General features: G+C 45.0%; 1 protein-coding gene across 7 annotated transcripts; it reads right to left on the bottom strand.

The window, feature by feature from the left end:
• Positions 1-37,843: 37,843 nt before the first annotated feature.
• GJC1 (gap junction protein gamma 1) lies at positions 37,844-64,683 on the bottom strand. Of its 7 annotated transcripts, none has more exons than XM_073325654.1 (4): positions 63,086-63,211; positions 42,777-42,848; positions 39,472-39,547; positions 37,844-39,340 (listed from the first exon to the last, which is right to left on the bottom strand). In XM_073325654.1, the coding sequence occupies exon 4, from the start codon at positions 39,319-39,321 to the stop codon at positions 38,140-38,142; it is 1,182 nt and encodes a 393-aa protein (XP_073181755.1). In that variant the 5' UTR covers positions 39,322-39,340; positions 39,472-39,547; positions 42,777-42,848; positions 63,086-63,211; the 3' UTR covers positions 37,844-38,139. The 7 variants fall into 7 exon arrangements, with proteins under 7 accessions (XP_073181755.1, XP_073181754.1, XP_073181756.1 ...); XM_073325653.1 differs by lacking the exon at positions 63,086-63,211 and adding an exon at positions 51,760-51,825; XM_073325655.1 differs by lacking the exons at positions 42,777-42,848; positions 63,086-63,211 and adding an exon at positions 64,629-64,683.
• Between the last annotated feature and the right edge of the window lie 1,699 nt (positions 64,684-66,382).

The raw sequence follows: 66,382 nt of genomic DNA, 5'->3' as shown, positions 1-66,382 counted from the left end.
CCAGACAGCGTGGAAGATTAGGGACAACAGGAAAGACAGGAGGAGCCTAGTGAAATTGCAGCTGCTGAAAGAATGGGGAGATGGGGCAGCCCCGGGTCTCGGGCTGTGCAGAATGATCTGTCAGGCAGCAGCTCTGGAGTCACCACTCTCTCTCCCCTTTGCTGAACCCGGGGCATTCCAGGTTTCTTCCAGTTTTACACCAGAGCAGGTTTTCCAAGTAAAATCTTGTCAGACCACAGTGCAAATTTCATGTCTGTAAAGTTTTCAAAAAGTTATGGGAAGTGAGACATATAAAGGCCACTCCCTATCATCCCAAAACTAACGGTCTGGTAGAAAGATTCAATGGGGCTTTGAAGTCTCTGCTGAGGATGTACATTACTCGGAGAGAGAATGACTAGGATGTGTGGCTCCCTTATTAGTTATTTGTGTACAGGAGTGCACGCAGGGGTACTGGAACCGGGGAGGGGGGGACCAGCACCCGACCACTTTTGACCAGATAGAAGGGTGAGCAATTGGGGTTGGGGAGGAGGGGGCGGGGGCGGGGCCTCAGAGGAAGGGGTGGGGGCTTGGAGAAGGGGCGACACAGGGAGGCGAGGCCACGGTTCAGGAGCTGGTGGCCCCCCACTTTTAGGAAGCTTTCAACACTCCTGAGTGTACCCCAAAAGTCTAGGGGCTTGTCCCCCTTTCATCTACTTTACAGGAGAGGGGACCCCTGGCTGTATTTTGAGGCTCTTGAGAGGGAGTATAGGAGAGTCAGGACAGTGTGGAGGGGAGTATGTCACTTGTTTTAAAAAGAATGTAAAAGCTACGGTGGACTTAGTGGATCAGAACCTTGGAAGGACCTGGTGTCCCAAAGCTTGGTATGACAGGCACTCCGGAGACAGATGCCTTATCTAGAATAAGAAAAGGAGGACTTGTGGCACCTTAGAGACTAACCAATTTATTTGAGCATAAGCTTTCGTGAGCTACAGCTCACTTCATCGGATGCATACCGTGGAAACTGCAGCAGACTTTATATACACACAGAGAATATGAAACAATACCTCCTCCCACCCCACTGTCCTGCTGGTAATGGCCCAACTTGATGATCACTTTAGATAAGCTATTACCAGCAGGACAGTGGGGTGGGAGGAGGTATTGTTTCATATTCTCTGTGTATATATAAAGTCTGCTGCAGTTTCCACGGTATGCATCCGATGAAGTGAGCTGTAGCTCACGAAAGCTCATGCTCAAATAAATTGGTTAGTCTCTAAGGTGCCACAAGTACTCCTTTTCTTTTTGCGAATACAGACTAACACGGCTGTTACTCTGAAACTTATCTAGAATAGGGGAAGCCCGAGGCATATTCAGGAGAGCCAGAGACACCCCTTCCTACACTGTTTTTGCACTGCGGGTTTGAGGCTGGCAGACCAGGTTCCAGCTCATACCAAGGTCCCCATGTCTCAGCTGAACCCTGACAAACACAGAGCTGGAATCAGGCTGGCTACCATGTCATATTGTTAAACCAGGTATCAGGGTTATACAAATGTGTTTAGGGTTTAGACTTTACTGAATGCTTGTGAGCTGCTGCCTGCATTAATCTCACTTATAAAAAATGGTTACCTACCTTTCGTAACTGCTGTTCTTCTACACGCGTTCCTCATGTCCATTCCATGTTAGATTTGTGCGCGCCCATGTGCATGGCTGTTGGAAATTTTTCCCTTAGTGGTATCCATAGGGCCAGCTGTGGCAACCCCGGGAGCTGCTCATGTGCCAATCTATGAGGCGCCACCGGCCCTGCACCCTCTCAGTTCCTTCTTGCCGGCAACTCCAATAGTGGGGAAGGAGGATGGATCATGGAATGGACACAGCAGCACATCTTGAAGAACAGTTACGAAAAGTAGGTAACCGTCTTTTCTTCTTTGCGTGCTTGCTCATGTCGATCCATGTTAGGAGACTCACAAGCGGTAACCCTGGAGGCGGGGTGGGAGTTCAGAGATGTGCGGCTTGCTCCGCTGCTCCGCTGAAGCTGCTGGATGATGGTGTAGTGGGACGCAAAGGTATGGACGGACAACCAGGTAGCAGCTCTACAGATGTCTTGAATTGGCACCTGGGCCAGGAAGGCTGCTGATGAGGCTTGCGCTCTGTTGGAAGGGGTGGTTACAATCGCCAGAGGTGACACCTTTGCCTGTTCATAACAAAACTTGATGCAGGCAATTATCCACAAAAAGATTCTCTGAGAAGAGACCGGTAAACCTTTCAACCTATCTGCCATGGCGACAAAGAGCTGCACTGACTTGCGGAAGAGTCTGGTCCTCTCGATGTAGAAGGCTGAGGCCCACCTAATATCCAGGGTGTGCAATCTGCATTCCTCACCAGATTTACAAGGTTTGGGAAAGGACACTGGAAGAAATATGTCCTGATTATTGTGAAACTGTGACACAAACCTTTGGTAAGAAGGCAGGGTGAGGTCGCAGCTGGACCTTATTCCTGTAGAACACTGTGTAGGGTAGTTCTTATGTAAGCACTCTAATTTTGGAGATTCTTCAGCCTGAAGTAATTGCAACCAGGAAGGAGACCTTCCACAAGAGAAGTAGCAGCGATCATGAAGCTAACGGCTCGAAGGGGGGCCCGTGAGCCTTGCCAGTACCAGGTTTGGGTTCCAAGGCAGAACAGGGTCACAAACTTGAGGACAAAATCATTCCAGACCTATCCGAAATCTTATTGTCATATCACTGGAAAGAACGGATCTACCCTGAACCAGAAGATGGAAGGCCAAGATGGCTGGCAAGTGAACTTTGATAGACGAGAGCACTAGACCTTGGTGCTTGAGATGTTACAGGTAGTCTAGGATGGATTGTAGTGAGGTCCAGTCAGGAGACGGATTCTGGTCCAAGGCCCAACATGAAAAACGTTTCCTGGCGCAGGTCTTAGCATGCTTCCTCCTCCACCTTCAGCCATGCAGCAGCCACGCTGCCGGGGGTAGGGATGCTGGGTTCTGGGTTCTGGTGCAGCAGACGGTCGTGGCTCTCGGACAGTAAGTCCGGCCGGAGAGGGACTACTGGCAGTGCTATTGAGAGCTGCAACAGTGCTGGGGTGGCCTCGCTGGAGCTATCAGGACAACCTTTGCCCTGTCCCTCTTGATCTTCAAGAGTACTCTGTACACCAGCGGTATCGGCAGGAAGGCACAGAGTAGTGCCCCCAACCCTGGAAACAAGAAGGCATTGGACAGGCAACCTCTATTAAGCCAGTGGATCGAACAGAACTGGTGGCACTTCCTGTTGCATCTGGATATGAACAGGTCCACCTGGGGAGTCCCCCACCTCTGGAAGATCACACTCACCATCTCTGCGTGGCGTGACCACTCGTGGCGAGATGAGAAGGATCTTCTGAGATCTGCTAACGTGTTCCTGGCACCCAGGAGGTGCAAAGCCACGAGATGAATGGCACGCTGTCAAGGTTCCCTCCCCACTCTGAACTCTAGGGCACAGATGTGGGGATCTGCATGAAAGACCCCCTAAGCTTATTTCTACCAGCTTAGGTTAAAAACTTCCCCAAGGCACAAATCCTTCCTTGCCCTTGGATGGGTACTGCTGCCACCACCAAGTGAATTAGACAAAGATTCAGGAAAAGGACCACTTGGAGTTCCTGTTCCCTAAAATATCCCCCCAAGCCCCTTCACCCTCTTTCCTAGGGAGGCTTGAGAATAATATACCAACCAAATAGGTAAACCAGATTCTTAAAAAACAGAACTTTATTATAAAGAAAAAAAAGTAAAAGAAGCACCTCTGTAAAATCAGGATGGAAGGTAACTTTACAGGGTAATCAGAATCAAAACACAGACGATTCCCGTCTAGGCAAAACTTTAAAGTTACAAAAAACAGGGATAAACCTTCCTCTCAGCACAGGGAAAATTCACAAGCTAAAAACAAAAGATAATCTAACACACCTTGCCTTATTTACTTACTCTTTTTGCAATATTGAGACTCATTTTAAGATGATTTTAGGAGAAGGAGTTTTCTGACCTGATGCTTCTCTGCTTCCCCAGAGAACACACAACACAGAGCACAAACAAAGCCTTCCCCTCCCCCTGTACCCCCCCAGATTTGAAAGTATCTTCTTTCCCCATTGGTCCTTTTGGTCAGGTGCCAACCAGGTTATTTGAGCTTCTTAACCCCTTACAGGTAAGGAGGAATTCTAGGCTACCCATAGCTGTATGTTTATGACACATGCTGAATACAGAAGTCCCATAACCGGAGAGCCTCCTGGAAGAGGACCGATGAGCAGGCTCCGCCTTCCTTGTTGATGCAGATCATCATGGCGGTATTGTCCGTTAGGAGTTGGACCACTCTGTCCTTTAGGTAGGAAAGGAACGCTAGGCAGGCCAAATGTATCACCCTGAGCACCTTGACGTTTATATGGAGGGAACGATCTTCCTGCAACCAGAGCCTTTGCGTGCTGATGTTGTAGAGGTGGGTTCCCAACCCCAGGTTTGAAGCGTCAGAGACCAGCATCACCGACGAAGATGAGGTCATGAAGGGAATCGCTTCCAACACTGATTGGAGGTCCATCCACCTCTCCAGGGATGGCAGAATGTGTGGTGGTACTGTGATGACTAGGTCCAGATGGTGCTTGCTGGGAGCATAGACCAGTGCTAGCCACATCTGCAGGGTCTGAGATGTAGCCACATAAGTCCATATGGTCCAGCAGGCTGAGGCAGACCCAGGCGGTTGTGGGGGGGGGTGGGGGTGGGCTCTTACATGGGCGATAAGGTTCGAAATGGCCCTGAACTACGACACTGGTAGGAAGGTCCTGGCCTGGGTAGAGTCAAGCACTGCCCCGAAAAACTGTATCCACTGAACTGGGGTCAGAGTTGATTTCTGCTCATTTATAAGTAGATCCAGATCCTGACAGATGGCCCACACACCTGACTGAGGCTGCGCTGAACCTGTGCTTGACACCAGCCTCTGACAAGCCAGTCATCGAGATATCGGTAGATCTGAACGCCCCGGCACCTTAGATAAGCTGCCACTACTGCCATACATTTCGTGAACACCCTTTGGGCAGAAGAAAGGCTGAAGGGCAGCGCCGTAAACTGGCAAGGATGTCGACCCATTATAAATTGTAAGAACCTCCTGGGTCCATGGAAAATGGAGATATGGAAGTAAGGGTCCTTTAAGTCGAGGGCAGTGAACCAGTCTCCCGGATCCAGAGACGGGATGGAGGAGGACCGGGAGATCATGCGGAACCTCAACTTCTTGAGATACTTGTTGATCCCTGCAGGTCTAGGATGGGCCTGAAACCCCCCTTGGCCTTTGGGATTAGGAAGTATCAGGAACAGAATCCCTTTCCCCTCTCGTCCTGAGGAACTTTGCCCACAGCCCCTATCCGTAGGAGGATTTCCACCTCCTGGGTGAGAAGTTGCTCATGAGAAGGATCCCTGAAGAGGGATGGGGAAGGGCGATGGGAGGGAGGGAAGGAGGAAAACTGCAAGGTGTAGCCAGATGTTATGGTGCTGAGCACCCAACGGTCTGAAGTAATTCAGGCTAATGCAGTAAGGAACTGGGATAAAGGGTCCAGAAAGAGAGGGTGGGGTACCCTCAGGTGCACCTTCAAAATGCTTGTCAGTGGCCACTTTGTTGGCAAGCAGGGCCTGACTGTGGGGCTGAGGAAGACTGGGTTGAATGGAGCTGCTCAACCCACCTGTCTTTCCTCCTGCAGCAGCTTTGCCAGGGAGGACCTGAGTACCTGGATGGCGGTGGAGATGGCTGGAAGTGCCGCCTTGCGACTTAAGGGGCATAGAGGCCATGAGAATGCAAGGCAGCCCATGAGTCTTTCAGTCCATGCAGCCTGGTGGTCACAGTGCCATAGTGGACGAGGGCAAGGCAGTGGCCAGAGCCTCTCTCCAAGTGGCATTGGATTCAGCAGCATGCTCCATGGCCTTGGGTGTCACCATGCGGTGCAGTTCATGGCTGCAGTCCTTGGGGCTCTCGAATGAAATCCAGCTCTCCAACCAGGATCTCCCAACTGCTAGGAGAACAAAGCATCACCCTCAAAGGGGAGGTCCTGGTTGGAGAGATGGACCTCATTCGAGAGCCCCAAGGACTGCAGCCATGAACCACATGGTGACACTCAAGGCCATGGAGCGTGCTGCTGAATCCAATGCCACTTGGAGAGAGGCTCTGGCCACTGCCTTGCCCTCGTCCACTATGGCCAAGAACTCCTGCCTGGTCTCCTGGGACAAGGAGTCCTTGAACTTGGACACTGAGTCCCAAACATTATAATTGTACCGCCCCAGCAATGCTTGCTGGTTGGCAAGATGCAGCTGCAAACTGGCAGTCAAATAAATCTTTCTGCCAAACAGGTCCAATTTCTTAGCATCTTTATTTTTGGGGGGTTGCACTAGTTTGCCCTGTCTGTCCTGCTCATTGGAGGTGGAGACCACCAGGGACCCAGGGGGATACACATATTCAACCCCTGGGCTAGGACACAGTACTTTTTCTCTGCCCTTTTTTGAAGTTGATGGGTTTGCCACCGTGCCTTCATGAGTTTAAGCACCCTGCCATGCACTGGAAGGGCCACTCTGGATGGGGCCACCGCAGCCAAGATATCAGAAAGGCTGTCAGCTGGCTCCTTAAGTTCCTCGATCTTTAGCCCTACGTTGGGGCCACCCTCTTGAGAAGCTCCTGGTGGGCACGGATGTCGTCAGGTGGCAATAATGTGGCTGGACCAGCCACTGCCTTGTTGGGGGAATAGAAGGAGGCAGCCACCGCTGGTGCGGCTGGCTCCTCCTCAGCGGTTGAAGCCGGCTGCACCGGAGCTGCTGAGGCCTCTGTCTGGTTCTGAGTCGGTCTCTGGTATGGTCATTGCATAGATCATGTGTGAACCTCTGAAACCACGGAGGGCACTTGTTGGGAGTATGTGCCCAGTCCAAGAGGGAACCTCCAGGGGGTCCAATACTGCCATTGGAGTGGCCATTGGGCAGGTGGCCAGGGGCCCGATGGTGGGCCGGCTGCGGACTCTTGTCCATAGGATCAGTAGCATCGATGCTTCGGGGGAGAGCTAGGCTCACTCTCGGAGCCTGAGGAGGACTCCTCCCCGGGAGACCAGGACGGCGTTGTTGCAGCCGCGGGCTGACTGTGGCATGCTGGAGAGTGGTGCTGTGCTGGGGGGCTGTGCTGGTGACCGATGCCGCTGGGCCAGAGTCACGCTGTGTGCTGCTGTGGGGACTGCCATCACGGTGCTGGAGCCATACTGCATGGTACCAGCGACGTGCTCCAAGGGGCTGGGGAGCAGTGTTGGGACAGTGAGGACCAGTGACCGGCAGAGACCGTCTTTGTGAAGGGGAATGCTGAGCTGGTGACCAGTGCCACGACAGCAATCGGTGCCACGCAGGAGGTGAGCCCATCATGGATTTCCCTTTCGAGGGAAGTGCTCTGGAGGGCTCCCCCAAAGGGCTCTCCCCAGTCGTAAGCTGTGGGTCGAAAGGGGAGAGACATTAAGTCCTTTGCAGCCTGAAAAGCCTCCAGTGTCGAGGGGTGTAAAGGGCCCTGATTGCTCCTGGGAGTTGGTGGTGGCTCGGTGCCCTAGGCAGCATCCCCGCCACTGCACACGGCTCCGGGGATGATGAGTGGCCCTGCGTGGGTGTCAGTTTGCTTGGAGACTCTTGTGCTGCCGTGCGCAGAGTTGGAGAGGGACCCATGTGTCACTGCGACTTTTTCTGTCTTTCCTTGGGCACAGGGGAGGGAGGGCGGTGCCAGGAGGCGCCCAATGCCAGAGGAGCACTCCGCACCGATGCCGACATGCTCAGTACCAAGTCGGAACAACCTGGTTCCGATGCAGGGCATAGGGTGGCCTCCATCAACAGGGCCTGCAGCCTAATGTCCATGTCTTTAAGCATGCGGGGTCTAAAGTACTTACAGATCCTGCACTTCTGTTGAATATGAGCCTCGCTGAGGTACTTCAAACAGCTCATGTGTGGGTCACTAACTGGCATGAATTTGTGACATTGTCACATTGCTTAAATCCTGGGGACCAGGGCATGCCAACTAACCCCAACTACCAAATACACTCAGCTAGCTCACTGTGTACAGTAAGATTAACTCGGAGAGTCCAGAACAAGAACACCATGATGGGAGCTTGCAAGAGAAAGAGGCATTTCAGCAACCATCATGGGTGGTAAGGAACGGAGAGGGTGCAGGGCCGGTGGCCCTTCCCACACTGCGCATGAGCATGGGGCTCCAGGGGGCACCAGAGCCAGCCCTACGGATACCACTGAGAGAAAAGCATCCGACAGCCGCGCACGTGGGTGTGCACAAACCTAGCCTGGAATCGACATGAGCAAACACTTGAAGAAGAACATCTCCTGCTTCGAGCAGGGGGTTGGACTAGATGACCTTCTGGGGTCCCTTCCAACCCTGATATTCTATGATCTCTATCCATATTGTAAGGTAATATGTAGCTGTGTAAATCACCAAACAGGAGAGAGATATTAACTCGTGTGAAATGCTGATTTCCCAACAGGAAAAGGCCATCAACCCCAGACGAGTGTGGGAAGGACAAAAGACTTTGTTGTTCAGTTATTCCTCCCATGGAGATGAGTCATGCAAGTGGATTCCTCCCATCAGCTGAGTTTGCACATGGCGGGGTGGGGTGGGAGGAAGGGAAGAGAATAAAATCCCCTAACAAGAATGATGTGAACTGGCTCTCTAGGCTGCTTGGATTCTGGAGGCAAAGTTTCTAGCCAGAGCAAAAAGAAAAGGAGGACTTGTGGCACCTTAGAGACTAACCAATTTATTTCAGCATGAGCTTTTGTGAGCTACAGCTCACTTCATCGGATGCTGTAGCTCACGAAAGCTTATGCTCAAATAAATTGGTTAGTCTCTAAGGTGCCACAAGTACTCCTTTTCTTTTTGCGAATATAGACTAACACGGCTGTTACTCTGAAACTAGCCAGAGCAAGGGATTCTCAGCTGCTTAGCCTGGGTTAGCTCGACAGGACTTTATTATAGAAGCTTTTCTAATCTTTTGAAATTTAAGATTGTAACTTGTGTGTATCCATGTTTGCCTGCTTTAACCTTGTCAATAACTCTTGTTTCCCTTTCCCACTAATGAATCTTTAAATAGCATATTACACGATTGGGAGATCTAAGGTGCAACTGACCTGGGATAAGGGACTGGTCCTTTGCATCCAGAAGTAACTTGAATATTGCTGTGATTCTTGGTATAAGAGACCATTGGTCACAAACGTAGGCTTACTGGTGGCAAGACATGGAGCACCCAAGGGACTGTCTGTGACTCCTTGCTAAGGCTGTTATAGTGCTTGGTGAGTTTACACTTGATGGTGAAATCTAAGTACAGAACTCACAGTCAGTTTGGCGTTTGTGCCCTGCTACTTGAGGTTGGCACTCACATTCTTGAGCCACTGCAAGACAGGCTTGATAGCATGTACCTGGCTTGGATTTGCCACACCGCCCATGGGCCCTCCGTCCTGTACTGAGTTCGATTGGGCCAGGGTCAACGTGCAGTCAGCTGTCACAGGTGGGCCAACGAGAGGCTCCCACAGGCCATGTCACACATCACTGACACCTGCCTCTGACCAGATTCGAGAGGGGGCTGTGGGCCCTGCACTTGCCAGATGAGGCTGCTGCAAATTGGCCTGGCAAGCTCCGCATCTGCTAGGAAGAGCAGTTCAATCACACCAACCCAGACATTTCCAGTCAATCTGTGCTCACCCCTGTGTCTGGAAAGAGGTTAACCCCTTCACATCCAGACAGGAAAGGGTCACTGCATGAGTCACACAGACTTTTAATAAACATAACACAGAAACTTCCCACATTCTTCACGGGCACACTCATCAAAGCAATGACTGTATTACCCTATATAAGGTCAGACACCCACCCTTCCATCTTATCATTGAGAACAGCAGGCTAAGTAGCTGCTAACAGGTACGGCACCATCCAGAGCAGATTAAAAACCTCCTAAAAGGAAAAAAAAATCTTATTTATAGGGGTGAAAAAAGCGTATTCTTAGCAAGCACCGTGCAGATCCCTGCTATTCTGTAATGAGAAATTTCTGAACTTAGCATCTCCTTTGCTCCTCTGATTCCAGAACTTACCATAGACCATCTGGCTGTGATTTTTCAGTCATGACTGAACGGAGCAAGCAAAGCAAAATCCATTTCCCTGTCTGGCCCTGCACATGGAAAAATACAAATTATTTGGGACTCCTCAACAGCCTCATAAATCCAGGGAGTCCGTTAGGACTGCGACATCAGAGGCCTAGCGCAACATAGCTAGGTCCTACTGGAGCCAAAGCTAGGTCAATGGAAGAATTCTTCCGTCTCCCTAGCACCACCTCTCAAGGAGATGGATTCACTACAGAAGTGGAGAGACCCTTGGCACTGCTGTAGCCAGTGTCTACACTACAGTGGCTGCTGCTGCCGTGCTCGTAGTGTAGACGTACTCGAACATCTTTCATCTCTCGCGCAAAAACAGGTTGTTGTCGCCGTGTTGGTTCCAACCTATTAGAGTTACAAGGTGTGGGGGAGGTGAGGGGGGGCAGGGGAACAGTGTTTTCCCCAGGAATTTAAATGGGGGGGTTTGAATTTACAGGGCACGGGGAGATCAGGGCCAATGAGGGGTGACACCATGAGGGTGAAGGTGGCTCTATGGCACCATAGTAAACATTGAAAAATGTTTCATGACCATTTGATTAGATTTAACTCATGTTTTAAAATCATCACACAAATTAAAGTTGGCTACTCAAGCCTTCTATGAAGCTCTACATCTACATCCTTCTTGGTTTCTTGTTATAGTTTTGCACAACTCTGTTAATGAACTTCTTGAATGCAATGCGTTCATCTTTGGTGGCTTCTCGTGTGTCCGGTACTTCCATTCCTTCAATTGATGTGCTCATTAGTTCATTCACATGATCAGGCAGAAGACGACTTCTTTCAGAACACAAAATTCTATTCAATGATGAAAAAGAACGCTCAACTGTAGCCGTTGTGACTGGGAGAAACAAGAGATGAATTCCTACTTCTTTCAGCCCAGGAAACATAGCATAAAGATCAGGTCGAGCCACTAGTTGTGATAAAAAAGAAGCTGAAGCCAAATCTTCATTCATTCATCATATGATATTCCACTGTGTGTTCAAATTCTCTATTCTGTCCTGAGCGCATGGATGAGGATGAGGACTGAGAGGTCAGATATAGAGTGATCACTTTTCACAACGTGTTCATCCATGGGTGATAGGGTGTTTTTGTTTTTTATCATTTGTCTCTGAGAGTTCATTCGAGAGTGCAGTGATTGTCTGGTTTCACCCACATAGTTGTCATTGAAGCATTTAGTGCACTGGATGAGGTACACCACATGAGATAGGCACGTGCGTAGGATCCATAGATATTGAAAGGTGTGTTGTGGGCGGTGTTGATCATCGTAGGACTGGAGATATGTCTGCAGGTTACATCTGTTGTTCTGGCAGGGTCTGGTGCCACTTTGAGGTGGGGTGTCCTGGTCTGGGGGAACTTGTTCCTGATGAAGAGCTTGGCAGACTGGGGGGTTGTTTGAAGGTCTGAAGAGGAGGTTCAGAAGGATTTTGTTCAGGAGGGGGTCCCCATCAAATATGGGTTATAATTATTTGATGATACCCTGTAAGGGAGCTTAAATTCATAACTTTGCTAGACACTCAAAAACATGGTCTTAATAAAGACACTGGGTTTATGGCTTATTACAACAATCTGTAACCCACTAACCCCCCCTTTATTGTGGTCTGTCTGTAAATGTGTTAACAGGCCACTTCACTCTGAATGGTCTCTTACAATGTGTGTTAACTACTTATGCTAAACAATCTGTTCTACCTTGTATTTAGCTGTGACGCTCTGAGGGCTTGTCCACACTTAAAATTCTACAGTGGCACAGCTGGATATGTGTAGCACTTCCATGTAGACGCTGCCTATGCTGACCAGGGGTTCTCCCATCGGTGTAGTTAACCTACCTACCCGAAAGGTGGTAGCTGGGTTGATGGAAGAATTCTTCTGTCGACCTAACTCTGTCTACACAGGGACTTAGGTTGGCTTAACTACTGTGCTCGGGTGAATTTTTTATACCCCTGAGCAATGTAGTTATGCTGACCTAATTTTCTAGCAAAAAAACCGAGTACTTGTGACACCTTAGAGACTAACAAATTTATTTGAGCATAAGCTTTCGTGGGCTAAAACCCACTTCATCGGATGCATGCAGTGGAAAATACAGTAGGAAGATATATATACACAGAACTTGAAAAAATGGGTGTTGCCATACCCACTGTAACAAGACTAATCAATTAAGGTGGGCTATTATCAGCAGGAGAAAAAAAACTTTTGTAGTGATAATCAGGATGGCCCATTTCAAACAGTTGAGAAGAAGGTGTGAGTAACAGTAGGGGGAAAAATTAGCATGGGGAAATAGTTTTACTTTGTGTAATGACCCATCCACTCCCAGTCTTTATTCAAGCCTAATTTAATGGTGTCCAGTTTGCAAATTAATTCCAATTCTGCAGTTTCTCATTGGAGTCTGTTTCTGGAAGTTTTTTTATTGGAGAATTGCGACTTTTAGGTCTGAAATTGAGTGACCAGGGAGGTTGAAGAATTCTCTGACTGGCTTTTGAATGTTATAATTCTTGACGTCTGATTTGTGTCCATTTATTCTTTTGCATAGAGATTGTCCGGTTTGGCCAATGTACATGGCAGAGGGGCATTGCTGGCACATGATGGCATATATCACATTGGTAGATGTGCAGGTGAACAAGCCTTTTATGGTGTGGCTGATGTGATTAGGCCCTATGATGGTGCCCCCTGAATAGATATGTGGACAGAATTGTCAATGGGCTTTGTTGCAAGGATAGGTTCCTGGGTTAGTGGTTCTGTTGTGTGGTGTGTGGTTGCTGGTGAGTATTTGCTTCAGGTTGGGGGGCTGTCTGTAAGCGAGGACTGGCCTGTCTCCCAAGATCTGTGAGAGTGAGGGATCGTCCTTCAGGATAGGTTGTAGATACTTGATGATGCGTTGGAGAGGTTTTAGTTGGGGCCTGAAGGTCATGGTTAGTGGCGTTCTGTTACTTTCTTTGTTGGGCTTGTCCTGGAGTAGGTGACTTCTGGGTACTCTTCTGGCTCTGTCAATCTCTTTCTTCACTTCAGCAGGTGGGTATTGTAGTTGTAAGAATGCTTGATAGAGAGCTTATAGGTGTTTGTCTCTGTCAGAGGGATTGGAGCAAATGTGGTTGTATCTTAGAGCTTGGCTGTAGACAATGGATCGTGTGATGTGGTCTGGATGAAAGCTGGAGGCATATAGGTAAGTATAGCGGTGAGTAGGTTTCTGGTATAGGGTGGTGTTTATGTGACCATCGCTTATTAGCACCGTAGTGTCCAGGAAGTGGATCTCTTGTGTGGACTGGTCCAGGTTGAGGTTGATGGTGGGATGGAAATTGTTGAAATCATGGTGGAATTCCTCAAGGGCTTCTTTTCCATGGGTCCAGATGATGAAGATGTCATCAATGTAGCGTAAGTAGAGTAGGGGCGTTAGGGGACAAGAGCTGAGGAAGCGTTGATCTAAGTCAGCCATAAAAATGTTGGCATACTGTGGGGCCATGCGGGTACCCATAGCAGTACCGCTGACTTGAAGGTATACATTGTCCCCAGATGTGAAACAGTTGAGAGTGAGGACAAAGTCACAAAGTTCAGCCACCAGGTTTGCCGTGACATTATCGGGGATAGTGTTCCTGATGGCTCGTAGTCCATTTTTGTGTGGAATGTTGGTGTAGAGGGCTTCTACATCCATAGTGGCCAGGATGGTGTTTTCTGGAAGATCACCAATGGATTGTAGTTTCCTCAGGAAGTCAGTGGTGTCTTGAAGATAGCTAGGAGTGCTGGTAGCATAGGGCCTGAGGAAAGAGTCTATATAGTCAGACAATCCTGCTGTCAGGATAGCATAGACCAAGCCTGAGTACCTTTCTCAGAGCTGAAGAGCTCTGTGGAGCTTGAAAGCTTGTCTCTTTCACCACTGAAATTGTCCCACTAAAGATATTACCTCACCCCTCTTGTCTCACAAATAAAAAAAGATCAGTCAGCTGTTACAATGCATGTTCGGGGCCTGAAGGGGATGTCAAATGGTCAGAAGACAATGCTGCAGTGGGAAATGAAACGGTTAGACGTCATCCTCAAGAGGAGGCCATTAAAAGCATGAATGCTGGATTCTGTAGCCTTTTATTTTAATTAAAGTGAATTTTGTAATATTCACCATGGGGTAGGCTCTGGTCGCTACAGTTTCAAGTTTAACAGAGTGAAAGTCACCTCTGCTACTTGCTTCAGAGTTAGAGTCTCTAGGAACACACAAAGACCAAGGGTAGTGACCACACATACAATCATCAGTACAAAGTCTGCCCTATTTTACAAGATGTATTAAAGTTACAGTTATGATAACCCAAACATATAGAAATTCTATACACACCTATGCACAAGTTACAATATAGTTATACTCACATCCTTAACAGTAGTGTTAGGGTCTGATGGGTCTCATGGCTTGATCATCAGTAGAGAGATGGTTCCTGCTGGAGTCTCCCAAAGGGAGCTCAATTTTCCCGTTCTTGGCATCCCCTTTTTATAATGTGATTCTGTCTATACTTACATTCTGTGCATATTCATAAAAGTGTCAATCCTCTTTTCTCTTATTGGTCTGTGTCCCCTGGAAACTTAGGGGGACCCCAATTTTCTATAGGCTATGTAAGTTCCCTTTGTTCTCATTAGCATTGACGCACAACCTGTATCCCGTGGTTTAAGACACATGTCTGAGACCGATGCGCCTTGGAGTATTTTTATGATCTAATATTAATCTGGGTCATTTTGCACAGTATTACCATTTGGTATCTCTTTTCCCATAATCTTTGGACATTGGGTTATTTCTCGGTCATTAGCTTAAGTCATCATTTCTTGTCTCCAAGGCCTGAAATAGCTAAGCTAAAGTCTTGCAGGCCTCAGCCTATGGGTTCTTGCGTTTCAGCTTGTCTTACTCATGTTTAATATTTGGTTCCTGTAAATACTGATCAATCTTATACTTTTATTATCCTACAAATTCATTCTAATTAACATACAATGAATATATGTAACATAACATATTGATTAATCATAACGTCACACAATAAATGGATACTAAACTAAAATCATTGGCTACAATTCACACATCACACACACACCCCTCATGCACTCACAAACTGCCCTTGTTGTCACCTAGGAAAGGGCACACACAGGTCAGTAGCTTTGAGACTCAGTAGAAGCAGCTGCACGATGCTCTTTGCCTACAGCAGGGATTGGCAATCTTTCAGAAGTGGGGGGCTGAGTCTTCATTTATTCACTTTAATTTAAGGTTTCACGTGCCGGTAATATATTTTAATGTTTTTTAGACTGTCTCTCTCTCTCTATAAGTCTATATATTATATAACTAAACTATTGTTGTATTGTAAAATAAACAAGGTTTTCAAAATGTTTAAGAAGCTTCATTTAAAATTAAATTAAAATGTTGATCTTACACCGCCGGCCCGCTCAGCCCGCTGCTGGTCTGGGGTTCCGTTCACCTAGGCCGGCAGCGTGCCATTAAAAATGGGCTCGCATGCCGTCTTTGGCACACGTGCCATAGGTTGCCGACCCCTGGCTCACACGGAGCTGCAGGGAGCAGCTGCCAATCCCCTCCCCAAATCCAGCGCATTTGGGATGAGGGATGCCCTCGCAGGAAGCATTTCCACGCAGTGCATGGGGAGTGCAGGTAACAGATCAGCTGATGAGCCTGGTCTGTTAACACCTGCAGTCTCGCACCTTCACCTCGCACCTTCAATCAGGCCCTTTGCTGCACACAGGCAGTGCGGCTCCCAGATACAGGGGTGCAGCAGTCTGCACATGTGCACTGAATTGCAGAATCAGGATCTAATTCCAAACCCAGCCTGTAAGGTGCAGTAGGTGTGAGCCACATTGTAGGTGTAAGCAGAGTCAGGATGAGCTCCACCCTGACATCTGGTGGTGAGGTGTGGCAAGTTGTGGAAAAGAACTTCAGGGGCTGATCTCATTTGCATAGGCACACCCACCACGCCTAGAATGAGACCATAGCTGCCCAAATGGTCACTTTGGCTGTTGTGGGATCCCCAGTGTCTCTGTTATTGGGGCGGGAAGAATAAATTGTTATTACCCTGATTATGGGAACTGTGCTTGGAACTGCACGTGGCCTTTTGTTATGATGGAGGGATTCACCATCAACTAAGTAGCACTTGCTAGGCAAGGGTCATGGGTTCCAAAACTGTGTGAATGGAGAGAGGCTGGGGACAAGTATTAATACTTGGTGGCATGGGCCCCTTGGTGAGGGCCTTACATGCTAATTGCACTTTCTCCTCTCTCCACTGTGGAATATCAGAGCTAATTTTGATTTCATTAGAAGTCTAGTTATAGGCTGCTGAGCTCACTTTGGGCTGACAGTGCACCAGCACTGGGGCTCCCCTATTATAAGCTGAATTCACCTAAGAGCTGAAATCACTGAGTGTTGTGTTAAGTAGTGGGGGAGCCTGAAGATATATTGTGGAGCAGTTTGATGCGGCGCAGTGTGTGGATGGCAGGAGCTGCTTGTGGGCCGTGGAGCTGAGTGAAGGAGTTCGTGGGGCGGCTGGCGGAGCAGAGCGCAGCTGAGCGAAGGAGTTTGTGGGGCGGCTGGCGGAGCGGAGCGCAGCTGAGCGAAGGAGTTTGTGGGGTGGCTGGCGGAGCGCCACTATGGAGCTATGGGGCGGTCAGCTTCAGATCACGTAAGGTGCCTCTTACCCCTGTCCCATTTCCACCCAGGTTGGGAGGTAAAGCTCTGCAGATAAACTTTTGAACTCTGGGGCTGCCCTGACCAGGGACAGAGACTTTTGGGGCATTGGACTTTTGGGACTTTGGGTGATTTGGGGTTGCTGGACTCAAGAACCAAAGGGAAAAGGGCATGCCCCAATTTGCCTGGGGTGGGTTTTTTTTGCTCATGGGTTGTGTTATGAATCCTGTTGGTGGTGTTTCCCCATCATAATGCCACATTGTTTCTCTCTGTTATTAAAAGGCTTTTGCTACACTCAGACTCTGTGCTGGCGAGAGGGGAAGTATTGCCTCTTGGAGGCGCCCAGCGGGGGTGGTATATATTTGTCCCAGGTCACTGGGTGGGGGCTCGAGCCGGTTTGCATTGTGTTATTGGAATGGATCCCCTAGATATTGAACCCGGCCCTTGTTGCTGCCAACTCTGACGGGCAGAAGGGTTACATAGGGAATGGCTTACGCCCTCAGTTTGCCCAGAAGCTGAGCATCTGCAACTTCCATTACTATTATGTGCATTCAAGTAGCACCTAATGCCCACACCGAGATTGGTACCCCATTACACTAGGCGCCTACCTCCCATAGTAAGAGGTGGTTCCGACGTCAGTGCTCACACTCTGAAAAGGCAAGACAGCCAGAGGAAGCACTGTCATCCTCATGTTACACATGTGGAATTGGGGCCTAGCGGGATTAAATGACTTGGACCACGGTCACATTGCTAGTCTGTGGCAGAACCACAACCAGAGCCCAGATTTCCTGGGTTGCAGTCCAGGGCTTTACCTGCAAGACTCTTCTTCCTCTCTACATAGCTGAGCACGGGCTGCTTGTCTGAGTAAAGTCTGCCCAAACAGGACCTTCATTTCTCCTGTCCAGTACAACGTGGTAGTTGGTGAAGTATGGGAAAATTCCCTGGGGCCAGGGTTCTTTCCCCCCTGCTGTGGAAAGTTTGCTAATTAGGCTCCAGCTGCAAGCATGAGAAATCAAGGCCCAGGCAGGAAGCAGCAGGGGGAAAAGCTGGTTCGTTTCTCTGGAAGGCAGTGACACCTGTCAAGCAGCATGTGCAGCACTGTCTGTCCGAACCACACTTCAGCCCTGCTGCTGCATCCACAGCATGTGCGCTCAACAGAAGCCTTGCCCTGCATTTTGGGTGCAGCTCCAGCCTGAGATCGGGGTTAATTTACTAAGCATGAAACGTCTGAAAAGGGGGTTTACGTATCCAGTTTCTGGTAACTGTTAAGAATCCGGGGTATGCTGGGATGGCCTCTCACTGCGGCTGTACGCTGGGTCGAAGGTGGGGAGTGTGAAGAGCTTGCAGAATCTTGATGAAGTTTCACAGCAGCTTCACAGTTGCAATGGGCCAGTCAGAAAGCGACTGTAACCCATCCTCTGAATTCTCTCCTGCTCATCCCTTAGTCACACACATTTAGAATAACAAACAAGCATCCTTGGCCTTAGCTCCCACGGATGTCAGTGGAGGTTGCAGAGACTCCGTGCCCTTGAAAAGACAGGCTCCCAGGCTCCCTAATTAAGAGGCCACTTTTGAACATTTGGGTCGAAATGACTTTCCCAAGATCACACAGGGATTCGGGGCAGAGCCAGGAGTAAAATCCAGGGTTTCCCTGCCTCCCTGTCTCATGCTGCCTCCAAGACACTGACGTAGCGTGGCCTGCTTATGGGATCTGGAGCTCACAAATAGGGTTTTTTACCCTCTCTCTCTCTATGGCTCCACGGGCAGGAGGTGACACATTTCACTGTTGTAACATGGGGTCACAGTGTGAAAACAGGTTGAGAAGCAAGCCCCACTTTCTGTCAGATTGGGAGCCCGTTCTCTGGAGCTCAGCTGAGCCCACTGAGAGCAGCAGCAAAAATCCAAATGGGAGCAGATCCAGGCTCTCACAACCCAATGTTACAGCTTGTATAGCATGGTCAAGCAGCAGCAACCTGATGGACTGAAGTGAGGGTCAATGCCTGCTTGATCCTGCATGAGTAGGACTCCAAAGTGGGACACACTTGTGCTACTGGCAAGCTCAGCTTCTCTGTCAAAACGCTGCGGCATCAGTAAGGAGGGTTACTTACCGCACAGTAACTTGAGCCCGTCCAGATGGTTTGTCCCTGTGTGTGCTCCACTGTGAGATGCACGCGCAGCTGGGTGCTCTCAACCGGAGAAGGCAGAGCAGAGTTTGTGGGGCCGGGCCGGCACAGAGCAGCACCTCATGCCCCCAAGCAAGGGCATACAAGGAGGCGTAGGCCTGCTGGCACTCATTTCCTCCAGTTCCAAGTGTTTGTCTCTCTGTGTATTCCCCTACCTGCACTCCTTCCCCTCTGCTCCGGATCCTGTTGGACTGTGGTGTTCAGGGTGGCGGAGGGTGCGAGGAAGTTGGTAGCAGGGATGCTTGTGGTGCTGCCGTTCCTAGCCGCAGCCGCAGCGACGCGAATAAGCAGACAGAGCACCAAGCTGCACATGTCCTCTAGTAGAACGTCCAATAAGGATGCCGTAGAGGCCACCTGTGCTCGCCTGGCGGGAGCTGTAATACGACCAAGAGGGGGAAGCTTTGCTATTTTGTAGCATTCTGAAACCTACTTAGAAATCCTCTGGGAGGATATGTCCTGCTGACCATTCTGACCATTCTGCTATGACAACAGAGGCCCAGAGATTTTCTAAGGGGTTTGGTTCTTGGCAGGCAGAACACCAGGGCACAAGTGATGTCGAGGGAGTGAAGTCTCTTGGCTGTGGAAGAGGCAGGGCGTTTCCTGAAAAATACAGGTAAGTGAATCGACTGATTGATATGGAACTCAGAAACAATCTTGGGGAGGAATTTGGGGTATAACCTAAGGGAGACCTTCTCCTTGTGGAATATTATATACGGAGGGCTTACATCATGGCCCCAGCTCACTGACCCATGACCAAAGCTATGGCCACTAAGAACACCACCTTCATAAACAGATGGGTCATGGCACATGTTGCCCTGGGCTCGAAGGGCAGAGCTTTGAGTGCTGACACAACAAGGTTAAGGTCCCATTGAGCTGTAGATTTAATGACTGTTGGAAAGGTCCTGATCAAGCCCGGGGCTGCGGTGGGGACAAGAGAGACGCCTCTCCCCCGGTCCCAGCTCTGGGGCTGTCCAGGATGCCTAGAACTTTAAGGAGAGGAGACAGTCTAGGATGCCTCTCTCCCGGCCCCAGCTCCAGGGCTGCAGTGGGGATGGGAGAGACACCTCTCCCCTGGCCCCAGCGTGAAGAGACACCTCTCCCACAGCTCTGGGGCTGCGGCGGGGAGAGACGTCTTTCTTCCAGCTCCAGGGCTGCAGCAGGGTTGGAAGAGATGCCTCTCCCCTGGCCCCAGGGTGGAGAGACACCTCTCCCACAGCTCTGGGGCAGCGGTGGGGAGAGACGCCTCTCCCCCGACCCCAGCTCTGGGGCTGCGGTGGGGACGGGACAGACGCCTCTCCCCCTCTTTGCTTTAAAAAGTTAAGCTTTCTAAGTAACATTCTCTAACTAGCTTATATCTTTTGCATGGCTTTTGTTTTAAGGATATACAATTTTGCCTAAAAATTTAAGAGTCAAGTGATGTAAAACTTCTAAAGTATTCATTAAAATCTTGGTGTTTTAGAGTCTAGTGAATGGTATTGGCCGGTAGGAGGGTGGGAACAGAGGAGGAAGGTGGCTAAAAGATTTTAGTGATGAGAAATGGCTGGCATTAGCTGCTGGTCTGAATGTTCAAAATATGTAGAACTTGCAGTAAAACAACTCAAAACTCAGTAATCGAAATATAAAATTTCTTTATTTTTATATTGCTTTTATCAGTAAAATTAGAAGCTGTAAATCCCTTGCATTACAATGAACGATTTCTTTACCTGTTGGCATAAAGAGCCATTTCCCTTCACTTTTAGACCTAGCATTTGAGGATGCACCATCATTAGAGTGTATTTTGAGAATCCAGACACCTCAGAGCAGCATTACCTAAAAAGAAACATTTTTACATTTATGGGGGCAGGTATTAGGGTTCATACTAAATAAACATCCCAAGCAGTGCGCCTTGTTATTTATCCCTTGTTTTAATATTCTGTCTTCTTCCATACCTGTGTAAGCAGAGTCAGGATGAGCTCTGCCCTGACATCTGGTGGTGAGTCATGGTGGGTTGTGGAAAAGAACTTCAGGGGCTGATCTCATTTGCATAGCCCCCCCCCATGGTCATTTTGGCTGCTGTAGGAGCCCCAGTTTCTCTGTTATTGGGGCAGGAAGAATAAACTATTATCCTGATTATGTGAATTAAGGACAGTGGAACTGTACTTGGCCCTTTGTTATGATGGAGGGTCTCACCATTAACTAAACAGCACTCACTAGGCAAGGGTCATGGGTTCCAAAACCCACTAAATTGAGTGAGAGAGAGGCTGGGGACAGGTATGGGCCTTGGTGAGGGCCCCATGTGCCAATTGTATTGTCTCCTCTCTCCAGGTGGAGTATCAGAGCTAGTTTTGATTCTACTAGGAGTCTAGTTACAGGCTGCTGAGCTGAATTCACTTTGGGCCCATGGTGGACCAGCCCTGAGGCTCCCCTGCTACAAGCTGAAATTACTGAGTGTTGTGTTAAGTGTGGGGGGCCTGAAGATATATTGCAGAGCAGTTTGCGGGACGGCTGGAGGGGCTCACAGGATGGCGGAGCGGAGCGGAGCGGAGCGCAGAGCATTTCCACACAGGTTGGGAGGTAAAACTCTGCAGATGAACTTTTGAACTCTGGCGCTGCACTGACCAGGGACAGAGACTTTTGGGTTGCTGGACTCAAGAACCAAAGGGAAAAGACAAAGCCCAATTTGCTTGGGGTGGCTTTTGGCTCATGGGTTGCGTTATGAATCCTGTTGGTGGTGTTTCCCCAACATAATGGCACATTGTTTCTCTCTGTTATTAAAAGGCTTTTGCTACACTCAGACACTGTGCTGGCAAGAGGGGAAGTATTGCCTCTTGGAGGCGCCCAGCGGGGGTGGTATAGATTTGTCCCAGGTCACGGGGTGGGGGCTCGAGCTGGTTTTGCATTGTGTTATTGGAATGGAACCCCTAGATACTGAACCCGGCCCTTGTTGCTGCCAACTCTGACGGGCAGAAGGGTTACATCTGTGGTAACTTTTAAAAAATCTTATATCTAGGTGTTTTCGTTTCTACTGACGGCACACATCTGCACATTACCTCAGTATTGGTGCTGCACATAACAAAATTCATTCCACACACATGGGTGGAAAAAATTAGAGGGAACATTGATCACGTTCCCCCCCCCTTTAATCTCTTTTCCAAACTAAACTTACCCAGTTCCTTCAACCTTTGCTTGTATGGCTGCATTCCATCCCTCTGATCATCTTTCTTGCTCGCCTCTGGAGCCTTTCCAGTTTCTCCACATCCGTTCTATACACTGGTGACCAAAACTGGACACAGTACTCCAGCTGAGACCTAACCAGAGCTGAGTACAGCGGTAAGAGACTGAAAGCCAGGACCTCCATGGTGGCATTCTCTGAAATGCTCCCAGTTCCACGCGCAGGGCCAGTTAGACAGGCAGAACTGCAGGGTCTCAATGCATGGATGAGACGATGGTGTAGCGAGGAGGGGTTTAGATTTATTAGGGGGCTTTTTGGAAAGGGGGAGCCTGTACAGGAAGGATGGGCTCCACGTACACCAAACTGGAACCAGATTGCTGGCACTTAACATTAAAAAGGTCGTAGAGCAGTTTTTAAACTGAGGGCTATGGGGGGAAACCGACAAGTGCGGAGGAGAACATGGTTTGGACAGAGACATCTCTTGGGGAGGATCTATTAATGGAGATTCACTATGTCCTATAAAGGACAAGAGGCTGGAAGATGATAAAGTACGGCTAGGATCTGATGAAAAACAGTCAAATGGAAAAGAGTCCCATTCAATTACACCATGTAATGGCAGACAGCTAAAAAGTGACAAGTTTTTAAAGTCTTATATACAAATCTTAGAAGTCTAAATAATACGATGGGTGAACTAGAGTGCCTGGTATTAAATGAGGATATTGATATAACAGGCATCACAGAAACTTGGTGGAATGAGGATAATTAATGGGACACAGTAATACCAGGGTACGAAATATATCAGAAGGACAGAACCGGTCGTGCTGGTGGGGTAGTGGCACGATATGTCAAAGAAAGCATAGAATCAAATGAAGTAAAAATCTTAAATGAATGAAACTGTACCATAGAATCACTATGAATAGTAATTCCATGCTCTAATAATAAGAATATAGAAGTAGGGAGATATTACCGACCACATGACCAGGATGGGGATAGTGACTATGAAATGCTCAGGGAGATTAGAGAGGTTATAAAAATAAAAAAATCTATAACAATGGGGGATTTCAACTATCCCCACGTTGACTGGGTACATGTCACCTCAGGATGGGATACAGAGATTAAGTTTCTTGACACCTTAAATGACTGCTTCTTGGAGCAGCTAGTCCTGGAACCCACAAGGGGAGAGGCAATTCTTGATTTGGTCCTAAGTGGAGCACAGGATCTGGTCCAAGAGGTGAATATAGCTGGACCGCTTGGTAATAGTGACCACAATATAATTAAATTTAACATCTCTGTGGCAGGGAAAACACCACAGCAGTCCAACACTGTAGCATTTAATCTCAGAAAGGGGGACCACACAAAAATGAGGAAGTTAGTTAAATAGAAATTAAAAGACACAGCACAAAAAGTAAAATCCCTGCAAGCTGCATGAAAACTTTTTAAATATATCATAAGAGGCTCAATTTAAATGTATACCAAATTAAAAAACATAGTAAGAGAACCAAAAAAGTGCCACCATGGCTAAACAACAAAGTAAAAGAAGCAGTGAGAGACAAAAAGGCAACCTTTAAAAAGTGGAAATTAAATACTAATGTGGAAAATAGAAAGGAGCATAAACTCTGACAAGTGAAGTGTAAAAAGATAATTAGGAAGGCCAAACAGTTAGCCAAAGATTCAAAAAGTAATAGCAAAAATGTATTTAAGTACATCAAAAGCAGGAAGCCTGCTAAACAACCGGTGGGGCCACTGGACGATCAAGATGCTAAAGGAGCACTCAAGGATGATAAGGCCATTGTGGAGAAACTAAATGAATTCTTTGCATTGGTCTTCACGACTGAGGAGGTGAGGGAGATTCCCAAACCTGAGCCATTCTTTTTAGGTGACAAATCTGAGGAACTGTCCCAGATCAAGGTGTCATTAGAGGAGGTTTTGGAACAAATTAATAAACTCAACAGTAAGAAGTCACCAGGACCAGATGGTATTCACTCAAGAGTTCAAATGTGAAATTGCAGAACTACTGACTGTAGTTTGTAATCTGTCATTTAAATCAGCTTCAGATGACGGGAGGATAGCTAATGTGACTCCCAGAGACCTAAGCCTGTCTAGATTCAACACCTGCAGCTTCCTGGCACTTCATGTCTCGACTGTCTCTTTGCAACAACTGTGGCTTCGCTTGAAGTTGGACTTCAAAACAGCAGCCGGTATTTCATAGGACACACGTTTTCAAACTTTTTGAGCTGAATCCCCCCCTTTGAGTTACAATTTTTGGTTGCACCAACTCAGGCAGGCTGGGTGGCGAGTCAGGGGGTGCCTCTGAGCCCCACCACGTGGGGACTGCCTGAACCATCTGGGCGTTGCCTCTGGCATTGCTGCTCCCCCACCCGCCCCCACAGTGTTCCTCCGCACCCCCAGTTTGAAAACCTCTGATTCTGAGTCACACAGCAGAAAAGAAACGGTCATAAATATAAAGGGAAGGGCAACCACCTTTCTGTATACAGTGCTATAAAATCCCGCCTGGCCAGAGGCAAAACCCTTTCACCTGTAAAGGGTGAAGAACCTAACGTAACCCCGCTGGCACCTGACCCAAAATGGCCAATGAGGGGACAAAATTCTTTCAAATCTGGAGGGGGGGAACAAAGTGTTTGGTCTGTCTGTGTGATGCTTTTGCTGGGAACAGATCAGAAATGCAGCCTTCCAACTCCTGTTAAGATAGTAAGTAATCTAGCTAGAAAATGTGTCAGATTTTCTTTTGTTTAATGGCTGGTAAAATAAGCTGTGCTGGAGAGAATGTAGATTCCTGTTTTTGTGTCTTTTTGTAACTTAAGGTTTTGCCTAGAGGGATTCTCTATGTTTTGATCTGATTACCCTGTAACGTATTTACCATCCTGATTTTACAGAGGTGATTCTTTTACCTTTTCTGTAATTAAAATTCTTCTTTTAAGAACCTGATTGATTTTTCATTGTTCTTAAGATCCAAGGGTTTGGATCTGTGTTCACCTGTACCACTTGGTGAGGATTATTATCAAGAGGGGGTGTAGGGCTTGGGGGGATGTTTTTGGGGGAAAGACATCTCCAAGTGGTCTCTTTCCCTGTTCTTTGTTTAAAACGCTTGGTGGTGGCAGCATACGGTTCAAGGACAAGGCAAAGTTTGTACCTTGGGGAAGTTTTTAACCTAAGCTGGTAAGAATAAGCTTAGGGGGTCTTTCATGCAGGTCCCCCCACATCTGTACCCTAGAGTTCAGAGTGGGGAGGGAACCTTGACAGGAACATACACCAATATGGCTGTAGTTTTAATTGAAAGGAGATTATTAAATGCTGATTAGATTCCCCAGTCTTACTAAACAAAATGCATTGTCCCCCATTACAGAATTTTTCTCGTGTACTCCAGTTTGAAAACCACTGGTCTAGTGGACAGCCTGAGGTTAGCAGCCTTGGGGGCTGTTCCCAGCTCTTCTTCTGACTGGATTTTACACCAAGGGCACATCACTTTGCCTCTCTGTGCCTCAGTTACCACTTTTTGCCTGTCCTCTTTGGGGCAGGGACAGTATCTATGTGTTTATACATCATCCTATTAAAATAGGTCCCCAATTTCAGCAGGAGCCGCTAGATGCGACCACAAATAGTAACAGGAATAAAAATTCAACATCTGCAGCTACATCACTAGCACAGTATTTGAACCACACAGTCTGTATCGCATTCAGATTGCACGCGCGTTGGAGCAGGAGTCATGTTTTCCACTGCCTAGTATGCTTCATTCAACAAAATAATTTGTTTGACATAATTCAATCCCCATTAATAACTACTCAAAACAAAGGTTTCAGAGCAGCAGCCGGGTTAGTCTGTATTCGCAAAAAGAAAAGGAGGACTTGTGGCACCTTAGAGTAGAGTAGAGACTACTCTAAGGTGCCCCAAGTCCTCCTTTTTACTCAAAACAAAACATTTTGTTTGCCACAGTGCACAGATAAAAAAATTATCTTGGCAAGAATCCAAGAGTTATTCTGAGTCATCAGTTCCCAAGTCCATTGACCACTGGTAGCCATGGACCACTGATGGTCTGTGGAGTGCTAGCTGCTCATATAATCCGCCTCCTCATTCCCAGGGGCTAAACTGCACTCAAAGGTAAAAGTCTATTAAACACTCCTAGTGTTCCTGTTACTTCTGAACATAAGCAAGTGCCACAGCAGCATTATGTGATCGTGAACATGGGCACCAGGTTTGTATAATTTTTGGTGATGCAGAATGGGCGCCCCCTTCCCCACACCTGCCTTGTAAGCCAATATAGATTTTTTTAAATAATGTAAAAATAGACTGGAAACAGTAAGTGTTTAACAGTTCCCCAATATTGCACAATGTGTGGGGGGTGAGGGCTCTGGGGTTTGGGAGGGGGCTCAGGCTGGGGCTGAGGGGTTTGGAGTGCGGGTTGGGCTCAGGACTAGGGCAGAGGGTTGTGGTGCGGGAGTGAGGGCTGCAGGGTGGGGCCGGGGATGAGGGCTTCATGGTGCAGGAGGGGGCTCAGGACTGGGGCAGAGGGTTGGGATGTGGGGGGATGAGGGCTCTGGCTGGGGCTTGGGGTGGGGCCAGGGATTAGGAGTTTGGGGTGCAGGCAGGCTGCCTGGGGGCTGGGGCCAGAGAACTCCCCCCAGCCCTCTCCACGCCGGCAGCAGCAAGCTCTGGGGGAGGGGCCCCCCTCCATGCCGGCCAGGCCTGCCAACAGGGGGGTAAAGGGGGCAATTGCCCAGGGGCCCGGGCGATTTAAAAGGGCCTGGGGGCCCCGGCCGCTGCAGCTCTGCCTGCTCTGGGGAACAGCGTGTCTTGATTCAGACACTTTTGATATGCCCCATGCAGGTTCCGGGGAGACTAAGGCAAGGGAGTAGCAAATACAGCTGCCTCAGCTGCCCCGGACCCTGTATGGGGCATATCAAAAGCGTCTTTGAATCAAGAGATGCTGGGGCTTTTAACCCAGAGCAGGTTGGTTGATGCGCCGCAGCGGCTGCCCTGAGGCTCCTCCGCACAGGTGTGTGTGTGGGGGGGGTGCTTGGGGCTTCTTCAGGCGGGGGAGGGGAAGGGGCTTGTGGCGCTGGCTGAGGGAGGGGGACAGGGAGCGGCACCTACCTGCTGCCCAGGGACTCTCCGGGGGAGAGGCCTGGCCACGAACATGGGTGGAGCCGGGCCCCCATGCCCGTGCTCCACCAGGAATATTGGTGGAGCACGAGCACCACAGGCCCATATAGATTCATAGATACTAAGCTCAGAAGGGACCATTCTGATCATCCAGTCCGACCTCCTGCACAACTCAGGCCACAGAATCTCCCCCACCCACTCCTGTGAAAACCTCTCACCAGTGTCTGAGCTACTGAAGTCCTCAAATCGTGGTTTAAAGACTTCAAGGAGCAGAGAATCCTCCAGCAAGTGACCCGTGCCCCATGCTACAGAGGAAGGTGAAAAACCTCCAGGGCCTCTGCCATTCTGCCCTGGAGGAAAATTCCTTCCCGCCCCCAAATATGGCGATCATATAACTCGCTGCCTAGGATTGTGAATGGTAAGATGTGGGCCATGCTATGGAAGTTTGAAAACCTACGTCCTGAGCTAACTGCCCTTTGTTCTTCCCCTTAATGTGCCTGAAGGCAAGGGGTTAGATCGTAGGCCTGATCTATACTAGAAAATTAGGTCGGATTAACTATATTGCCCAGGAGCGTGAAAAATCCACACCCCTCAACAACGCTGTTAAGCCTACCTAAGTCCCCATGTACACAGCGTTCGGTCAATAGACGAATTCTCCCATTGCCGTAGCTGCCGCCTCTCAGGGAGAAGATGGAGAACGCCTGTCCCCGCCCCACTAAAGTCGGCCATGTTTACACTGAAGCCCTGGCACTGTAGTGGCATAGCTGGGCTGCTGTAGCATTCTCAGTGTAGAGAAGCCCATAAGAACGGCCACACTGGGCCAGACCAAAGGTCCATCTAGCCCAGGATCCTGTCTTCCGACAGTGGCCAATGCCAGGTGCTTCAGAGGAAATGAACAGAACCGGGCAATTATCAAGAGATCCATCCCGTTGTCCAGTCCCAGCTTCTGGCAGTCAGAGGTTTAGGGACCCCAGAGCATGCGGTTGCATCCCTGCCCATCCTGGCTAACAGCCATTAATGGACCTATCCTCCATGAACTTAGCTAATTCAAGGTATACAGACACCTGTAGTAGGATTCAGCAGCCATGGCTAAAATGGAGAAAGCCTGCATACACCTCTGCAATGAAAAGCAACTTTGCTGTAAGAGGCTCCGTACTGCATACAGGGAAAACATCTGCCCCGTTTCAATAGTCTCGCTAGGATAAATCACTAGCTAATTCACATTTGCCCTATATTCTTATTCATACAACAGTAGCATCCAGAGCCATGACTGTTGCCATATTGTTCGATAGTGAGAGAAAGCCCGTGCCCTTAAGGGATTACAATCTAAGGAGCCACAACAAAGGAAGGCCACTCTGCCCATTTAATCAATGGGGAATTGAGGCCCAGTGATTTGCCCAAGGTTACACGTGGTATCTATGGCAAATGGTGGGACCTGACCCCACACCTCGTGAGTCCAGTTCAGTCTCTTAGCCACAAGACCATCTTCTTTCTCTGCAGGAATCTCATAGATTTATAGACTTTAAAGTCAGAAGTGAGCATAGTGATCACCTAGTCTGCGCCTCCTGCACATTGCAAGCCACAGAACTTCACCCAGCCACTTCACTCTTTTACAACTTTAGTTATTTCAAGTTTCTGCACAAATCATGCTTTGCAGTTACTATGGGAACATAAAGGATGAGGATACATACATATACATAAGTTACTCTGGAGTTAAGCTTGGAGGCTGTGGATTTGTCTCAACTGCAAACCCACAGAAGAATCTACGTGCAGTTGATGTAATCCAAATGTCTCCGTGTTTTAAAAGCGGTCTGAACTCTTCACAACTTTATTACCAAATATGGTTGACTAATCTGACTTTTTCTGATTCATGCTTTTCTTGTTAGACGAAGGGGTCTGTCGGTTCTGCCTGAATGGTCTTTCTTGGCTCAGTGGAAAGCTATTTCATCCTCAAGAGAAGATTTGAAGGACATTGTACAGAGGCCAGATTCTCACACACACAACTTCCCTGCCAACATTTAATTTGTACTATGGGTCTTCAAATTAGCCAGGGAAATGGTTAATGAAAAGCAGTATTTTGCTGAACCAGCTCAAGTAAATACAATTTCCACAGGCCAAAATGTCCAGCTGCAGCTCTCTCCTTGTGCTCCTCTCTTCTCCCTAAGGCAAGGGACTCTGGAATCAAGCTGGTCTGAACATGGGGTCATAGAGCTTTCACCTTAACTTCTCCTCCCTGCATTTCCACAAGCACAATAGCCAGCTGCAGTGCAGCACTTGCTGGGTGAAAGGGCTGACATGCTTTTCCAGCCCATAACACCATTTTAAACTGACTTCCAGGAAACACGTGTGAGCATGCAAAAAATTCCACCTTGCACTACTTTGCACTTATACAGAATTTTGCATCAGAGGATCTCAACATGTTTACAACCCATCCTTGGGGTAATTCCACTGAAGTCAATGGAATTTATCAGGGATAAATTTGGTATATTAGGTCTCAATACTGTGAGGCAGGTAAGCAATATATAACAATCACTTCACCCACCACTGAAATGCCAAGTTTTTTAACACTGCTTAGCAACATGTTCCAGCAGTGTCAGACAGAAAGTGAATACCACTATTATCCAGTTAAAATGCAAAAGAAATTTAGGTTGGCAAAATGTAATTACTTGAATTAAAATCCAGTCAGGACACAGGGATTTAGATCCCCCACCTCTTACAAAAATGACAGGGAATCTTTAATGGTAAGAGTGGTCAGCTCAATCGAAAAGCATTAGCATACAGTAAATATTTAGTGCTACATTTAATATAAGTGCACTAACAACAATGTGGTCCATACAGAATAGGATAAATTGCCAGTATTCTAAAGTTTTCTTGTAGCTGATTTCAGCCGGTTTCATTTTTCTGGGAAAAGATGCACAAACCACAAGAGAAATCTTTAAAAACTGTGTTCAGGATTCTCAAAAAATTCTTTCAGATGTGTAATTTTATTCTTTCAAAGTGTGTTATTTTAGTGTTTTGACTGGTCTATGCATTTCATAATTTTTATTTCTCTATTACGCTTAAATTTAATTCTTTGAGTAGTGAGTTCTAAAATGCCTAACCTGTCCTGGCTGGAGTAATTATCCCTATGGTAACTTTTTAAAAATATGTATTATATCTAGGTTTTTTGTTTCTACTGGTGGCGCACATCTGCACACACCTTGGTGCACATAACAAAATTTATTCCATGCATGGATGGAAAATATTAGAGGGAACATTGCTGGGAACCCATCTTCCATAGGCTCCTTAGAAATCGCAGCCTCAGCTATTGCAGCTAACACTGCACTTTCCACCAGTGGATCTCAATGTGTCCATTCATATATACAAATGCAGGTTTCAGCAGGCAAACATTTCCATACATGTCGGTCTTGTCTACACTACACAATTAGGTCGATGTAAGGCAGCTTACATCAGGGTATGCACTACAGCCTTGCTCCCGCCGATGTAAGTGCCCTACTCCACCGACAACATAACTCCACCTCCACAAGAGGCATAGGGCTTATGTCGGTGTAGTTACGGTGATGCAGTGTCTGTGTAGATGCTGCGTTCCTTACATTGGCTGTTTGCTGTCATTCTTTTCTCCAGAAAGGATTGAAATTGACAAGAAAACTGGGCTGTCACTGGGGTGGGGGTAGGGAGGCTCCAGCTAGAACCCAGCTGCCCCTTGGGTCTGTGCTCCCAGCCAGGCTGCACCCGCCCTGCTCCCCACTTGGCTGTCCCCTGAGTCCTAGCTCCCTGCTCCCAGCCAGACTACAACTGCCCTGCTCGGAGCTCAGCTGCCCCCTGGGTCCTGGCTCTCTGAGGGGAGTGCAGGAGCCACCCAGACTCCGGGTGCGGATCTCCGCCCGCTGGGAACCCAAGAGGACAGCTAGACTCCCAGGAGCAGGGAGCCAAGAGCCCTGGAGAGGGGCACTTGGGTTCCCGGCAGGGACTGCGTGCAGACCTGAGATCCTGCCCCTCTCCCCACTGCCCCTCTTAAGTTGGTGGAAGTGCTCCTGGTGAGGATGTGCACTACCAACAGAAGGAGGATAGTGTAGACATCAACCTCCGTAGTAATTACCTAACATGGGTCGACTTAAGTTTCTAGTGTAGATATGCCCTCACACAGTTTGCCTTTTTTTTTTCTTTTTTTTAAATGTGCTATTGTTCCACTGGTCACTGAAGAGTGAGTCATTTGAAAAAAGGCATCGTTAGCTTCTAATGCACAATCTACGTGACTTTAAATAACCCCAGGTCAAGTTTATGAAAATTCCAAGATCTGGGTCTATGAGCTATAAGACAAAGCACACATGCACATCCATATACCCACAGACTGTAACCCATCACTGAGAAAAGAATCTAGAGTGGATTTTTAGCAAATGCTAGGTAGTTTCTTTCAAAACATGGTCCAAAAATAGAGAACTCTGTTAATGACAACAAAAATCCAAGTTTATTCCATTTTTTGTTTAAGGTCTCTTCTGAATATTTATTTCAGATGGCCCAGATTTAACCCAAAGCCTCCCCCGCTTCCAAAGAGGACACCATTTTAGAGTAATGCATATGAAAATTCTTCAAAGGGAAAATTAAAATGCACTTTGAAACTGAACGTCATCATAAACATGAAAATGTACAGCTTTAAAAGACATCCACCTAGTGAGTAGCAAAAACTCAGTTTCAAAGTAAAATATGGATTTTTTACACAATTGAAATGAATACAAAATAGCTACAAAAATATGAGTTCAGTTACTCTGCATTTCTGGAATGAATTCAGTGCTCACAGTGGAATAATTATGTATATTCTAAACAAAATATAGCTGTAAGGTAATGGAATTATTTCCTGTTTTTGAAGGAAATCTCACAGGATTAACGTGAGCTAGTGATTTTAAAAAGGTAATTGTTTAGGGTCAAATGGAAGGATGACTTGCACCCAAAAAGTAAGCAGTAATGACTGATACAGAAAGCATATGGAGCAGCTGGCAGTAACTGACTGTTAGGTAATTTTAAACTACAGGTGTGGTTCACTGGTACAGGAGATGTAAACAACAGCCAGGAGCAAGGAATTTTAAATTATTGTAATCCTGCTTATTAAACAGCATTCAAAGAAACTAGAAGGGGTTAAGACCAATATAACCCTCTTGGGAAGCTGGAGGGAACAACCAAGCTGCAGCATTTGTGGATAATGTTTATCTCCAGGCTCCAAATGTCTTTTCCACAGTTCTTTCAGACATCGCTGCTTTTCACCCAGCCTCCCCATCACTCTCTTATCTTCCCTCTGGCTAATACCTTCTGTCCATCCTCCATCTCAGTATACTTCCCTTCAGACTCCTACTTTTTAACTAGAAGATCACTGATATTCTGTCTCACCAACACAAAGTTAGTGACACAAACCCATTTCTCGCTTCTCGCTGGCCAGATGGTCTGGAATTTCACTTGCTGTTTTAAAGATGACTACATAATCTGGTCCATTCTTCACTTAAAATAAAATAGACCATCCCCAAGAACTTTTAACATGTAGGGATTAAGTGCTAAAATACAGACTTCAGACAAAAAGAAAAGGAGTACTTGTGGCACCTTAGAGAAATGCTGGAAATGGCCCAACTTGATGATCACTTTAGATAAGCTATTACCAGCAGGAGAGTGGGGTGGGAGGAGGTATTGTTTCATGGTCTCTGTGTATATATAAAAAGAAAAGGAGTACTTGTGGCACCTTAGAGACTAACCAATTTATTTGAGCATGAGCTTTCGTGAGCTACAGCTCACTTCATCAGATGTTTACCGTGGAAACTGCAGCAGACTTTATATACACACAGAAATCATGAAACAATACCTCCTCCCACCCCACTGTCCTGCTGGTAATAGCTTATCTAAAGTGATCAACAGGTGGGACATTTCCAGCACAAATCCAGGTTTTCTCACCCTCCACCCCCCCACACAAATTCACTCTCCTGCTGGTGCTAGCCCATCCAAAGTGACAACTCTTTACATAATCAAGTCGGGCTATTTCCTGCATAGATCAAGGTTTTCTCACATCCCCCCCACCCCCATACACACACAAACTCACTCTCCTGCTGGTAATAGCTCATCTAAACTGACCATTCTCCAGGTTTAAATCCAAGTTAAACCAGAACATCTGGGGGGGGGGGTAGGAAAAAACAAGAGGAAACAGGCTACCTTGCATAATGACTTAGCCACTCCCAGTCTCTATTTAAGCCTAAATTAATAGTATCCAATTTGCAAATGAATTCCAATTCAGCAGTTTCTCGCTGGAGTCTGGATTTGAAGTTTTTTTGTTTTAAGATAGCGACCTTCATGTCTGTGATTGCGTGACCAGAGAGATTGAAGTGTTCTCCGACTGGTTTATGAATGTTATAATTCTTGACATCTGATTTGTGTCCATTTATTCTTTTACGTAGAGACTGTCCAGTTTGACCAATGTACATGGCAGAGAGGCAAGTCTTGGGAGACAGGCCAGTCCTTGCCTACAGACAGCCCCACAACCTGAAGCAAATACTCACCAACAACCACATACCACACAACAGAACCACTAACCCAGGAACTTATCCTTGCAACAAAGCCCGTTGCCAATTGTGCCCACATATCTATTCAGGGGACACCATCACAGGGCCTAATAACATCAGCCACACTATCAGAGGCTCGTTCACCTGCACATCCACCAATGTGATCTATGCCATCATGTGCCAGCAATGCCCCTCTGCCATGTACATTGGTCAAACTGGACAGTCTCTACGTAAAAGAATAAATGGACACAAATCAGATGTCAAGAATTATAACATTCATAAACCAGTCGGAGAACACTTCAATCTCTCTGGTCACGCAATCACAGACATGAAGGTCGCTATCTTAAAACAAAAAAACTTCAAATCCAGACTCCAGCGAGAAACTGCTGAATTGGAATTCATTTGCAAATTGGATACTATTAATTTAGGCTTAAATAGAGACTGGGAGTGGCTAAGTCATTATGCAAGGTAGCCTGTTTCCTCTTGTTTTTTCCTACCCCCCCCCCCAGATGTTCTGGTTTAACTTGGATTTAAACCTGGAGAATGGTCAGTTTAGATGAGCTATTACCAGCAGGAGAGTGAGTTTGTGTGTGTATGGGGGTGGGGGGGATGTGAGAAAACCTTGATCTATGCAGGAAATAGCCCGACTTGATTATGTAAAGAGTTGTCACTTTGGATGGGCTAGCACCAGCAGGAGAGTGAATTTGTGTGGGGGGGTGGAGGGTGAGAAAACCTGGATTTGTGCTGGAAATGTCCCACCTGTTGATCACTTTAGATAAGCTATTACCAGCAGGACAGTGGGGTGGGAGGAGGTATTGTTTCATGATTTCTGTGTGTATATAAAGTCTGCTGCAGTTTCCACGGTAAACATCTGATGAAGTGAGCTGTAGCTCACGAAAGCTCATGCTCAAATAAATTGGTTAGTCTCTAAGGTGCCACAAGTACTCCTTTTCTTTTTGCGAATACAGACTAACACGGCTGTTCCTCTGAAACCTGTGTATATATAATGTCTTCTGCAGTTTCCACAGTATGCATCCAATGAAGTGAGCTGTAGCTCACGAAAGCTCATGCTCAAATAAATTGGTTAGTCTCTAAGGTGCCACAAGTCCTCCTTTTCTTTTTGCGAATACAGACTAACACGGCTGTTACTCTGAAGACTTCAGACACTCACTTCTCAGACTAACAGGGGATGAGCGTATTGCAAGAGAAGAAGCGGGGAAGCAAGTTTTATATCCATAGCATGGAACATCTTGCTGCCTGAAGTGGACAGGAGCACCCTGCCAATGTGCATCGAACAGGGCTCTATCCTGTTCACATTTAAATGAATGCTACTTTTACCACTGACTTCAAGGAGAGCAGGACGAGGCCCTGCAGGTACATCAAGAGAGCAAAAAAACAAACAACAAGCCCACCAAGCCTTGGAGTCTGGGTGAACTAACTTGGGCACATGGGGCTCGCGCTGCAGAGATAAAAAGAGCAGCATAGATGTTCAGACTCCAGCTGGAGCCCAGGCTCTGAGACCCTCCCCCACCTCACTGGGTTTCAAAGTCCAGGCTCCAGCCTGAGTGGGAATGTCTATACTGCTATTTTTAGCCCCGCAGCGGCAGCATGTGCCTGACTCAGTTGACCTGGTTCTGAGACTCACTGCTGTGGGTCTTTTTTTGACATACAGACAACATTCTAAAATTAATAATGCTCAGGAGGGAATTAAAGGGGAACAGTGTGGCCTTCCATGAAACTAGTGTTTTCAGGGCTCAGTTCAGCAAATCATCCCTTAGCAAAGCACTTAATGACAGTTTTCAGAGTAGCAGCCGTGTTAGTGTGTATTCGCAAAAAGAAAAGGAGTATTTGTGGCACCTTAGAGACTAAGCAATTTATTTGAGCATAAGTTTTCGTGAATGCATCCGATGAAGTGAGCTGTAGCTCACGAAAGCTCATGCTCAAATAAACTGGTTAGTCTCTAAGGTGCCACAAGTACTCCTTTTCTCAAAGCACTTAAGTATATGCTTATGTCCCATTAATTTATTTTTAACGTGAAGCATATGCTTAGGTGCTTTGGGAACAGGAATTAACTTATACTTAAGTATTCTGCTGCACTGGGGCTTGAGCTCCCTTACTGCCTCATAAGAACGGCCATACTAGGTCAGACCAATGGTCCATCTAGCCCAGTATCCTGTCTTCCAGCAGTGGCCAATGCCAGGTGCCCCAGAGGGAATGAACAGAACAGGCAACCACCAACTGATCCATCCCCTGTCGCCCATTCCCAGCTTCTGGCAAACAGAGGTTAGGGACACCATCCCTGCTCATCCTGGCTAATAACCACTGATGGACCTATCCTCCACGAATTTTTCTAGTTCTTTTTTGAACCCTGTTATAGTCTTGGCCTTCACAAAATCCTCTGGCAAAGAGTTCCACAGGTTGACTGTGTGTTGTGTGAAGAAAAACTTCCTTTTGTTTGTTTTAAACCTGCCCCCTATTAATTTCATTTGGTGACCCCTAGTTCTTGTGTTATTTACTCCTTCTCATAATACTTCCTTATTTACTTTCTCCACACCAGTAATGTTTTTATAGACCTCTATCATATCCCCCCTTAGTCGTCTCTTTTCCAAGCTGAAAAGTCCCAGTCTTATTAATCTCTCCTCATACAGAAGCTGTTCCATACCCCCTAATAATTTTTGTTGCCCTTTTCTGAACTTTTTCCAATTCCAATGTGTCTTTTTTGAGATGGGGCGACCACATCTGCACGCTGTATTCAAGATGTGGTACCATAGATTTATATAGAGGCAATATGATATTTTCTGTCATATTATCTATTGCTTTCTTAATGATTCCTTTTCTCACCTCTGGAAATGTGCTCCTGATTAACGGTATCCAGGGTGATGTGGGAATGAGGGAGCCTGACGAAAGAACAGGAGGTTCCCCTTAATACTTTCCCCCAAAATCTATTAAATGGTCTAAAACTTCACAGAAGAGAAAACAGAGCATGGCCTTGACTATATTATAAATAGTAGCTAAAAGCATACACAACTCATCAGCATCTCTCAAACATTAATGCTTACCCTTGCCAAAAAGACACTGCCAAAGGCAGTAACACTGCATTCTCCTTTTTCTAATTATAAATTTAACTTTAATGCCAAACCCTCAGAATGCTAAATCCAGCTAGTATCTCAAGCAGAAATCTAATATTTACATATTGCTCTGTTTGAGCTGAGTTCCTAGGACACAATGGAGGAAAGATGACTTGGGGGCGAGGCATCTTTGTCAAGTTTTCAATATATTCCTATAAACAAAGTTTTCGTTGCGTTTTTTTGGGGAGGGGTCTATCAAAAGCTTCCTTCTAATGTAATGCACAACACACACAGTTTACAATGACTACACAAAGTCAGATCATTTTGTAAAAAAAAAAAAAAAAAAAAAAATCAGTTATCCAGAAGTTACTGTAACAATTTAATTTGCTCATTGGTTTTTGTGTTATAATAAGACCTTACGAAACAAATACCTTACCATAGATTTCACATAAATGTCATGGAATTATTGAATACACAGTCGTTTCTACCCATATTTTTTTAGAACATTTTATAGTAGTTCTAAGTTTTTCTTTCCCCTGTTGGGCAAAGCTTACAAAACCCTGCCCTCCCCAATTATGTATGGCATTCTTGCTTTGAACTGATGCCTTCCAACCTGTATTCGTTTGTCTAAATAATTTAAAGCACATGGTGCAACATTCTGGCACATTCTGGTTAGTATATGACACTTCCGGTTTGTGAGCTGCACATAACTGTATAAAGACGCGCCCAGTGGCACCATTAACAAATATTCTCCAAACCCTTGACTGCTCTGCTGCTAAGCAGTCAACTCGAAATAGGTTCCCTAGGTAACTGAAGTATCCTCTGTCCTGTGCGCATGTACAAGGCACTTCTGAAATGCAGAGACAGCTTCACATTTAAAACAAAAAAAGAAAAAAATATGTCCGTTGGCCACAGTAATAGAACAAGCAAAACGCTAAGAGTTACCTGTATTGTTTTCTTTTCTTTAATATAAAAAGTATAACTGCAGAGGTCCAACATACAAATACAAAAATTGTGCATAATAAATGCACCATAATACTGTACATACAGTGTAAACCGTTCAACAAGAATGATTTAAATATACCTGTTCTTCTCCTGACCTGGAAGACACAAGAATAAAATTCTGTAACTCTAGGACATGTGCATAAACACTTTTTGAGAGCTTGGATTGCCAGCCAACAGTATCCCTGAAGATAAACAGAGTCAAATGTTCACTTAATGAAAGTAATTATTCAGTGAATTGCTGGTTATCATTAACTAAGAAAAAAAGTACAAGTTCAGCCAACATTAAATCCAGACAGAGGTCTTTCCATCTCCCGATTTGCTACTGGCGCTACTTTTGTTTGAGCCTGCTCTGGATTTCTTCTCTCTGGAACTGCTGGGATTTGTTTGGTTATTATATGCCTGGATTGCAAGGTCCAGACGTTCCTGAGCCACTTTAATCTCCCTCTGCAGATTTTCTAGGTCAGCTGGAATGTTTTCTTCGTTGCTCCCATACTGCTGTTCCTGAGCTATATTAGCTTTGTTTTGCTTGTAGGCCATTTTGGCATTGGACAATTCAGTATATTGGATTTGATCTGGCTTGACTGCAATGTTATAGCCAGGAGGAGCAGATGGAGTATTCCAAGTAAAAGGGTAATTATAGGTACCAGAGTCTTCCAGCTCTTTTCTTTTATTGTTTAATGTGTCTCGGATTGTACCAAATCCCAAATGGAGCATCTCCCAGACATTCAAAAGTAAACACAGGCAGCTTACGCCATACATTATTAAAAGGAAAATGGTCTTTTCAGTAGGCCTTGAAATGAAACAATCTATCTTGTGTGGGCATGGTTTCCTGCTACATATAAATGTGGAGCTGACTTCGAACCCATACAAAAAATATTGACCAACAAGAAAGCCAACTTCGAACATAGTCCTAGACAGCAGCTGCAGCACATAGATTTTCATAAGCCCATCCTCTCGAATTCGCCGCCTACCATCATGTTTAGCTTTAGTGAGGGCTGGCTGCTGCTTGTTCTCCTGCTCACTTTCTAGCTCTATTTCTGGGTACATCATTGGATCTTCTTCGTGGTCATCCTCTGTCTCCTCCAAACCACGGTGTTGTTTCCAGCGCATTGAAAAGGTTTTGTTCCTGGTTCTTTTGTCAGGTTCGTTATGTTCCACCATTCTGGCAATTTTATGAATGGCATAGCCTAAATACATCACAGATGGAGTGGCTACAAGAATGATCTGAAACACCCAAAATCTCACATGTGAAAGAGGAGCAAAAGCATCATAGCAAACATTTTCGCATCCTGGTTGTTCCGTGTTGCACACAAACTTGCTTTGTTCATCATAATAGATGGATTCCCCTCCCACAGCAGTAAGGACAATCCGAAAGACAATCAAAACCGTCAGCCAGATTTTGCCAACAAATGTTGAATGATTGTGGATTTCCTCTAACAGACGGGTCAAGAAACTCCAACTCATGGTGGTCAAATCGTTTTATCTTTAAAAAAAGAGACACATGTTAAGAGTTTAAAACGCTCAGCCCCAATACTGCCACCATTTAGTCAAGAGAGCAAGGAAATGTAATCATCCATACAAAAATGCTACCTCTAAACTCTTTTGCTGTCTCACCTGTTATCCAGAATCTCTACCAGCCAAAATTTGCGTGAAGAATCTAAGTTTCCTTTGTAGGTTTTCAAGAATGCCACTACAAATAAAGAAGGAAAAAAAATTCTTAAGTCCCAATCCACAAACAACTGTTTCCAAAGTTATTACAAAAAGGTGGGATAAACATGCTGATGCTGCTGTACCTCGAATTTGAATAAAAGTGACTGTTTAGACATTTAGGCTGAGATTCTCAAAGCAACCAATGGGATACAAAAGCCCAATTATCATGAAATGTAATGGGAATTGAGTATCCAGAACTCACTGTGTACTCTCACTAAAATATTTCATCAACTCTCTTGTACACATGCATTTTAAAAAAAAGATTTAACAAAATCCATCCATTTTCCCCTTGAATTGTGAAAAATACAGCACAGAGAAAGCTGAACAATGCTAGTAACAACATCCTGACAGACAAGAAATTGTAGCAGAAACATAACTGCACCTTTTTCTCAAGGAGGATTTTATTACAAGCCCTTATTCCCAAGCCTAATAAAGTCAATGAGAGTTTTTCTATTAACTTCAGTGGATTCTGAATTAGGCTCCTAGTCAGGCTAATGTAAGTGTAACATTTTCCATTCATTACACAAAACATACTTAAGAAGTGCCTACTCTGAAAGGAGTCACCATGAGATTAATAGGCAGTGCCAGTTAGGGGGGAAAAAGGAAAATGTAACACTTCGGAAAAAGGGAAATCAATAGCAATCAGTAAAAATTACTGAATTTTTAAAGAATTTTAGGAACAAAAGAAATCCTAACAATGGTAACATTACTAGATAAAGATGATAAAACCATTAACAATGATGAAGTAGTATCAAAGGGGTAGCCATGTTAGTCTGTATCCCCAAAAACAACGAGGAGTCCGGTTGTGGCACCTTAAAGACTAACAGATGTATTTGGGCATAAGCTTTTGTGCGTAAAAAACCCACTTCTTCAGATCCATGGAGAAATGATGCAGAAAAGGTCAAAGTGTTCAATAAACATTTCTGTTGTGTATTTGGAAAGCAGCAGGATAATAGACTCACATCACAAGGATGACAAAGTATTTCCAGAGATAAGCTAGGTGAGGTAATATGTTATACTGGACCAACTTCTGTTGGTGAAAGAAACAAACTTTCAGCAAGCTACACAGAGCTATTCTTTAGGTAACCAAGGATGTTAAACTATATCTATTGAGGATACACACATTTAAACCAGCAGACCCGCACAACCTGCACCCAAAAGTCCTACAAGTGTTGGCTGAGGAGATCTCTGCCCTGCTGATGTTAATTTTTAATAAATCTTGAAATACTGAGGAAATTCCAGGAGACTGAAAGAATGATAAAGCTGTGCCAATATGCAAACAGGACAAGCTGATGACCCAGGTAACTACAGGCCAGCTAGTCTGACATAAATCCTGGGCAAAATAATGGGAAAAAATTGATACAGGATGCAATTCATAAATAATTGCAGGATATGAATATAATTAATGCCAGTCAACATGGTTTTATGGAAAAAGATCAGGTCAGACAAACCTAATTTCATTCTTTGTTGAGATTACAAGTTTGGTTGATAATGGTAATTGTGCAGATGCAATATACTTAAGACATTTGTAAGGCATTTGACTTTATACTGCATGGCATTATAGTTAAAAAATTAGCACCATACAATACCAAGACAGTGCACGTTAGATGGATTAAGAACTGGCTAAGTAACAGATCTCAAAATGCGGTCACCAATGGGGAATCTTCATCAAATGGAGTGCTTCTAATTGGGTTCCACTGGAACCAGTACTGTGCTTTTCAACATTTTCATCAAATTAAAATTTGCAGATAACCACAAAGATTCGCAGAACAGTGAATAAGGATGAGGACAGGGCATGGAGCGCATGGTCAGTGGATCCATTCAAACAAAATACATTTTAATTAGAGCTGAGTGAATAATTGGTTTTTTGGTTCAGGGGCTAAGCCTAACCTCTCCTCCAACCCCTCAAATCGGCTTTAACCAAAACAGATTTTTTTTTTTCCAGTTTTTCTGAAACAGACAAACAGAAGAGGGAAAAATTCTGTTTCGGGTCAATCAGAATGCTTCATTTGACCCAAAACTACATTTTGTTTTGTTTCAGGTGTTTTTTCACCCTTGTTTGATCAGCTATATTTCAAAATGAAATCCCATTTCATTTCAAAATGGTCAAAAACAAACATTTCAAAATGAAAAGTCAAAACATTTAGTTTTGAAATGGTCAAAATGAACCATTTCAACTTTTTCAAAATGTTTTTCCTTTTTTTATTTCCAAATCTGATCTGAATCTGCAAATAGTTTTGATGCCCTGAAAAATGCATTTTTTTGGGCAAATGTACTATTTCTCGAAATATTTTCACCCAGTTCTAGCTTTAATATAGCCAAATGCAAAGCTGTACATATAGGAGCAAGAAATGCAGGCCACACCTACAGAATGGGGGACTGTATCCTGGAAAGCAGGAACTCTGTAAAGGATTTAGGGGTCATAGTGGGAAAGCAACTCAACATGAGCTCCCAGTCCAATGCTGTGGCAAACAGGGCTAAAGTCATCCTGGGATGTATACACAGAGGACCAATGAGGAGGGTTACGGAGGAGATTTTACCTCTGCATATGGCACTGGTGAAAAGTTGGAGAGAGTGCAGAAAAAAGCCATACAAATGGTTTAAGGGTTGGAGAAAATTGGGTTCTAATTACAACCGAGAGACTTAAAGAGATCAATCTATTTAGACTATCAAAAAGAAGATTGAGAGGTGACTTGATTACAATGAATATGCAGAAAATGGGGAGAAAATACAGGGTACCAAAGGGCTCTTTAATCTAGCAGAGAAAAGCATAACAAGAACCAAGTGGCTGAAAGCTGAAGCCATACAAATTCAAATTAGAAATAAGGCTGAACTCTCCATCTCTTAATGTCTCCAAATCAAGACTAGAGGCCTCTCTGGAAGATATGCTTTAGTCAAAAACAAGTTATTGGGCTCAACATAGGGTAATAGTGAAATGTAATGGCTCGGGACATACAGGAGGTCAGACTAGATGATCTAATTGTCCCTTCTTGCTTTAAACCATACAAATCTAGTTACTTGAGAATTCTGACTGTACAGATGGACCATGTATGATGCTAGTTAATATCTTGGTAGTTGGCCAGTGAGCCACAAAATGTACTTACTTTTTTTTTTTAATTGATGACATCATAACTCAGAGCAAAATTTGGCCCTAAATTTACTTTAAGTAGCCACAATATACATTTGAAATGAATTCAATGAAGTTATACCAGTGTAAATGTGGAGTACAAGCAGAATTTGGCCTTTAATTTCCATCAATGTTCATTCCAAGTTCCCAAGAGCTGAAAACAGAGAAGCCAACTTTTAAAACAGACCAGCTTACAGTATAACAGAGGAAACTGGATCATTAGTTTTAAAAGACATTTATCGTGAAATCTAGCAAGTTTAAGTCCCTTCAGCTGCTTTTCCTACCCATGAACCCTCCCCCCCACTGCCAATTTTTTGTGATTTTACAGCACCACCATTAAAAAAAAAAAATCTCTCATCTTGCTATGTGTCAAAACATAAAATACGTGGGAAACAGACTAACTGTACACAGTACTTTTAAATGCAAACACAATGAAAATTTCTCTCTCTCTAGGATCTGTCAGTTAGTGATCATAGGTGTGACAAATAACAGGAGGTAAAAAAAAATTACAAATATAAGTGTGATTTTTAAGTTGATTGTATCCTTTAATAGCCTTATGAAACTGGCTGCAGTTACAGAATACATGTCTCTGCCTTTACAACATGTATACTGCAGGACTCGGCTATAACAGTAACCTTCACATACACACTGTACACTTAATACTTCCCATATTTGCTGTTCTGGGAACATTTAACTTAATAACTCTCTACTCTTTGAAACGAAGGCTTATGGACAGAGACACCCATCTGAAAAAAGCAAACTGTCAGCAATTTCCACTAATTTACGTCATGCCACGCAAGGCATTTGAGAGAGACCTTCATTCCTTATATTTATCATAAGTTCATAACACCACTTGGAGCAGCAAAGGCTGCTCAGAGCAGGCAGAGGAGACAATACAAACAGCATGATCTTTTTCTCTGGCTGTAAGTTGGTCCCAACCTACCTGCTTTCGGATGGCTCTCTAAGGAGGAACTGAAAAATGGACTTGGCATAAACACTGACTCAGAGTTGGGATGAATTATTGTAACACTCAGTGGCTGTTTGCAGTGATATATAACACTAGCTCCACTATTCACAGAGTTTGCTAAAGATGTAGGATCTTGGAGAAACAGGTCAGGAGTCAACACTCTATGGGCCAAATCCACTGCCCTGCCCAAGCCTGACTAAATGGGCTTGGAACAAAGGGGTTCTGCAGCAACTGGGTAGAGAATGGAATCCACCCAGTTCCCAGGCTATGGAGTACAAGTAGAGCTGCTCCACACACGCCCCTGTGTACGGAGTCCAGCCAAAAGATCTACAGTCATACCCTTCCCTGTATATGGAGTACAGAGCTCCCATGAACCTGGGCAGACACAGGTACAGCCCTCTTGTGGACGTCACCAGATCCAGCCTCCCATCCCCTGATTCTAAGCCATATGTGACTAAGAGGCCTACCTGACCACGAGGGTTGGTGGATCTCCCTGTGTATTATGGCTGAACTTTCCAGTGGAGCCTAAGGGGGTTAGGCTGCCAACTCCCACTGAATTTTAATAGGATATTAGCACCTAACTCTTTTGCACTACATTGAAAAGTTCAACCTTAAATAGTAAGTATGGGTGTGTGCTCATTTGCATCGCGAACAAGCAATCATTTAGGAGGAAGGCACTCAACTTAGGGGATTCCCTCACTACCCACATCTTATCACATCTTCTCCAATTAAATTAGGTTCATTCATGTTCTTCAAATCATATTCACTTCATTTTGCTTTCAAACAATTTAGCAGCTGTGTGCTGAGAAGAATGTGGGAGTTACCAATGAACTTACCAAATGTCAACCAATTGAGCTTCCAAGAAATGCAGAATGAAATTTAAATTGGCCCCAAAGGCCAATTAAAATGACTAATCGTGACTATTCATTCAAATCTCATTTCTATTCAAACATCAGAGATCACAAGATGTACAAGAGCTTGAGAGGAAGGGAAATAGCTTCCTTTTCTTTCATTTAAAAATTAGCAAGATCTTATTGTTCATGAAGAGAAGGAATAAAAGTCACTGGCTTGTGCTGAACCCAATACAGGCACCGTGCAAGCTTCCCCAACACAGCATGGTCAACAGGCATCTATCTTGACCTGCAATTCAGTTCCCAAGTCCCTCCTGAATTAGACAAGCGGAACTGTGTAGGAGTTTTGCAATGCTGACAAATGGAGACTGTTCTCAGTGGTACCAGATGACAGAACAAGGAGCAATGGTCTCAAGTTGCAGTGCGGGAGGTTTAGGTTGGATATTAGGGAAAAAAAATTCACTAGGAGGGTGGTGAAGCACTGGAATGGGTTACCTAAGGAGGTGGTAGAATCTCCTTCCTTTGAGGTTTTTAAAGTCAGGCTTGACAAAGCCCTGGCTGGGATGATTTAGTTGGGGATTGGTTTGACCTCCTGAGGTCCCTTCCAACCCTGATATTCTATGATTCTATGCCTGGGATGAGACGATGTAATATTATTAAGCTTCCTTCACTTGTGACATGAAACGGGATTTGATCCCAACTCTCCACTAATCCCCGGCGCCACCGACCCCAGAGCTGTTAATTAAAGTTTATGATTTTACACAGCTGAAATAGATGCATGTAAAACCAGCCGCACTGGATAAAAATTGTTTGTTTCTATGTGTTTATGTAACATTTCCGACTCAGGATTCTACTACTCTTTTTTTTTTAAAACCCTGTTTTTCAAATATCTGGGCTATTCAGTCTATCTTGCAAGTCTCATGTGACATGTAAAAAACAGAAAAGGGCTCAGAAAAAGCCAGACTGTCAATGTCTATTTGGAGAAGATTCCTGAACAGACATTTGACAACTTGTCTTATTCTGCCCTCACATTTTGGGCATTTTAACAAGGTTCTGTTGATTCCCTACATCATTTCCCCAGAGTTTAAAGTTGTATGTTAAATATGAGACCTTAGATCCAATCCTGCCTATAAACAAGACTTTAAAATGGGATATAAATAGGTTTTGCAAGGAACAGAGTTTTATGAATACATGTTTGTAATCGTCAATTTCACTGTACATGCACCAAGAGATGAAAAATATTTCCAACAATAAAAATGGAAATTTAAAGACAGACAGAAAAATGTTGATTGAGAACTTATTAGAGTTTGATTTAAGGGTATTTACTTTGTATATTTTGACAAGTGAGGTTGACAATTCGTGTTTTAACTGTTATAAAGCTTTAACTTTTTGAATCTCGGCTACTCTCTACTGTCATTCAATAATTGTCTGACTCCCTCCATTGTCTGACCCTCCATAATTTGCTGCAACTGTGAAAATTTAAATTGATAAAAATAGGGAAAAATGCTTTAAAATAAACATCAATATTATCTGTCAAAACTTTTAAAAAAATAAACATCGAATTCTGCCAAGCCTAGATACAACCATGAAATACTTGTGCTGTCAAAAAAAACAAAGAGGTCAAGTTCAGGTCTTTCCTTTTTGAACAATCCACATTATGTAAACCAGATTAGAACACAAACCTAAATTTACAGCTAAGGAATGATCCTCCAAGTAGCCTGCTGTGCCCTATAGGTAACACGAACATGGATGCAAAAGTGGCCTTCAATTTAGGAATGCTCGCCTACAGTTCAGGTAACACAGTTCACATGAAAGCATTACATGCTTCATTATGTCCAAAAAGGTGGTTTCCAGTGCAATGTGTGAGGAAGAATAACAACTCCCATTAACAAAAATTGACTAAGACTCCTGTCCATCATGATGCAATTAATTCTGATTTTGGGTGTGTATGTATGTGTGTGAGGAGGGAAATCAGTTCTTTTCGTTCCTCCACCTAATCTAACTGCTGTGGGCTCCCTACATGAGAAGAAACCCCTGCTTTCTCAGGAACTTATCACAGTGCTATGCACACACACAGAGGATCCAAGTTTCCCAGAACAGGCCCACATAACAAGCACATTTCAACAGCACAGGAACAAGCTCTCCAGAAACCTGTTCACATCCAGCTATCAGGCTAGGAGGAATCAAATTGTCCAGTAGCTTGGGAGAAGAAAACCCACAGTGAAGACAAGTATTGCTGCCTGCCAGACAACTAAAACTTCTGGGTATATCTATTGTCTGTCTGTCAAATCTGACTTGAGGCAGAAAATAGAAGCTGATCTTTCCCCTCAGTTTCCTTGTAACTGCTATCCCACAGTAGTTTATTTTATTCATTCATTCATTTGTATTTTGATTGTGGCAACACGAGCTCACAGCCCAATTTCTGGGCACACTCAGATCAATGAGACATTAGTCTCAAAAATTTACAACACAGTCGCAACAACTGGCTGCAGTAAATAGCCAATCCCCCATTTTTCAACCACCACCATGGCACAGCACAGAGCAGACTCAAAGGCAATGTCCCCAACCAAGCTCTTAGCAACAAGTCCTTCACATCCAGACCATCTCAGGAAGAAGCCTGCAAGTCAGCAAGCAGCTCCCACTAACCGACAAAGCATGCAAGTTCCAGTGTGAAGGAACCTACATGGACAGTCTCCAAAACAATTGATATAGGGACTGCTGTCAGCACTGTAGAAGATCCCAAATGTCAGAAGCTACACAGGGACAAAAGGTGATTATCATTTCAGTTGTCAGGCTTTATACAAGCCACTGCCAATTGCATTCAGAGGTGAACAGCGAGCTAGTGAAGCACAACTGTAATGAACTCAGAAAAATCTGCCCCTCTCAGAAAGCAGCTTGCAGAGTTGTGCCTTAGCGGAACCTTCTGAATGGTCTTTGAGGGTAGATGCAAGGAGAGCAAGTCGCCACAGTCCAGCCTAGAGGTGACAGAGGCACAGAGAACTATGGTGAGATCTGTACCCCAGAGAAAAGTTCAAATTCTCCCAGCCAAGCAAAACTAGGAAAAAGCTCTGCTACCTAGCAATCGAGGAATGGAGAAGAGTTCAAAAGAATGCCTAGACTGTAAATCTCTCTGACAACTGATGGGTATATGCTCTCAGCAGAGAGAACTGAGAGCACTTGAGAAATCCACCAAAGGCTTCCTCCTCCTTAGCAGCTCCACCTCCATCTCCCGAGAGTAAGCTTGAGCCAGCTAACCTGCATCCATGCCCTGTCTCAGTCAGGCACCAGGAAAAGGAGACTTCACTTTCTGGATGTGACGAAAGACAGACCCAAAGGACCACAACACACTGAGTGCACGACAACCCCAAACCCCTCTCCTTATCTCCCAAAGGGAACCCTCCTGTGTGTTAAGTATGGGTGACGACACAGGCCTGCAGAAATCTACCCCACAAGGCAGCTGAGCCAAATATCACCCTCGGGGACATTTCATGAGAGAGAAAGAAGCCACAAAAGAGCAACTCTGTCCATGCTTGGCAGTCTGCAGGCAAGTCAACAGCACCTTGTGGTCAACTGTATCGAAGACTGTAAACAAAGACAACCACATTGGCATGAAACCTGACCCATCTCTCACCAGATTACGATGGTTAAAGAAATCAGTACAGTCTCTGAACCACACACACAGAGGCCTGAAGCCAGATTGGCAAGAATGGTGTGCTGAGAAAAATCAAGAGACCAGAGCTGCTTCACCACACTGTTCTCGAGCTGCTTCCCCACCAAGGGAACATCTGACAGATAACTGAGCAATCCCACAGACTCTGCTCAGGGAACCACTGCTTGAATTTGGCAGTTTTGTCAGTTGAGGGAAGCAGATATCCTTTCTACGAATCTCCATGAGTTGTAGACCCCAAATCCTCCCAGCCATGAAACACAAGGATTCTGTCAGGTTGCAGCATTTATACTACACTCATTGCTTTGACGTATGAGTGCTTTCTTAGCCTGCTCCTGCGCCCACAAAGACAGCCAATCGGGTGCTAAAAAGGTGCAATTTACCTGCAAATTTTAGTGGAGAAGTTTGACTGTATCTGTGCAGACAGCCTGGATTTAACAGGCTGTCCAGCACTTTGAAATCCCTGCTGGCCTAGGCTTTGCAGGAAAGGAAAACTTTCTAAGCTTCTGCCACAGCACAGGAGTGCAAGACACCTTCTACAGTAAGCACTGAACTCTGAGCAGCAGGGCTGCCACCAGTGAGCAGAGCTGAACGGCCCTCTTCACAAACTGCTTCATCTACTGCAAGTTTTCTGTCTACCAAAGTGACTTATGAGCAGCATGTGTAGGGAGGGGTCATCTGTGCTCAGGGATAAAAGAGGACTACACTGTCCTACTGAACCATCAGCAGAGTTTTCTAAACCGCGCTGTATCCAACACACATACCAGGTAGGCACCATACAGCACCACATGGACAACAGGTGTTTAGCCAGGGGCACTCTTTCCAAAGTTCAGTATCGGTGCAAATAATTTAATGGAACAAGAGGAGATTAGCAGGTTGGGCAGGCAACTCATCATCCATTCCTTCTGCAAACTATTAGCCAGCTGCCTCCGTTTCCCTGTAAATGCTATCAAATACGAGAACTGACTGAAGCTTCAGCTCCACTAAATCAGTTGCACCACCTGCTTTGTTTCGGGGAAAGCGAATAGCGTAAGCTGGAGCTGGTTGCTGGAGTACAGTCAATGCTGGGACACACATTTCAATTTAACAGGAGTTTAAAAACCTCTATTTTCTAAAAATACTCATAAGAATTATCCCAAACCCCCAAATAATGGAATGCAAGCGTTGAGTAATATTTGAATTTTTATGGTAGTTTGACAAAAAATGGGTGAAGACTAAGAGAACAAAAAATTCAAAATTACCACTTTCTAAAAATGTGATTGAGCATCTGATCTTTTCTGGACCCCTTTTCCAATAAATCTGAAATTCTAGGCTTTACACCATATATTGTTCCTCACGTGCTAATTACTACAATATCGGTTTTGCTTTGGTTGTATTTGTTCGTCTAATGATTTTTCACTTTTTAAAATAACCGAAAAGAAATGCGCCAGAGGGTAATCAGTTGTATATAGAAGGGGAAAAAGACCTTCATGGACCATATCCTGTAGCCTGGAGAAAACTACATTAAGCTAGGAGCCTAGATTGTGAGAGTTCAAACCTTGCCTCTATTAACTGCTGTTTATATTTCCATGTATTTCACCACCCTTATTATTAAGTAAGGCCATGAAACCTACCAGCAACCTCCAAAACCTTAATGCATATTAACTTCCCAACTGCACAGAATGTGAGACAGTTAGATGCATCGATCTGCTGATACAAGAGCATACAAAGTCACTGCTAAGGTTTTGCAGCAGAGTGCAAGCTGGGAGACATACTACTTTTAGGAGAGGGAAGTGAATGTTTATGTTGGAGTGTGTTACCAACAGCACTGTAGGTAATGTGAAAATGTCATTGAAGCCAAGAGACTTCTTTAATTTCTTATTTCCATGCTTTCAAGATTTTGGGTGGGTAGGGTGTATCCTGATACAAGTTCAACCCTCATTAAATTAAGTTTTTGCTTGTGTATACACACCTTACTTGAATGCAACATGGGACAGAATTACTGCTTAGTAAGATTATTATTCAACTTCAGCCTCAGCACAGACACACTGTGCAGTCAGAAAAGGAGTACTTGTGGTACCTTAGAGACTAATCAATTTATTTGAGCATGAGCTTTCGTGAGCTACAGCTCACTTCATCGGATGCATACTGTGGAAGACATTATATACACAGAGACCATGAAACAATACCTCCTCCCACCCCACTCTCCTGCTGGTAATAGCTTATCTAAAGTGATCATCAATGAACTTGATGATCACTTTAGATAAGCTATTACCAGCAGGAGAGTGGGGTGGGAGGAGGTATTGTTTCATGGTCTCTGTGTATATAATGTCTTCCACAGTATGCATCCGATGAAGTGAGCTGTAGCTCACGAAAGCTCATGCTCAAATAAATTGGTTAGTCTCTAAGGTGCCACAAGTACTCCTTTTCTTTTTGCAAATACAGACTAACACGGCTGTTACTCTGAAACCTGTCACTGTGCAGTCAGGGGCACAAAATTTTAAGTGCTAGCCAGATCAGATCAGATCAGCAGTTTGTCCTTACAAGCGGGACTTCACAAACACACAACTCAGGACACATCGAAATCTTTAAAAACTCCATTTGGATATTTAAAAAAATAGTGGCAAACATACATTCTCTTGTCAGACAACCAAGCTTGAGATCCAGGTTGTCCTCAGACAAGACACTATATTTCCAAGACTGGGCAGGTTTACACTATAAAATATGGATCCCAATAATCTCCCACTTGCTTTAGAATCACAGAATATCAGGGTTGGAAGGGACCTCAGGAGGTCATCTAGTCCAACCCCCTGCTCAAAGCAGGTCCAATCCCCAACTAAATCATCCCAGCCAGGGCTTTGTCAAGCCTGACCTTAAAAACTTCTAAGGAAGGAGATTTCACCACCTCCCTATGTAACGCATTCCAGTGTTTTACCACTCTCCTAGTGAAAAAGTTTTTCCTAATATCCAACCTAAACCTCCCCCACTGCAACTTCAGACCATTACTCCTCGTTCTGTCATCTGCTACCACTGAGAACAGTCTAGAGCCATCCTCTTTGGAACCCCCTTTCAGGTACTTGAAAGCAGCTATCAAATCCCCCCTCATTCTTCTCTTCCGCAGACTAAACAATCCCAGTTCCCTCAGCCTCTCCTCATAAGTCATGTGTTCCAGTCCCCTAATCATTGTCGTTGCCCTCCACTGGATGTTTTCCAATTTTTTCACATCCTTCTTGTAGTGTGGGGCCCAAAACCGGACACAGTACTCCAGATGAGGCCTCACCAATGTTGAATAGAGGGGAACGATCACGTCCCTCGATCTGCTGGCAATGCCCCTACTCATACAACCCAAAATGCCATTGGCCTTCTTGGCAACAAGGGCACACTGCTGACTCATATCCAGCTTCTCGTCCACTGTAACCCCCAGGTCCTTTTCTGCAGAACTGCTGCCTAGCCATTTACAACAATAAAAATTTAAGAGGAGACTGTAAAGATAGAGAAGAATGTTAAAACATTCTAGACAAGCTAGTTTTTGTTCTAAATGCTTCAACATACATCCATACTATTCGCTGTAATACATGTGTACAAAGGGCCATGACATTACCTGGTGTAACTGATTTACCCGCACTTTGAAAGAGCGGCAGCACTGGTCTGTCCAGACTGATGTAACTGGTTTCTGATTGAGACATCAGCAATCCTGCTTAATACAAAGACGATTTGTGCCCCTGCCACATCTTCTGCTTCATTCACTCAGAAAGAAAGGACAGACGGGAGCTCTTCATCCATAGTAGCTGCCAGCAGGATGTGGGAACAAGGAAGCACTGATTATCTGCTGGTTTATCATTTCTAAGGCACCATTTACACTAGGAAATTTCCCCTTGCCTGACTTGGTAGAATCAGGTTTCAATTGTATAGGGATGCTGAAAACAATTTCCTTCCCATCACTTCATCTATGCTACCAGGGCAGCTGTTTTGACTACCATTGCCAGCTGATAACCATTATCAGCAATAGGTTAATTTCCTAGTGCACCCGGGACAAGTCACAAGTAGATCACAAAAGACAGCACCTCCTCAGTAAGCATGTGCTAGACATAAACACAGCATACACAAACCAATCAGCTGGAGTAAGACAATAATAAAGTAAAAACAATTGTGCCACTGGTAATTATTGGTAGACAAGTCACACTTACTGGATTAGTGTTTGCTTAGCAGCTGAATTTCGCTTCCCTCCTCTTTCAGAAGGTAGCACAGGGATTCGTCCAAGGTAATATATACTCAGCCCTGAACGCCAGTGAAAATAGCCAAATTTGCTGACACTGAGGTCAGTAAGAATTTTGCCATAGACTGCAACGGGAGTAGGATCAGGCCATTCTGTAAAAAAGCTGAATTGCGGCATGGAAATGTCGAGCTGAAGAGATGGAAAGTTCCAGTGAAGGGGGCAGCAGGAACACAGAAAAAGACTTGATCTGGAGCAGGACTAGGGAAGATAATTTTTAGACTGATGGAGTGAAAGTGGAGATACTTGCAGAGTTTTTTTGTACATTTGAATTTATTTTTTTAATAAAGTATTTTTATTTGGGTTCTGTTGAAGTTTTCAGTTGTAAGAGTATTTCCACTTTTAAAAGTGTTTTAACCTCAGTATCTTCGCATTTGCCTGGGTATCTGTTTTAAATGGATGTCTGCTTTTAACCAAAAGTGTACATGTATTTTTAAAAATAGTTGAAAAATGTTTGAAGTGAGAACTGGGAGATTATTTTTACTTCAATACAATCAAAAAGGAAGTTGTTTTATACAAGAGAGCACAGCCTGAAGACAAATGTATTCCATGCCCATAAACCCTGGTCAGTGTTAGTTTGAAAGGATGAGTACAAAGTTAACACAATTGTTTAACTGGGAAGGGAGTGGCATTATCACCCTGACCTCCTAAAAGTGTCTCTTCCAATTAAATGGCCTGATCCTACCATCCTTACTCACATGAGAAGTGCTGACTATTTGCACAAGTACGGTTTTCAGGAGTCACCATTAACCCTTAAAATAAAAAGGACACACACACCAGAAATTCAATGCATCATTCAGGTCCTTTGGATAGCATACTGTTCTATAAATACATACCATGAGTGAAAGTAAGAGAGGGAATGAGAATGCAGGGTGGTGTGATGTAAAACACTTTATAAATGGTGATTAGATACACAGATGCTTCACCAATGAGTTAGCAATGGCCACATTATTCACAAGTGGCCAAGTCATGGGTGAGTTATTCAGAGCTCCCCAAATGATGCCAATAAAGCCATTACGCCAAACGGCACTATCATTTATTCTGTAGATGCCACATATTTTAGAAGTACTTCACGGTTTAATTTCTCTTTTTAAATAAAGAATAATTATTTTCCACATCCCTTCACCTGTAAAGCTCAGGTCCTTTACTAACATCAATCCAACTGCACAGACAGAGGAAAAACACATGTAATAAATTTAAGAATCCTCTAAAAAGTGACCTAAAATTGATCCTCCTAACATAGTATCATACTACTAAAGTCTCAGGAGTTTCCAGGAACCTTTCAAATAACATAAAGTGCCCAAGTCCAGCCCTTCATCAACCACTGAATTATATTAGACTCATAGACTTTAAGGTCAGACGGGACCATTGTGACCATCTAGTCTGATCTCCTGCATATTGCAGGCCACCGAACCTCACCCATTCCTAAAATAGACCCATAATCTCTGGCTGAGTTACTGAAGTCCTCAAATCATGGTTTAAAGTCTTCAGGTTACAGACAATTCACCATTTATACTAGTTTAAACGTGATTCATGACCCATGCTGCAGAGGAAGGCGAACCCCCCCCCCCCCCACAGGGTCTTGACCAATCTGACCCAGGGGGAAATTCCTTCCCAACCCCAAATATGGCAATCAGTTTGTTAGACCCTATCACTAATCCACTGCTGAATGTCACCAGTTCTGCTCCTCTTACCAGTACAAATTTCCACATTTGGAGAGTAAAGAGGAATCAATATGCCAACAGGCTGTTTCTTGAATGAGAAATGGCAACTGTTTGAAGTGTTGAGAAGTTTTAAAATAGGGGACAAGGATTAGTGGTTAGAGTACAGGTGAGAGTTGGGGCAAAGGTGAATAATAACATGCAATGTATCACCTGTTCAGCAGCACCAAATATGTGGTGTTTGCATAAAAGAGTTTGGTATGTAACACTTGCTGATTGCCTGTTATGAAGTTTACATTTCCTTTTGAGTACTGGAGCCCAGACAAGTACCATAAGCTGTTATAATTCTGTTGTCTGACACACCTGTATCTAAAAAGGTGAAACTAATTTCTGTGATAGTTCAAGACCAATCCCATGTCCTTATTTAGGCAAAACTGCTGTTAAGAAAGGAATGCAGGATTTAGCCTCATTTCCTATGTGGAAATTTAGATCCCAATTCAGCAAGTCACTTAAGCACATGCCTAACTTTAAACTTGTGAGCAATCCCACTGACGCCAATTGCACCACTTAGTTAGACAGGTTTCAGAGCAGCAGTCCTGTTAGTCTGTATTCGCAAAAAGAAAAGGAGGACTTGTGGCACCTTAGAGACTAACCAATTTATTTGAGCATAAGCTTTCGTGAGCTACAGCTCACTTCATTGGATGCATTCGAAAGCTTATGCTCAAATAAATTGGTTAGTCTCTAAGGTGCCACAAGTCCTCCTTTTCTTTTTAGTTAGACACATGCTTAAAGACCTTCCTGACTTTGGGCCTTGGAGGTGAACTAAAAGACACTGAAAATAGGTATTTAAAATGGAAGTGTTCACAAGTTAATCCTGGTGGTGTAAATGGAGCTGCTAATATTAAACTTGCACTGGAATAGATGTGTGTCTGTGTTTTGAAGCATCTGTTCAAGTTTAAGCATATAAAACATTTTTCAGTCCAATGATTCCATAGGGAAATGCCTCAAACATCAGCTCAGCTGACTCAAATTTTTCATTGCATTTCCCTATGACCATAAATACACCATTTATTACTTCAAATATATCTTTTTATTTATAGCTTTAGAAAATAAGCTTCTAATTCATTTTATCACATAAATCCTGAGATGTTAATTTAAACATCACCACTACTTAAAAAATATCTACTAGCCCATAGTCCAACATGTTTTATAGCTAGCCTTTAACTAAGCAATATACATTTTCAGCAGGCAAAATGCAGTTGGTCTTTTTGCTACTGTGCAATGGTAAGTATTGTATCTTGCTGCAGAAAAGCTCTGAACTTTAAATTACACACACAATCCTCCCTCCAAAAAGTTTTACTTCTGAAAATATCACTTTATTAGAATGTCACCATGCTCTGTTACCAAAACACACTTGGCAGCATGCTAATTTAAAATAGTTCATAAAGACTTGGTGGTCCTTTGCCCTTATTTTTCATTTGTGATTAAATTCAGAGTATTTGCAATAGCTGATTTCATGATTCATTTAATTTTTTTCTGAACCTCAAAAGACTTCCGAAAGTCAAAAAGAAACTCTCACCTAGATCTCCATGCTCTCTAGCCCCACCCAGAACACACAAACACATACCACAACTTAGCAAAACCCATGCAAGAATTCAATCCTTATCAGGCATACAGAGTCTTTGTCTAAGAAAGAATTCCTCTTCATAAGTTTTGAAAAGTTGGATTGGTTTGAAACTCAGCGAAAACCATCTTAAGAGACCATTCACAAGACTGACAGAAACGGGTAGCTTAGCAGAAGTAGGTCTAATATCAAAACTGTACTCAACATGTTTGGAATCTTTGATAGTCTCTTAAAACAGATTTATCTATAATCAAATCAAAAACAACTTCCCAAACCTATAAAAAGAAGTTTATTGTTGGACCAAGACCTTGCATGTGACATTTCAATTCAGAGCAAAATGTTACAGTCCTATCACCAGCAGGAGAGTGAATTTGTGTGGGGGGGTGGAGGGTGAGAAAACCTGGATTTGTGCTGGAAATGGCCCACCTGATGATCACTTTAGATAAGCTATTACCAGCAGGACAGTGGGGTGGGAGGAGGTATTGTTTCATATTCTCTGTGTATATATAAAGTCTGCTGCAGTTTCCACGGTATGCATCCGATGAAGTGAGCTGTAGCTCACGAAAGCTTATGCTCAAATAAATTGGTTAGTCTCTAAGGTGCCACAAGTACTCCTTTTCTTTTTGTGAATACAGACTAACACGGCTGCTACTCTGAAACCAGTCAAATTACAGCTACTCAAACAGAAAAGGGAGATATTGAAAACGGAAAAAAGTTCCTTTCACAGGAGTTGTAGATATACTTGTAAAAGACACATTCCTAATCTTGATGTAATTCAGTCAAAACACTCTAAAATGGTGATCAGTCTGAATGTACAGCTGACTTGGTTCATGAACAGCACCTGAACCTTTGCTGTGTATCCTGCATACCCCTGATTGAGAACCACTGTTTTTAGCACTCCGTTCAAAAGACTGTCAGGGTGCTCTACAACTACTCAGGCCATAGCTGGCTTAAAACCATTCTGATCTGCCCAAGCAAAACTTGCTGCTACTGATGTTTCAAAGTCTTAAAACAGCTGCTATCATATTTATACCCTTCTTCATCTCCCCCCTTCACCCCCATCCTTGCAATTGGACCACAGAATATATAGCTCTCATAGGTACAGCTTAGTTTCATTAGAAGGAAACAAAAACACACAACAACAACAAAAAAGAGTTGATCACCCCAAAAGTACACCTCCTAGCCAGCCCCATATGTGCTATACTGCATTCAGAAATAAACCTTTTTCCAGCTTGCACCTTGAATTATTCCACTAAGCTTTATAGAAGTTATATCAAATGAATTTTGGGGAGAAAAGGACAGACTGTACGTACATCAGTCCTTCAGGAGGTCGCACCTTAGAGCGGAGAGTATGCAGCTGTGTACTTCCATATTTCCTGTCTAGGCACACAGAGAAGTCAGACAGCGCCTCTGTTGCTAAATCCAGGTTGGGAACAGTCTCTTCTCTTCTTAGCCCAGGGGTTCTCAAACTGGGGGTCGGGACCCCTCAGGGGGTCGCAAGGTTATCATGTGGGGCCTCACGAGCTGTCAGCCTTCACCCCAAAGCCCGCTTTGCCTCCAGCATTTATAATGGTGTTAAATATATAAAAAGTGTTTTTAATTTATAAGGGGAGGGTCACACTCAGAGGCATGCTATGTGCAAGGGGTCACCAGGACAAAAGTTTGAGAACCACTGTCTTAGCCTATCACCATTTTAACAGTTTTACATAAATGTAGTAAGAGAAGGTGATTTAAGGCAGCTATTTGCAACCTCATTTTGGCGCTGCTGGTAGAATTTAAAATTTGGGGCCAAAAGGTCATGAGATCAAGTTCTCACACTGGGATTGGTACTTGCACCAAATGCTTGCAGGCTGTTTAGGAGAGTAGGGGTGGGGATGGGGAGAAGCAGGATAGATCTGATGAGGTTCAACAAGGACAAGTGCAGAGTCCTGCACTTAGGACGGAAGAATCCCATGCACCGCTACAGACTAGGGACCGAGTGGCTAGGCAGCAGTTCTGCAGAAAGGGACCTAGGGGTTACAAGTGGACGAGAAGCTGGATACAAGTCAACAGTGTGCCCTTGTTGCCAAGAAGGCTAACAGCATTTTCATAGAATCATAGAATATCAGGGTTGGAAGGGACCCCAGAAGGTCATCTAGTCCAACCCCCTGCTCGAAGCAGGACCAATTCCCAGTTAAATCATTCCAGCCAGGGCTTTGTCAAGCCTGACCTTAAAAACCTCTAAGGAAGGAGATTCTACCACCTCCCTAGATAACGCATTCCAGTGTTTCACCACCCTCTTAGTGAAAAAGTTTTTCCTAATATCCAATCTAAACCTCCCCCACTGCAACTTGAGACCATTACTCCTCGTTCTGTCATCTGCTACCATTGAGAACAGTCTAGAGCCATCCTCTTTGGAACCCCCTTTCAGGTAGTTGAAAGCAGCTATCAAATCCCCCCTCATTCTTCTCCTCTGCAGGCTAAACAATCCCAGCTCCCTCAGCCTCTCCTCATAACTCATGTGTTCCAGACCCCTAATCAATTTGTTGCCCTTCGCTGGACTCTCTCCAATTTATCCACATCCTTCTTGAAGTGTGGGGCCCAAAACTGGACACAGTACTCCAGATGAGGCCTCACCAATGTCGAATAGAGGGGAACGATCACGTCCCTCGATCTGTATAAGGCTGTATAAGTAGGGGCTTTATAAGGGCTGTATAAGTAGGGGCATTGCCAGCAGATCAAGGGACGTGATTGTTCCCCTCTATTCGACATTGGTGAGGCTTCATCTGGAGTACTGTGTCCAGTTTTGGGCCTCACACTACAAGGAGAATGTGGAAAAATTGGAAAGCATCCAGTGGAGGGCAACAAAAATCATTAGGAGACTGGAACACATGAGTCATGACGAGAGGCTGAGGGAACTGGGATTGTTTAGTCTGCGGAAGAGAAGAATGAGGGGGGATTTGATAGCTGCTTTCAACTACCTGAAAGGGGGTTCCAAAGAGGATGGATCTAGACTGTTCTCAGTGGTAGCAGATGACAGAATGAGGAGTAATGGTCTCAAGTCGCAGTGGGGGAGGTTTAGGTTGGATATTAGGAAAAACTTTTTCACTAGGAGGATGGTGAAGCACTGGAATGGGTTACCTAGGGAGGTGGTGGAATCTCCTTCCTTTGAGGTTTTTAAAGTCAGGCTTGACAAAGCCCTGGCTGGGATGATTTAGTTGGGGATTGGTCCTGCTTTGAGCAGGGGGTTGGACTAGATGACCTCCTGAGTTCCCTTCCAACCCTGATATTCTATGATTCTATGTGCTTCTATAAGTGCATCCTTGCAAGAAAGAATATTAAAGGTCCACCTGCTTATTGCTGTTCTGATGAAAATTAGAGACTCCTTGGTACGTCTTGAAACCAAGAGAAAGTAACCCTGTGATTTGGGGCAAATATTCTCTATCAAGCAAAAAAGCAAGTGCTAATGCTGAAGGCTGTGTTAACATTACCCAATCTTTGCACTACCAGTATATAACATATTCCCTCCAATGCCAAAACATATATATGAAAGTAAATTTTTTTCTACTTAGAAAAGGAAGAGATTGCATTACAACTAATTCAGAGATATTCAAGGCTTAAAGTCTATATGGCCATAATCTGATATTTATTTGGCATATGTACTGCTAGTTGGATTCTGCTTCCCCAGACCGCAGACAAGCTGCAGCTGGGTACTTATGGGGGACACATCCTGAGTACCAATCCATTGTTCCCCCCCCCCAATAATCTGATACAAATACTTAATGCCAACACAGAAGTTTCACCTCCAACGATGGCCAAAAATCCTATCTAGTTTAAAAAAGAATATCTAAAATCCTTTTTCATCTATAAAACTATAGCTTTGCACAACAAAAACAGCTCAGATCTATGGACTAACTACTTGGAAAGATTTACAGTCTTGGTTCTTAGTAAAAAACAGCTCTGATAACAAAAGACATTTTACAATTACATTTTCTAGACTCCTGCACTTTTTGGCTCAGGAATATATACGCATTTAGTCTTAATGTGCATCAGCTGCTTAAGTTTTCCATGCAATCCTTTCTGTCTGCTCACTAAGCAAGCCTTTTTCACATTTAAAACCTAAGGGAAAGATTTTCAAATAGAAGTTAGGCACTTAATTCCTATTGATTTTCACCGAGTTAGGTGCCTTTGAAAATCTTCCCCCAAATCTAGTATATGTTACTCCCTGCAACTTCCAACTTTTTGTACATTTTAAAAGTTAATTTTTAATAGCCCAGAGAATTAATTTGATAAAATAACCTCTAAGTTGTTGACAATTCAAATGATCAAGTTACTTCAACAACAGCTAAGTGGGGCTCTTTGGTTCACTTTGGAAAGTTTTCAAACTAGAAAAACTATTGTAGTATTGTAGCTGGCCCACACTCATCAGCTAAGGTCACTTTGAAAACTTACTTTTAAATAATAATTATGAAGAGCAAATTCAAAACAGCAAATTCAAGGCTGCCTTTTGAACTCTGCTACAAAAGAGCATGATCTATAAAAATAGCTTTGATAGGATTGATTTCACTAGACACATATTGTTAAAGCTTCCCTTTTACCTCTGTGATCACGATAGGCTGTTGTTGAAATTGCAGCACACTTGAAACCAAAATTCCACAAAGTAAGAGAAGCGGATTGGATTTTTTTAACAGAAAGAGAGGGGAAAGACAGAAGCAGCACAGAATTATTGCTAAAATTTACTCACATGGTTCACTGGTTCCTAGTGGAAAAAATATTAGACTCAATGCGAGGAGACGTCAAGTGTTGTACCAAAAGGACAAAGACAAGATACTCAAAATTATATTGTTGAATGTGTAGAAATAAAAATCTGTGAGCATCTATTTCAGCTAGGGTGAATATTAAAGTGCTCTTGAAAAAAAATATTGACAGAAGAAGCTAAAACACAAGAAAGTCGTTTTCCAGCACAATTATTGTTTGAGAACCTCGTAGCACAGCCCCCTTCCTCCTCCCCCTATATTGTGCAGACAAATTGCAATGCAAGTCAGAACAACTCCAGGGGGATACCATGGGTTTTCCTCTCATACTGGAGCCTGAAAACCTTTATGACAATGATCAGTAATGATGAGAAAAGCAAACTCCAGTCTCTTTCTAGCTCTAACCTCTCTCAACCAATTATTTCAGCAAAGTAGTTTAGGCAATAATATTTCATTAATCTTTTCCCTCCCCTCTAATTATAGCAGATATCTCAGACTCTGTGTGTGCAGGCATAGCTACTGGGAAGCAAAATGCAACCATGACAGAGACACAGAAACAAAGCTGTTGAAAAAAATAATGCCGATCTATCACCAAACCATGGCCAACCCACCAGCACCACCACAGCCCAACAAATTCAACCCTCACCCAAAAGCACAATCTCTTTGCAACTGCAGGTTGCTTGATAGGTTTATTTTAAGCACAACCACTCCTCCCCCAATTCAAATAAGAATTTAAATGATAAATATTTTTATTATCTAAAAACAACCAAAACAAAAAAGAAACCAAAACAAACTTGCACTCACTTCACCTGGTCTCACTGGGGCTTGAGCGTGAAAGCAAAAGGGGGACAGGATCCTAGCTGAAAGGACTGAATACCAACCCCAGAAAATAATGGGGAGCACTCAGAAGGAAAAATTGTTTTCCTAATGAGATGGCTTGCTCCATCAACACAAGAGTTTCCCCTCAATATTTCTGCCATGCTCACTCTGGATACATTAACTCCAGCTTGGCTCTTTACTGCTCTCAGAAGGTTCTTCCAATTTGCTACTTTGGCTATGTCTATATTACGCCACTTTTAGCGACAGGGTTATGTCGCTCCAGCCACGTCACTAAAAGGCACGCAGTGTAGCCGCTGTTTGTCGGGTCTCCTGCTGACAAAAATCTTCCATCCCCAACAAGCAGTGTTAGCGTTGTAAGAGCTTTTCACACCGGTGCTTATCCTCAGCAACACTTTTGTCTTTCAGGGGTGTGTGTCTGTGTGTGTATTTTAACACCTCTAAAGACAAAAGTTTTGTCATTCAGTTGCCAGCATAGACATAGCCTTACATTCCTCCCCCATCTTTAACTAGCATTTAACTGGCATTAACTAGCTGAAGACTCTGTTCATAGCCCTACACTTTATCTATAACCCTCTTTTGTTAATAGGGTTCATAATAAATGCTCTAAAAGGGTTTTGAACAGTGTTGGATTTGGGCTATTTTCCAAACTATAGACATTTATAAGAGACAAGAGGGTCCCCACTTTTGCCTTCCACCTCTTCAAAGAATCATAGAATATCAGGGTTGGAAGGGACCTCAGGAGGTCATCTAGTCCAACCCCCTGCTCACAGCAGCACCAGTCCCCAACTAAATCTTCCCCTCTCCCTTGTCAGTCCTCTCTCTGACAAGGGCCAACTCCCTGCATGAACCTCATCCATATGATCAGCAGGGTATTTACATGCCCTAGAGGGCCCTACCCCTGCCTGTCACCTGGGGGTCTCTGTCCATCCTGTAAATGCAGTCAGGGCACTAGCCCACTGGGGGGCCTAAGCAGGAATATTTCCTCCCCCAATAAAACACATACTAATAATGAATGGGGAGGGCAAGGAATTGCTTAGTCTGCTTATGCCTAGCACTGGCTCTGCTGAGCTGCATCCCCGCAGCACCGGGGGCAACCAGGGAACCACTGGGAAGTTTAATATTTCAAAACTCACAGGACGGGAAGCAACTTGTAAACTACCCTGAGTCCCTGACACACACCTGATGTCCTCTCCTCACCCTCCCCCCTCAGCCCCACTGTCCCCCCCAACCCTGCCAGCCCCAGTACCCCCAACCAACTCCCCCAGCCCCAGTGCCCAGCAGCCAACCCCCCACAGCCTCACTGCCCCCCCAGCCCTGCCAGCCCCAGTACCCCCAACCAACGTCTACCAGCCCCAGTGCCCCCTGCCAGCCCCAGTGCTCCCCCAACCCTGCCAGCCCCACTGCCCTGCCAACTTCCACCAGCCCCAGTGCCCCCAACCAACCCCCCCAGCCCCAGTGCCCCCAACCAACCCCCCCAGCCAACCCCCTGCCTCAATGCCCCCCAACCCTGCCAGCCCCACTGCCCTGCCAACTTCCACCAGCCCCAGTGCCCCCAACCAACCCCCCCAGCCCCAGTGCCCCCAACCAACCCCCCCACCCCCGCCAGCACCCCCCCAGCCCCAATGCCCCCAGCCAACCCCCCAGCCCCAGTGCTCAGCAGCCAACCCCCCTGCCTCAATGCCCCCCCAACCCCGCCAGCCCCAGTTCCCCCAGCCAACCCCCCCACCTCACTGCCCCCCCCAACCCACCCCCGCCAGCCCCAGTACCCCCCGCCAGCCCCGGTGTCCGCCGCTCACTCGCTCGCCCCGCGCGGCTCCCGGGCACGGTCCGGGCGGGGTCTCTGGGCGGCCCGTGCCCGGGGAGGGGGCCGGGAGCCGCCCCGCATCGCTCCCCTCAGCCGGCCGGACCCCGGGCTCGGAGCCTCCTGGGGCCCCCCCGCCCGGGGAGGGCAGCGGGGCGCATGCGCAGCTGCCCGTCGGTCTGCAAGGGGGGGGCGGCGGCGGCGCGGGGCGCGCGTGGCTGGGCAGCAGTTGCCGGGCTCCGGTGGTTTGCACGCGCCGTGCCAGTTGCCCCCTACAAGGCGGTGTTTGCACGCGCGATGCCATTTGCGCGCACCGTGCAAGGCGTTTGCACGCGCGATGCCAGTTGCGCGCACCGTGCAAGGCGTTTGCACGCGCGATGGCAGTTGCGCGCACCGTGCAAGGCGTTTGCACGCGCGATGCCAGTTGCGCGCACCGTGCAAGGCGTTTGCACGCGCGATGCCAGTTGCACGCTGTAAGCGCCTGGGTGACGCCAGTTGCACACGGATATCGGCTGCACACTGCAAGTTGCTTGCCTGATGCTAGTTATATACTTTGTGAGGTGTTTCTCTCTGTTAATTTCATCCCATTGCTCTTCCTCAAACCCCTTGCACACCCCAATACAGCTGTTCCCCAGACTTGAAGGGTGTTCAACACATCCTTTCTCAATGCTGAGATAGGTATCGCCTCCCCTTAGTCATCACTGAAGGAAGCTATGCATATTTAGCTCTTTTGACCTTCTAAATCAGTGGTTTTCAAACTTTTTTTTCATTTTCAGACCCCTAAAAAAGTTTAAATGGCGATGCGGACCCCCTTGGAAATCTTAGACACAGTGCGCAGACTGCCGCGGGCCGCGGAGCACAGGCTGAAAACCACTGTTCTAAATCATTCCCCCCCCAGCTCCCCACCACTTCTGAACTGCTCTTCTCCCAACGCCACCAGTTTGTCAGGATCTTTCTGGGGATAAGCGCTCAGAACTGAATGCAACGGGGTCTATTGTTCTGCTTTGAACATTCATTTCTGGTTAGATGTTGGCATCAAGATAGGATGACCAGATGTCCCGATTTTATACTGACAGTCCAGATTTTGGGGTCTTTTTCTTATATATATTACCTCCCACCCCATCCCGATTTTTCACATTTGCTGTCGGGTCACCCTAATCCAAGGTCTCCTGAAAGCAATTTATTTAAAACAACATTTTAAAAAAATGGGATCCCCCCCACTCCAAAATATATAAAACATTTTAAAAAGTAATTATTCTATAGCTTCCCTCCACTTCTCAGAGAGACAAGGTGCGAGAGGTAATCTCTTTTATTGGACCAACTTCTGTTAGTGAGAGACACAAGTTTTCCAGCTTGTCACAGAGCTTGTCTCCCTCACCAACAGAAGCTGGTCCAATAAAAGAGAGTATCTCCCGCATTTTAGCTCTCTAATATCCTGGGACCCCCATGGCTACAGCTACACCGCATCTTTCTACTTATGACAGTTTGAAAACTAATTTGAAACAGCAATAATAATAATAACAAAACAGGACTAGTACCTTCTGCGCGGTTCCTTTCATCGGGAAGCTGACCCACACAGAAATACAGCCATGTCTGCAGAGGATAGAGGCAGCTGTTTAGCAGAGAATACCACACTTCAGGGCAGGAAGTGCAGAAGAACGCTATATCCAATTGAAATGACAGGCGTGGTGTAAGAGGGCAGAATGCAGAACCGACGTCCGAATTCTGCCAGGACACTGGAGTAATATTGGTAACTCCTTTCTTCAAAATGCTTATTACATCAATAGGAGATACAAGTCTCATTTATACAGTCACACCCATTCATTTCACATTAATTTCAAGGCAATTTTTAAAATAAACTATCTTACTTAATGACAGGTTTCAGAGTAGCAGCCCTGTTAGTCTGTGTTCGCAAAAAAGAAAAGGAGGACTTGTGGCACCTTAGAGACTAACCAATTTATTTGAGCAGAAGCTTTCCTGAGCTACAGCTCACTGCATCGGATGCATCAAATAAATGGGTTAGTCTCTAAGGTGCCACAAGTCCTCCTGTTCTTTTTATCTTACTTAAATAGCTGGTCAATGTGTAATATTAAAAATTATGCGTCTAGAAAAAAAAAAACGTATCCAGGGATCTAAAAGCACTTTACAAAGATAAGGAAGTATCATTAATCCCATTTCACAGATGAGGAACCTGAGGCACAACATCTCACAGGGAGTCGGTATCTGAGGTGGGAATATAATCCACATTTCATAGTCCCCATTCTGCCCTTAAATCGGCTTCCTTGCAATGCTTTAAAACACAGGGAGCAAGCAGATCCTCCATAGGTGTACATTTTCACAGGTCCATTGACTTCAATGGAGTTAGGACAGTTTACACCAGCTGAGGATCTGTCCTCACATCTATAAATAAGTATTTGTCATATCCAGGAACTGTTCCCTCAAATAAATAATATGACATTTTAATCAATTTATAATGATGTATAAGAAGGTGCAGTGTTTTCCTGGTGAATTTCTGGCCCCATTGAAGCCAATGACAAAACTCCCATTGACTTCAGTGGGGCCAGGATGTCACCTCTTGTGTTTAAATAAGGACTTTTGGTGGCAGAACTGTGGGGTTCAATTCTCAGCTCTAATGCTATGGAAGACAGAATCATAGAGACATTGGGCTGGAAGGGGCCTCAGGAGGTCATCAAGCCAGCCCTCTGCACTGAGGCAGGACCAAGTAAACTAAGACCATCCCAGACAGGTATTGATGTAACCCAAAGATAGCACAAATACCTCCCTTGGAAGCCTATATGACGTTGTAGGGAACATGGGAGACCATTTATAATATTAGTGATACTGATATATAAAATTGCAAGGAATCTGACCAGATATGCCATGTAAGGTATCTGTGAAAGTGTTATGATTTGCCAAGTATGAAGATCTTGTTTATACGTTTGTATCACCTTTGTACTGTGAGTTATAGGTCTGTATGCTATATCTTGTAGTATTTTTGTTGCTGTCCTCTGGACTCTCTCCAATTTGTCCACATCTTTCCTAAAGTGTGGCACCCAGAATACACGGTACTCCAGCTGAGGCCTTACCAGTGCTGAGTAGACCAGGACAGTTACCTCCTGTGTTCCCGCTAAGCTGCGCACCTGTGTGGCCACATAGCACACCATCAAGTGCCATGCATGCTTGCACATCCTCAGCGATGGCGGGACTGGAGAACAGCGGCAAGGGCTGCTGTGGAGCGGGGGGTAGGGGACCAGCTGGGGCTGGGCAGCTGGAGGGGAACCGGGTGGTGGGG

The sequence above is a fragment of the Lepidochelys kempii genome, chromosome 27, assembly GCF_965140265.1.
Source record: "Lepidochelys kempii isolate rLepKem1 chromosome 27, rLepKem1.hap2, whole genome shotgun sequence".
Lineage (NCBI taxonomy): Eukaryota > Metazoa > Chordata > Testudines > Cheloniidae > Lepidochelys > Lepidochelys kempii.
This window is presented reverse-complemented; position numbering and strand designations above follow the sequence as displayed.

Excerpts from the sequence above, each read along its gene's own strand:
- GJC1 (XM_073325655.1), bottom strand. The coding sequence starts at position 39,321 with ATGAGTTGGAGTTTCTTGACCCGTCTGTTAGAGGAAATCCACAATCAT.